Source organism: Populus nigra, chromosome 12, assembly GCF_951802175.1.
Source record: "Populus nigra chromosome 12, ddPopNigr1.1, whole genome shotgun sequence".
Taxonomy (NCBI): domain Eukaryota; kingdom Viridiplantae; phylum Streptophyta; class Magnoliopsida; order Malpighiales; family Salicaceae; genus Populus; species Populus nigra.
Window position 1 is genome coordinate 6390202 of NC_084863.1, and position 72089 is coordinate 6462290.

Sequence of the window (72089 nt, forward strand, 5' to 3'; positions counted from 1 at the left end):
CATCTGGTTAAAAGGTCTTCTTTGAGGAATCACCACCTAGTATTATGGTCACTAGGAACCCTAACTGGTCAACAAAGATTCTATGGCTCGGGATTGGTTACGTAAAAAGGAAGATATTATCACCCCTTAAACGTTCTGCCTGAGGCAGACTGCATTGCTGGTTTTGTCTTAAATTGCTAAACATTTATTCGCTTATGCTATGATGATTTGTTTATAATATTCCTGACTCTAGCGCCAATGAATATTCGAGCTCGAATAATTCCAACTCTGGCGTTGGTAAAAATTCGTAGCTACGAAAATAAAATTAGATCAATATTTTGTATTCCTTGCTCTAGCACCAGTGAATAAATAAATAAAAATAAATTTATTTTTACGCATGCACATATTTTTTATTTTTCTAGCTAAATAAAATAAAATACACCGAATAAAAATAATATAAATTTAAACCGGTATTTTTATTCCTGACTCTGGCATCAGTGAATAAACCAATAAATTTAAATTATTTTTATTCATGCATACACATTTTTTTTAATTTTTTTCTACCTTTTTTACTTTTCTGTTGTTTTATTTTTTTTTATTTATTTGGGCTGGGCCCAGCTCAGCCCACATGGGTTGGGATAGACCCAACCCAGCCGGTCACTGGCCCAAGCCGGTGACCAGGCTGGGCTGAGCAACACGCGTGCGCTAATGCACGCGTGTTGCTTCAGTGTGCAAGTGAATTAAAATTCACTTGCATAGAGTCTATGCTAATCAAATTAACAAAGAAGCAAAAGTTTGCTTACCTGGTGCTGGAGACTGAAGACGCTTACAGTGCTGATGGATCCTCGCCCGCTGCTTCCCTTTGTCTTCCTTATGCGCTCACCTGCCTACATGTTCCTTTTGTTTTCTCAGCAACTTTGAAGCTGAGAAGGTGATGAAGAGGCCGACCTGCTTTGAATTGGTTTTGATTCTGGGTCTTTCTCTATCTGCAAGGACGAAAGTAATTGCTAAGCCAATCCTCCTCTCTATGTTGCTCCTTTACTTTTCCTTCTCTTTTCTGCGTTTTTTTTATCCTCTGGTTTTTGGTTTTTTGTCTGGGTTTAGCTTTTGTTCCCCCCTTTCTCGTGGCTCTTTTTCTTTAGCCTCCTCTGTTTCTTTGAGAAGAAACAGAGGAACGAAAGTCTACTCGTGGCTCTCTTATCGTCTCAGTATCATGTCTGTTCGGAGGGGAAAGAGGGTGGCGCAACCGGTGGCACTCCTGTGTTGGCTGGCCAATGCGCCTCACTGTTTTTGTCTCTCCAGTCCTCTCTCTCTCGGTTTGTTTCTGTTTTCGTTGTTTTAAGGCCGGTATTGGTAAGGGAAGGGTTCACTTCTGGTATGGGGTTCTAAAACAACACTTAAAAATTCAGCTGGTATCTTTAGGTTTCTCTCTTTTGGTTTCGTTCGTCCCCTCTCTCTCCAACCAACCTCTGTTTTTTCGGTGCTCCTCCGTTTATATAGAGTTCGGCGGGTGGTAACGGGCGGCAGGCTGAGGGTCGACCACCATTAAGGTGCTTATTACTGAAGCCAACGGACGACGATTACTGCTGCAACGTTCGGCGCCCTCCATTACTGCAGAAACAGTCACTGGCTTAAAGGAGAAGAAGATGAACAACATCTTCAAAACGACGCCGTTTGGAGATAAACAGTGGCCATTTTCACTTTGACCCATGAAGTTTCGACAATTTTATAATTAAACCCCTGTTTTAAACAGTAATTTTCCCTGCATTTCGGCGCCTTTCACAAGTTAGTTCTTGGACTTTAATCTGCTGCAATCGTATTGATTAGTACTTAAAAGTGCAATTTTATCAAGGTTTTATATCACCATTTTGCACTTGAAGTATCAATAACTCCTTAACTAAAGCATGTTTTATAATAACATCTCTAATTATATAAGATACCTTTAATTTATGGTAAATGTTCATCTTAAATGCAGGCCTATCACATAAATGAAAGAATTGATTGATGAGTTGAAGTACTGAAATTGAAAGGACAAAAAGATGGCCAAAGAGATGCTGGTGTAGTCCAAATTGGAACACATTTCGGTAATTGGGTCATATCTGGAGCTGTAGATCTTGAATTTAGGTCCATTTTATATGGATGGAAAGATAAGACATAGGCCTACAACTTTCATGTGGAGCCCAAGATTTAATAAGGCCGTTTTCAAGTCCAAATTGTAGCAACAAAGAAGAAGTCTAAATCTGTCCTGCAACCCAGACACTATTCAGTGTTCAGCCTATATCTCGAGTTCTAGAAGTTAAAATGATCTCAAATTGTTACCCTGGAAAGATGAGATAATTTCCTAGAACTTTCATGATTCAAGTTTGTTCAAATTATGACGGCATCAATGACGTTTTTGGCAGACAAGAAGATAAGAATTGTCACCAAGTCAAGATGTGGCCACCCACTCATCAATTAGTCAACAAATCAATAGCTCTGAATTTTGGCCTATAAAAGGAGGCATTTGCCATGTATTTAGGCATCTTGGTGTTCAGATCAAGATCATGCTCTTGCTTTCTTTCTTTGTATTGCTTATGCTTTGCTTTCATTAATATCAAGTTTATGCCTTTCATTTCCTTTCCTTTACTTAGTTAACTTTTATCTTACTTATGTTCTTATCTTGTTTATTTATGTTTCTTTCTTTCATTATGTCTAGCTAAGTTAATTATGTCAAGGTGAAAAGGTTACACTAATGGTGTAAGGATAAGTATAATATAAACTCAACATGGACTTTAATGTTGGATACTAACATGCTTTATATTTGCTATCTTGTTCACTTTTAATACTTTGCTTGTTAAATGGTTAATCTAGATTTATGTTGTATAACACTTGGTACAACAAATACTTGGTACTTTCATAGCCCATACTGTATGGTATAACCGACACCTGAGCTATGAAAGGAACTTGATTTGTTGTTAACATAAGTTATAATCATGAATGCCTGACAACATTTACAAGTATTAGCATTATTCGAATAAGATAACTAATGTAATCATGTTAACAATTTATAATCTGATTGGAACCTCCTTTGTGTGTGGTTTCCAATTGAATAATAAGAGTTTATACTATACTTGTTTGAAGTACCATTAGTGGATCCTCTAACCTTGACATTTGTTGTTATCATTGTTTAATCCTTACATTAATTTTCCATCTCAAAGTTCTCATCAACTTCTTCTTCTTTAGTATTAATATTACTACTATTATTATTACTACTACTACTAGTATTACTATTATTATTATTATTATTATTACTATTATTGTTATTGTTATTATTGTTACTATTGTTGTTGTTGTATTATTGTTGTCTATAATTTATACAATTAACCTCCATGTGGTTCGACCCCGGTCTTGCCGGGTTATTTATTACTTCGACACTCCTGCACTTGGGAAAAGATATCAATCTTTTGGTCGTGTCAAGTTTTTGGCGCCGTTACCGGGGAGGTAAATTCTTGTACAAATTATAGTATTTATTTTATTTTCTCTTTTCTCTTTTCTCTTTTCTTGTATCTAACTTTGTTTCTTTTGTTTTGTTTCTCTTTCTTTTGTTTTCTTCTTCCTTTTATTCTCTTCTTACACGTGCATGAGAGTGTGGTCACGTACATTAAGTGGTAGACTTTGTAGGATATCCTCATCATTTTCAGAAAATATGGCCGAAGAAGATAACCAATCACTTCATAATGAAAATAATGAGAATATTCGGGTAAGAACACTTAGAGACCACATGAATCCCACAAGAACAAGTGCACCCTCATGCATAGTTTTTCCTCCTGATGCATCTCATTTTAATTTTAAGACAGGCATTATTCAACTTTTACCATCTTTTCACGGCTTAGATTTAGAAAATCCATACTTGCATTTAAGGGAATTTGAGGAGGTTTGCAACACGTATAATGACTCAAATTGTAGCATGAACACCATTAGATTGAAGCTTTTTCCTTTTTCATTAAAAGATAAAGCTAAAACATGGCTACAAAATTTGAGACCTGGATCCATTCGTGCTTGGGATGAAATGCAACAACAATTTTTAAAGAAGTTTTTTCCATCCCACAGAACAAACTCTTTCAAAAGACAAATCATTACTTTTTCTCAAACACCAGGAGAAACATTTTACCAATGTTGGGATAGGTATCGAGACTTACTTAATACTTGCCCCATCATGGTTTTGAAACATGGAGATTAGTTTCACATTTTTATGAAGGGTTAACTCCTAGAGATAGGCAAATGGTTGAATTGATGTGCAATGGAACTTTTGAGGATAAAGACCCTAATGAAGCAATGAAATACCTAGACTTGCTAGCTGAAAATGAGCAAAATTGGGACACTACAGGAACTTATGAGGCACCAAGTAAAACCCAACCTCATACATCTAGTGGGGGTATGTACAACCTTAGGGAAGATCATGACCTCCAAGCCAAGTTTGCATCTTTAGCTAAAAAAGTCGAAGCACTAGAATTGAAAAAGAGTGGTCAATTAAAATTTGTTCAAGACATTGCATGTCAAATCTGTGAAACCAACGAGCATTCAACCAATGACTGTCCAACCTTGCCTTGTTTTAAAGAATGTCTCCATGAACAAGCCCATGCATTAAACAGTTTTCAAAGGCCCAACCATAACCCATATTCGCAAACATATAACCCTGGTTGGAGAAATCATCCAAATTTCAGTTGGAAAAGTGAGAACAATAATGCTCAAACTTCACAGCCACCGTTTCAAGCACATCATAATTTCCAAAATTCTCATGGATATGCACCTCCTTATGCTCCACCTCCTAGAAGAAATCTTGAGGAAACATTGCATGCATTTATGGAAAAGCAAGAGGCAATTAACACTCAACTTGCTCAAAGCATGACAGATTTTAAAGATACTCTTGCAAAATTGACATTTGCTCTCAGTTTCCAAGAGAAAGGTAAGTTTCCATCTCAATCACAACAAAATCCCAAGGGGCAATACAATGCGAATGCAATTAGTTCGGGAAGCCAACACATGGATCACGTAAAATCAGTCATCACTCTTCGTAGTGGTAAGGTTATTGAAAAACCCATTCTTGAACCTTGTGAGAATGATGATGAATCAATCTCTGAGGGTAAGGAAGGGGTTGAATCTGATCATTGCAAAGAAAAGACTGATTCTCCGCCAGCACTTCCATTTCCTCATGCCATGACCAAACAAAGGAAAGTCAATCACAACTTTGAAATCTTTGAAACTTTCAAACAGGTAAGGATCAATATACCTTTGCTGGATGCTATCAAACAGGTTCCTTCTTATGCTAAATTTTTGAAAGATCTGTGCACTGTGAAGAGAAAACTGAATGTGAAAAAGAAAGCCTTTTTAGCCGAACAAGTAAGTGCCATTCTTCAAAACAATAATGCATTGAAATATAAAGACCCTGGTTGTCCTACAATTTCATGCTTTATTGGAGAACATAAAATTGAAAGAGCTTTACTTGATCTTGGAGCTAGTGTGAATTTACTTCCATATTCAGTTTTTCAAAATCTCAATCTAGGTGAGTTAAAACCAACTTCTGTGACTCTTTTACTTGCCGATAGATCTGTAAAAGTGCCTAGAGGAATAGTTGAAGATGTGTTAGTACAAGTCGATAAGTTCATTTATCCTGTGGATTTTATTGTCTTGGACACACAACCTGTTGAAGCATGCAATTCATTTCCTGTTATTTTAGGGCGTCCATTTCTTGCAACTTCTAATGCATTGATTAATTGTAGGAATGGACTGATGAAGCTATCATTTGGGAACATGACATTGGAGATGAATATTTTCAACATTTGCAAGCAACCTAGAGATGATAATGATTTACAAGAAGTAGATCTTATTGAAGAATTAGTTTGTGATCAACTTGAATCTACTTTGAGTAATACTGAGTTTGATGAATTTGAAGATTTGCAAATGACTTATTCTCAGGAAGAAATCACGGATGAAAAAGGCATTGAAAATGTTGATGCGAATCTTTTGTCAAGAGTGACAACAGATTCGATATCTGACATCACACAAACCGATAATTACTTTCCTGACAAATCCTTACTTTCTCTTAGTTCAATGCCTTGGTTTGCTAAAAATATCAATTTCCTTGCCTCAGGAGACTTGCCAACTCATTGGAGTACCGAAGACAAAGGTAAGTTTTTGAACGAAGTGAAGAAATTTTATTGGGATGACCTTAACTTATTCAAACATTGTCCTGATCAAATATTTCAAAGATGCATTGCGGACAATGAGGTAAGTAGTGTCATTAAATTTTGTCATTCGGAAGCATGTGGGAGTCATTTCTCGTCAAAAAAGACCATTGCGAAAATCTTTCAAAATGGATTTTATTGGCCCACCATGTTCAAAGACACACATGCATTCTGGAAAACTTGTGAAAATTGTCAAAAAGTTGATACTGGTCAAAAGGTTTTGCTTTATAATTCTCGACTCCATTTATTTCCTGGAAAGTTAAGATCAAGATGGAGCGGTCCATTTATTGAGAAACATGTGTATCCTTATGAGGCCTTTGATATTGAGAATCCAAAGAATGACAATGTTTCTAAGAGAAATGGACATCGTTTGAAAACTTACTTTGATAATTTTCCTAGTGAAAATGAATCCATTGGTTTGAATGATCCTGTAGATAAAGGTTGATTATTTTGTTTTTCTCACATTGTTTTTGTGTTTCCTTTTGGTGTGACTCTTGTTTTGCTAGTTCTCATCCCGGTCAAATGGCGGATAACGGTACTCCGTGACTTCAGTCGGTTCTTTCAGTTTCCCATAATAACTGATATTTGTATATATTTGTGCAATTCTTTGCTCTTCCTCTCTTCTTTGAATCTTTTCAATTCTCATTTCAAAATGGACACCATTCTTGAAAACTTGAAAAAGTACTTTCCCGCTCTGCCTTAGAATGCGATTACAAAAATTTACCGCGCTAGGTGTGCAAGATTGAAGTTGTTAATGGATCATGGAATTCCTGAAGATATTCGCTGGCTGATTGAAGCAAAGGTCCGATTATCAGGTGAGTCCTCCAATTCTTTCATTTCACACATGCCTGGAACAGGTAAAAGCACTTTTGCAAAGAAACGTCGTGCAAAATGACTGAAAGTCTGTCACCGATGTGCCAGATGGACTTGTAATGCCACATGTCATTCTTTAGGAATGGTATCTATAAACCATGAAGATAAAATACAATTCATTAAGGATGGTCTGAGTAAGGGGTCTTTAGATAATCTTTTGTTGACCCTTGAGACGCATCCTAGTGGAGATGTGCATCGTGCAATTCATGATTTATGGCCCCAATTTCATAAAGAACATGATAGACTTAGTCTTGGGAATCTGACTAAAAAAGACCCTGTTTGCCAGTTTTTAAGAAAACTGGATGGGAAGCCTATCCCCGACCCATAGAGGGCGTTTAAGCCGTTCTTGGACGTAAAACCAAGGGAAGATGTGAGCCACAATCACAACTACCTGTACATACACATGCTTTTTCAAAATAAATAAATAAATAAAGAGAGAGAGAGAGTGTGAGACTCCAGCTGGCCTACATATAGGTGGTATGATTGTATCTTCAATTTCTCATCTATAAAATCTTCTCTTCCTTCCCCTCATTTCTACTCATCCCTTACATTAGACAGATATAGAAGCGTGTAGAAATGGCAGGTTCCTCAATTTATCACATAAAAAATATTTGTGTTTTCGGTGGATCCAGTCCTGGGAAGGAAATAGTTTTTTTAGAAGCAGCAAATCATCTTGGTCAGGTACTAGCTGAGAAAAAGATTCATTTAGTGTATGGGGGAGGTAGCCTTGGGTTAATGGGGGGGTGTGGCAATAACTGCATTTTTAGGAGGTAGTCAAGTTTTGGGGGTCGTCCCCGAAGCTTTAACAAAAGGGGACATCATTGGAAGAACAATTGGAGAGGAACTACAGGTCTCTACAATGTTTGATCGAATGAATACAATGTTTAACCATGCTGATGCCTTCATTGCCTTACCAGGTGGTCTGGGCACATTGGAAGAGATCTTTCATATTTCCTCTTGGACCCAACTTCACATTCACCATAAACCTATAGGTTTGCTCAATGTTAATGGTTTTTATGATACTTTGTTGTCTTTTCTTGATCAAGCTGTGGAACAGGAATTTCTAACATCTTCGGCACGACAAATCATAATCTCTGCTGCTACTGCTGAACAATTGTCGACAAACTACAATCTTTCACCCCTGTAATTGATCCTTCCATGAGTCGCATCAATTGGTCAACTACAGAAAGCCGTAAAAAGCTAAGATTGGATTTGAGCCTTCGTTTGTGAATCCTTGTGTCTTTTGGTTTTATTTCTAACATAGTATTTTGTTCTGTTATTTCTTATATTTGTTTAAGTGTGTTTCAAGTTTGTCAGTGTTCGTTGTTTCAGGTGATGTCTTCTATACTCTATCTTTCTACCTTAGGACATTGAGGACAATGTCTCATTTTGGTTGGGGGGAGAGGGTAGTAGTAATTAAAAAAAAAAAAAACTAACCAACTAACTGTTTTTGTTTTTAAAAACCATTGGGCAAAACTGTTATTACTAGGATGGTAGAGTAAGGGGGAATGACTCTTGAGACGCATCTTAGTAAACATTTTCTAATGGTTATTTGCAATATTCATAACAAGGCCTATTACAATACTTCTTGAAATATTCAGGTTTACAAACTCTCGCATTATTATCACTTAATTCTGCTCATATACTCATTTAACAAGTATTCTTAAACCTTCATTTTCACACACACACTTTAACATATGATTGTGGGTTGCACATTGGATTATTACATTATTTATGTTCTTTTGTTAAAGGTAACAACAACTAAGGGATAGGGATAGTCTATAATTTGCAAAAAAAAAACAACAAAAAAACAAAAAAAAAGAGAAAAAGAAAAAGAAAAGAAAAGAAAAAGAAAATGATGATAATAAAAACGTAGATAAGTTTGATTTCATAGCCTCCCTAACCTAAGCAATTAAGCCCGAAGGGGTGTTTTAACACCTAATACCCTAAAGTCAACTGACTTGGGAGCTATTGGCCCAAAGCTTGTTACACGGGTTAAGGAGAAAAGCTTAAGGGAATCAAACATTGCACTATCTACGTATCAGTATCTGCAACCCGAGTTACTAAGCTCGTAGGGGTGTCTCAACACCTAATGCCCTAAGATCAACTAGTCTGGGAGTCATTAGCCGAAAGCTCGTTACATGGGTTAAAGATGCATTGTGTTTTATGTTATATGTATAGATATTAAAAAAAAAAGTAAAATAAAATAAAATAATCCCAATCCAAGAAAGTTAACCTTAAACATTAGAACAAAATATTGTTTTCTTCCAACAAAAGCCCCATCATCTATGTTTCATACATTGAGCACATAACAAGGAAGGTTTATTAATATTTTGTTTAAGAGGTATTGAGCAGATATATAAAATTTAATGAGAGTTTGTTTATCTGGATAGATTAATGGAAGTTGAATGATGAATGCCTTGCTTTGTGGAATTTGCAAATTGTTTTTCTATTTTAACGCTTTAATTAGTAGGGACTAGTAATAAGCTGGTTGGGGAGTGTGATTAGTACTTAAAAGTGCAATTTTATCAAGGTTTTATATCATCATTTTGCACTTGAAGTATCAATAACTCCTTAACTAAAGCATGTTTTATAATAACATCTCTAATTATATAAGATACCTTTAATTTATGGTAAATGTTCATCTTAAATGCAGGCCCACGTCTATATTGAACTTATATTGCCTCATGAAGGCATCAACTAAGTCCTTCCATTTTTTAACCTTGGTATTGTCCAACTGCATATACCAAGTGAGGGCAGCGTCACTCAAGCTGTCTTGGAAGAAATGAATCAGCAATTTCTCATCATCAACCACCTCAGCCATTTTGTTGCAGTATGCTTTGAGATGAGTTATAGGGCATTGAGTTCCCGTATATTTAATGAATTCTGGCACCCTAAACTTCTTAGGAATGACTATGTTAGGTACCAAACACATATTGACAGCTTTCACCAGGTCACACAAATGGTCTCCCTCAACTGCCCTTATCCTTTCTTCTTAGGCAGTCCATTTTTCCAAGTCCTCTTCTTTCACCATCTTGCCCTTTTGAGATTCTTTCTCGGTAGAATCAATGGTAAATGACATTCTCCTGGGGTATGCTGGCTGGAAATGTATAGCTTGTTGAAATTCAGATGACACCCTATTTGCCCCCAGATTCTGTGGATCGAAATGAGTTACATGCATATCTTCAAGCTGAGCTATAAGTGTTGCTTTTCCGGATTTATCTCTCAAGGCCTGCTCGAGTAGACTAGTAAGCCTTGCGACTTCTTCTGTAAGATTATCCACCTCTTTTTGATGTTGGGCTTCCAACTGGGCTCTTTCTTCGTTTTCCATTTGTCTTTTTCTCGAACGAGTGTTATAGCCGTGTTTCAATGGGGAACCTATATTTCAACTTGCTAAATGTAAATCATGCAAAAATGCAAAAATGCTGGATCAATTAATTAAAAAAAATGCGTATGAAATGCGGACTCGCCCTTCACGGGATGACAACCTAATAGGAAGATCCTAATTGTTGAGTGCATCAAAGGGTTGGTCATTATCTAGTTTCAAATGTTCTCTCGCATGCTCAGTGATCGTCCATGAAAGGTCGATATGAGGCTTACAAGTAGTGTGAAAATAGAGGCCCTAAGTAATATCAGTTTGGCATATCAACCACTTCCAAGTAAACAATCAAGCGAGAGCTGGATGGTTTCATGAGTCTTACCCAGGCTAAAGCCATTGGGGTACCGTTACTCCCCCACTTATCCTAGTTTGTAAAGTGTGTGCTCCCAAAGTAATGCATGACAACATAAACAAAAATGCATGCTAAAGCTGTAAATGCAGGAAAAATAAACAAATAAACACAAAAAAGATAGCAATAATAAGACAAAAGACAAAGCTTAATCCTAAGATCCCCAGTGGAGTCGCCATTCTGTCGCACCCGACATCGCGGCAGCCCACAAAATAAAATTCTTATATTATGGAAAAAGAACAAATTTCTGGCATCTGGTTAAAAGGTCTTCTTTGAGGAATCACCACCTAGTATTATGGTCACTAGGAACCCTAACTGGTCAACAAAGATTCTATGGCTCGGGATTGGTTACGTAAAAAGGAAGATATTATCACCCCTTAAACGTTCTGCCTGAGGCAGACTGCATTGCTGGTTTTGTCTTAAATTGCTAAACATTTATTCGCTTATGCTATGATGATTTGTTTATAATATTCCTGACTCTAGCGCCAATGAATATTCGAGCTCGAATAATTCCAACTCTGGCGTTGGTAAAAATTCGTAGCTACGAAAATAAAATTAGATCAATATTTTGTATTCCTTGCTCTAGCACCAGTGAATAAATAAATAAAAATAAATTTATTTTTACGCATGCACATATTTTTTATTTTTCTAGCTAAATAAAATAAAATACACCGAATAAAAATAATATAAATTTAAACCGGTATTTTTATTCCTGACTCTGGCATCAGTGAATAAACCAATAAATTTAAATTATTTTTATTCATGCATACACATTTTTTTTAATTTTTTTCTACCTTTTTTACTTTTCTGTTGTTTTATTTTTTTTTATTTATTTGGGCTGGGCCCAGCTCAGCCCACATGGGTTGGGATAGACCCAACCCAGCCGGTCACTGGCCCAAGCCGGTGACCAGGCTGGGCTGAGCAACACGCGTGCGCTAATGCACGCGTGTTGCTTCAGTGTGCAAGTGAATTAAAATTCACTTGCATAGAGTCTATGCTAATCAAATTAACAAAGAAGCAAAAGTTTGCTTACCTGGTGCTGGAGACTGAAGACGCTTACAGTGCTGATGGATCCTCGCCCGCTGCTTCCCTTTGTCTTCCTTATGCGCTCACCTGCCTACATGTTCCTTTTGTTTTCTCAGCAACTTTGAAGCTGAGAAGGTGATGAAGAGGCCGACCTGCTTTGAATTGGTTTTGATTCTGGGTCTTTCTCTATCTGCAAGGACGAAAGTAATTGCTAAGCCAATCCTCCTCTCTATGTTGCTCCTTTACTTTTCCTTCTCTTTTCTGCGTTTTTTTTATCCTCTGGTTTTTGGTTTTTTGTCTGGGTTTAGCTTTTGTTCCCCCCTTTCTCGTGGCTCTTTTTCTTTAGCCTCCTCTGTTTCTTTGAGAAGAAACAGAGGAACGAAAGTCTACTCGTGGCTCTCTTATCGTCTCAGTATCATGTCTGTTCGGAGGGGAAAGAGGGTGGCGCAACCGGTGGCACTCCTGTGTTGGCTGGCCAATGCGCCTCACTGTTTTTGTCTCTCCAGTCCTCTCTCTCTCGGTTTGTTTCTGTTTTCGTTGTTTTAAGGCCGGTATTGGTAAGGGAAGGGTTCACTTCTGGTATGGGGTTCTAAAACAACACTTAAAAATTCAGCTGGTATCTTTAGGTTTCTCTCTTTTGGTTTCGTTCGTCCCCTCTCTCTCCAACCAACCTCTGTTTTTTCGGTGCTCCTCCGTTTATATAGAGTTCGGCGGGTGGTAACGGGCGGCAGGCTGAGGGTCGACCACCATTAAGGTGCTTATTACTGAAGCCAACGGACGACGATTACTGCTGCAACGTTCGGCGCCCTCCATTACTGCAGAAACAGTCACTGGCTTAAAGGAGAAGAAGATGAACAACATCTTCAAAACGACGCCGTTTGGAGATAAACAGTGGCCATTTTCACTTTGACCCATGAAGTTTCGACAATTTTATAATTAAACCCCTGTTTTAAACAGTAATTTTCCCTGCATTTCGGCGCCTTTCACAAGTTAGTTCTTGGACTTTAATCTGCTGCAATCGTATTGATTAGTACTTAAAAGTGCAATTTTATCAAGGTTTTATATCACCATTTTGCACTTGAAGTATCAATAACTCCTTAACTAAAGCATGTTTTATAATAACATCTCTAATTATATAAGATACCTTTAATTTATGGTAAATGTTCATCTTAAATGCAGGCCTATCACATAAATGAAAGAATTGATTGATGAGTTGAAGTACTGAAATTGAAAGGACAAAAAGATGGCCAAAGAGATGCTGGTGTAGTCCAAATTGGAACACATTTCGGTAATTGGGTCATATCTGGAGCTGTAGATCTTGAATTTAGGTCCATTTTATATGGATGGAAAGATAAGACATAGGCCTACAACTTTCATGTGGAGCCCAAGATTTAATAAGGCCGTTTTCAAGTCCAAATTGTAGCAACAAAGAAGAAGTCTAAATCTGTCCTGCAACCCAGACACTATTCAGTGTTCAGCCTATATCTCGAGTTCTAGAAGTTAAAATGATCTCAAATTGTTACCCTGGAAAGATGAGATAATTTCCTAGAACTTTCATGATTCAAGTTTGTTCAAATTATGACGGCATCAATGACGTTTTTGGCAGACAAGAAGATAAGAATTGTCACCAAGTCAAGATGTGGCCACCCACTCATCAATTAGTCAACAAATCAATAGCTCTGAATTTTGGCCTATAAAAGGAGGCATTTGCCATGTATTTAGGCATCTTGGTGTTCAGATCAAGATCATGCTCTTGCTTTCTTTCTTTGTATTGCTTATGCTTTGCTTTCATTAATATCAAGTTTATGCCTTTCATTTCCTTTCCTTTACTTAGTTAACTTTTATCTTACTTATGTTCTTATCTTGTTTATTTATGTTTCTTTCTTTCATTATGTCTAGCTAAGTTAATTATGTCAAGGTGAAAAGGTTACACTAATGGTGTAAGGATAAGTATAATATAAACTCAACATGGACTTTAATGTTGGATACTAACATGCTTTATATTTGCTATCTTGTTCACTTTTAATACTTTGCTTGTTAAATGGTTAATCTAGATTTATGTTGTATAACACTTGGTACAACAAATACTTGGTACTTTCATAGCCCATACTGTATGGTATAACCGACACCTGAGCTATGAAAGGAACTTGATTTGTTGTTAACATAAGTTATAATCATGAATGCCTGACAACATTTACAAGTATTAGCATTATTCGAATAAGATAACTAATGTAATCATGTTAACAATTTATAATCTGATTGGAACCTCCTTTGTGTGTGGTTTCCAATTGAATAATAAGAGTTTATACTATACTTGTTTGAAGTACCATTAGTGGATCCTCTAACCTTGACATTTGTTGTTATCATTGTTTAATCCTTACATTAATTTTCCATCTCAAAGTTCTCATCAACTTCTTCTTCTTTAGTATTAATATTACTACTATTATTATTACTACTACTACTAGTATTACTATTATTATTATTATTATTATTACTATTATTGTTATTGTTATTATTGTTACTATTGTTGTTGTTGTATTATTGTTGTCTATAATTTATACAATTAACCTCCATGTGGTTCGACCCCGGTCTTGCCGGGTTATTTATTACTTCGACACACCTGCACTTGGAAAAAGATATCAATCTTTTGGTCGTGTCAAGTATCCCCAATTAACCCCAAACTTTGCTATTTCTTCAATTAAGTTCCTGATTTCATTAATTTAATTAATTCCATGATCAATGAAGTCTCAAAACTTATCAATTCTCCAATTAAACCCTTGATTGGATGAATTAAATTAATTTCAAGCTTAATTAAGTCTAAAAATTTATCAATTCTCCAATTAAACCCTTGATTGGATTAATTAAATTAATTCCAAGCTCAATTAAGTCTCAAAACTTATCAATTCTCCAATTAAACCCTTAATTGGATTAATTAAATTAATTCCAAGATTAATTAGATTAATTTCAAAGTTTAATTAAACCCCAAAACTTCTAATCATGTTGCCCTTAACCCAAATTTTAATTCATTCTTCATTTATCTCATTTTACTTGTTTTTTTATCATTATTATTTTTTTATCATCATCATCATTTTTTTATCCTTTTCAGTAAATAAAATAATAATAATAATTAAAATAAAATGGTCAAAAATTGGGTTATGATAGCAGTAGCTGTTTTGGTTGTGGTTTGAAAAAAGTTGTTTTATAAAAAATACTTTTAGTTGAGGTTAGTTTGGAAAAATATATGTTTGGTAAAAACTGTGGTTGAAAATGAGGTTGAACAAAAAGTAGTTTAATGTGTTTGGTTAAAAATGCTTTTGAAATTGAGGTTATAAAATAATTTTAAAAAATATATATTAATATTGATAGTTTTTAATTTAAATATTGTAGATTTAACTATTGCTATTACATCATGAAATAAATAATACTTTATATAAAATAATTTTTATTGTTCCATTAAACTATCTACAATTCCATCATGTATGAAATATATCCGACAAGGACTACAAATTTCACAAATTTCTTAAGAGCGCAACAACATCAGGTAAAATATAATCAGAAACAAAATTAGGATTGCGATCAAATTCTATAAATGTTACGTCATCAAATGATCTCTGTCTAATTTATATAATGTCATTGAATAATGTTTAACACTAGTTTTTCGAATAAAACACAATTAAAAATAAAAAATAATTTTTTTAATTTTGCTGGGTCGGACCCGGTTCAATGCATTTTTAGCTTTGGACCAGACCTGGTCCGGCTGGCAAGTGAACAATATAAATTTTTTTATTTTATTTTACTGGGTTAAACCCGATTCAATGCATTTTTAGCTTTGGACCGACCTGGTCCGACTGGCACGTGAACAAATCTCCGTTTAGTTTATGTAGTGTCATTGAATAATGTTTAACACTAGTTTTTCGAATAAAACACAATTAAAAATAAAAAGTAATTTTTTTATTTTACTGGGTCGGACCTAGTTCAATGCATTTTTAGCTTTGGATCGGACCCGGTCCGGCCGACACGTGAACAATATAATTTTTTTATTTTATTTTACTGAGTTGGACCCGGTTCAATGCATTTTTAGCTTTGGACCAGACTTGGTCCGGCTGGCACGTGAATAGTGGAATCATGCTGTACTTTTTAGTGGAGGTATGCTCCACTGTTCACGTGAACAATGGAGCATGGCTACACTGTTCAGTGATTTCTCCGCACAAGAAGCAACAAAATACAGTTTTTGGTAAACCTGTGGCACAACCTTAATAAATGGTGGGTCCTAAAAAAAATGTGTTTTTTGCTTAACCAAACAAGAAAATTTATGGCTGCTGGTGAACCTCACCCACAACCACAATACCAAACAGCCACAAAGTCTTATATACTTCTTGTTTGCATTTCAATTATAAGCATTAAGCGGGGGTTAGTCACTTATAGTCATGGTATCTTAGTAGATGTTATTATCGTGTCAAGTTCAATCATAAGCCTGAATTTAGTTTTATTGAGAGTTTATATCAATCTTAGAAACCTTTTAAACCATATCTTATCCTCTTTTATAAAGAACCTCTCCATTTAAAAAGAAGTTCATGGACAAACATTTGATGGTCTTCTCGTCATTCTTAGTTGCCTTTTTCATAATATTCTTGATTTTTTATATACTTCAAGATATATATATATATATATATATATATATATATATATATATATATATATATATACATATATATATAGACACACACACACCATGGTTTTCCATTAGATTCCTTTTTTATACTCAGACAATGGGCTAGAGTGTCTTATATTTCTATTTTAATTGGTTGGATCTGCATTCCTTCATCAATTTTAAACATTACTACAATTATCGATAATGCATCCACCATTTGGTTCTCACCCTGAGGCAAGTGGCTGAAATCAATAATCTTAATTTTTTTTTTATCAATCACGTTATGTATTATTGGTATGGGATAAGCTTTAAATATGGATCCACATATTCTCCTTTTATTTAATAATTACCAAAGTTTAATCTCCATATACCTCTAAATGCCTTACTTTTAATTTGTTGGCCTCTCGCATCCCAATCAACAAGCTTCATATTATATGACATTGTCAATGCAATTGAATTGCAATTTAGTAGTTGTCATAACCCAATTCTGGGTTATTTGCCAAAAATTTATTTATTTATTTTCAAAATAAAAATCAAAAAAATAAAATAAAGGCTAGCAACGTGGAGAAAGCAGGCCGGAAAATCAAGTTGCAATTTTTGAAGGAGATTCAAGGATAATTGTACCCTATTATAACTAAAAATGGAGAAAAAATACAAATTCAAGGTCAGATGAAATGATTATTGGACAAATTTGCATAAAAATTAAGTCCAAGGACGTAAGTAAATTTTTAATAGGCCAAATTAAATTTTAATTATGTTTAAGAATTAGTTTGGGTCCAATTGAAAGATTTAATTAAGTGCAAGGACTTAATTATACTTTAAATGGGTCAAATTAATTTTATTTGGGGCTTAATTGGTGAAAAATTAAGTTTAGGGGCCTAATTTGTGCTTAATTGAGAAGATTGGAATTTTAAGAGACTAAATTTAATTTTTTTCCAAGTTATTTGATTGAAATTAGGGGCCAAATTGCAAGAAAATTGAAGTTTTGGTGTCAATTAGGGGTTAAATTGAAGAAATTCATAGCCAGGGACCAATTTGCAAAAGGCGTCGGACTAAAGGAGCCTAATTGACAAAAACTAGGGACTAAATTGAAGAAATGAAAAGTTTAATGGTCAATTAGTGGTTAAATTGCAAAAATTCAAAACCAGGGACTAATGTGCAAAAGGCGCGTAAATCCAGGGTTCCAATTGAAATTCAGCAAGGGTATAATTGCATTAAATCAAAAGTTTAGGTCAATTAGGGGTACAATTGCATAAAAATGAAAGTTAGAGGACTGCTTTGAACTTCAGAGAAATCCCTATTTAAAACCTAAAACGACGCCGTTTTGAGTTAAAAAAAGAGGGACTAGACGACGCGTCGTGGTCACTATTCATTATCTTCCTTATTTTTCTGGAAAAACTGGTCCAGTCACCTCCTTTGCAGGTGCATTTAATGCACTTAACGTCCACCAAATGTACCAAACCGTGCACGAAACTGATCACCAGACATCCCTCTACGTCTGGGTATGGTCTTCACCAGTTCACTAGCACATAAACGGACGTGGCACCACTCCAAAGAGGCCACCTCAGGCAACCTACAACTGCAGATTGACAGTGCACCATGCCTACTTTGAGCCAACGGTTGGGATCCTTCCCAATCGAATCAAGGGCTGGAATTTGTTCCCCTGTGAAGACAAGATTACCCTCTTCCACTTCGATATAGGAGTAGATTTCACATTCAGGGAGGAGAAGAAAATTGAACTCATAGTTGGCTGAAAACCAGCCTTCCCTACTCATTTTTCCTGCAACCGATCCTTTCTCTGCTTTCTCTCTCCACCGTGGCCTTCAGCCACCACCACCTTCATCACCCGTCTTCTCACCATAATCCTTACCTCCAGTAGCCATCAAACCATCCCATGTGGTGGTTGCACCATTTCTCGCTCTCTCCACTGTAAAAATCTTCTTCTCTACCACTGTGACCCCGGCAGCAGCAGCAACAATGGAAGCAGCGGCCACCACCTTGCCCAGAAGCTTTTTTCCTTCCCCAAAGAAGCCAGGGTAGCAGCTCTCTCCTCAACCACTCCAACAGCTCCAACCGCAAGCTTCCTTTCTCCTTCGTAGGCCTCTGTTTCTTTTTCTTCTTCCACGGTGACTAGAGCCAGCCACTGGCCTCACCACCCCAGCCACACCGTGCGCCACCAGTCAGGCCACCAGCTCCCTCAATGCCAGGTAAGTCCCCCTCCTCTCTTCTTATTCTTCCCCCTCATTGCTACTGCCGTATGAGAACAATGCAATGTGAATTATAATTCACGCTGTACCATCTCATGCAACTTATTAGTCACAAGGCTGCCAGTGACTAAGTTGCTTTGGGCTGGACCTGTCCTAGCCCAGCCCAGTTGGCTGGCCCAGGTCCAGCCCGTCCCCAAATTAAAAAAACAATATGTTTGATTTGGGCCAATACCAACCCACCTGTTTTTGGGCCTGTGCTTGGCCCAGCCCACATGTTTAAATAATATTTAATTAATTAATATAAATAATAATAAAAAATAAAAATAAAATTCAAAAATCCTTTCAAAAAAATTATGATTTTCTCAAATATTTTTTTCTACCAATTTTGCATAATATCGAGTTGTATATTTACACTGTAAAATATAAATCCGGTATCAAAATGCCCGGTTTTCTCCGAAATATTTCAATATATATACCCGGTTTTCTCTGAAATATTTCAATATATATATTGTTGCATACGGCCAAATCCTAAAATTTTTCCAAGCATATTTTTCATAAAAAAAAGAAGCATCTTTTTCATGATTAAAAAATTAAAAATGGATATCGTAACCAGTTTATGATTATCCTTTAGGATTTGGCCAACATGTCAAAAATCTCTTTCCAACCTTTTTTTAGGAGTCTAAATGTAGACTTTAATATTTATGGGGTGTAAAATTACACGATAAAGTACACCCTCAGGTATTAAAGATACAAGGTGTAAATAAATGCAATGCTAAAATTCAGACTTTAGAACGGTTAGGATTTAACCCGATAAGGTAGAGACTCCCTCATGAAGGGAGATTTGCCTTGAACCTTAGAAAAGACCAACGAATAGAAACTCGACCTAGAAAAACAATCAAACAACAATACAGCTTACCTTAGGTAGGGTGCACTGGGGGTGATGTGTCTTCCCCTTGCACAACCAGTCCCTTACTTAGACTCTCGCAGACTATAGGTTCCTAATGACCATAATACGAGGTGGCGACTCCTGAACATTAATCATAATTTTATGATTAAATCCAAAAACCCTTCCCAACACATAACATCCCTCATCAGGAGGCACGACAAGAAGCCTTCGCCGTCGCCAGATGACGTCGCGCACCCCACGACAGGATAACGACTCCACTGGGGAAAACCTTTTCTGGTCGAACTAAGCTTTGCTTGTTTGATTGCTTGCCTTTTTGTTGGTCTTTAATTTTAGCTTGTATTTTACTATTTTAGTATGCATTTTAATTTTGCGAATAAACCTAATTCTAGGTTAGGTGGGGAGTAGCGGTCTGCTTCATGACTTTCAGTCGGGGTTCAAATTCGTGAAACATTCAACTATGAGCTAAGTGTTTACTCTGTGATGGCGGTCACACAGTGCCCCAACCATCCCTTGTGAACCCCTATACTGCCTTTACGAAAGGTAGTCACTGGGCAGTTCATAGACCTCTTGAGACTAGTTAGAAAACATATCCCTCATATAATAACCTAGAACTTCTTTAAACTCTGTAAGATTTTTGAGCTAAGACCATGACTTCCATTACCTTTTCGGAATACTGGGAAAGATATGAGATGATGCAATTAGTCGAAAGGGATTGCTCAAGAACCAAGGTTGAAGAATTACCGCACATAACCAAAGTGCACTGCTTAATAAACAACATAAAGAAGTTGGCCCCGATTTTAGGATATATAGATGAGAATCTGTTTGAGAAAAAGTATGGAAGGATCGCTCATCTAGTAAGAATTCCTGTTCAGATTTCAGCAGTCAAAGCCTTGATGCATTTCTAGGATCCGAGCTACAAGTGTTTCACCTTCAGGGATGTTGATATGACCCCTACTCTTGAAGAGTATGCCCAGATCTTGAGTTTCTCGAATGACCCTTACAAAGTGTACTTCAGGCAAAGAATTGAGAGTACAGCAGCAATAGTTGCAAAACTTCTACATTTGGACCAAGTTAATCGATACATAACATCCAATGGAGGGTTCAAATAGAAAATGATCGAGAGTAAATTGAAGATTGATAAAGAAAAAAGGAAGTTAGGTGAAGAAAGATATCAGATAATTGCTTTTGCCATCTTTGGGCTATTTATGTTTCCTTCAAAAGCCGCTGGAATTATTAGCATTGAAGCTGCAAACACTTTCCTGGAATTTGAACAGACAAAGAATAACCCTACTTCAGCCATCTTAGCTGAAACCTTCCTATCTCTAAATCATTGCAGACTGCATCGGAAAGGGGCGATGTGATGCTCTATTCCTCTCTTATTCATGTGGATGGTTAGTCATTTGGAAACTTCAAAAGAAGTCTTCAAAAATTTTTAGTGGTTTAACATGAGGCCTCTTGACTTGGTGCTGACTAAAGAATGGAGTGATTTGGATGAAAAGGCATGGGTAAAGAAATACCAAGCGCTTCCCCAAAGTAATTTTAGATGGAGAGCTCCTTGGTAAGCGGTTCATCTTACCTTATGGGTTGTGGCGACAAAGCATGGGTTCCATTGATTGGCTTAACTGGATATATCAGTTACTCACCCTCATTGGTGGCCAGACAGTTTGGAGGAGTACAATACATGCCAAGAACTCGGGAGTTAGCCAAGTACACCGGTTTGTTTAAAGAAGCTAGCTCTTTAGATATGTTAGATGCCATCAGAAATGACTGGAAGCAGTCTGTTTTGGTCTAAAAGGAAGAGCATTAAAAAGAGTTCTCAGTTAGCCCTACATATTCAATATGGAGGAGTGGCGGCTCATCTAAGATACTTCAAGAGGCAAAAGAGCAAAGAAGAGCCCAAGATAAGCCATCTGTGACATTGGAGCTCAAAAGAAAAAGGGTCGACAATGAGGAAAATCTCCAAAAAAAAGTTGGAAAAGCTTAGGATTGAGCTCAACAATAGCAAAAATCATCAAAAATTCCTGGAAAACCAACTTTTAAAAGAAGAAGAGATGAAGGCCTCTCTGGATCAGCAATTCAAGGAAAGAGATGAGCAAATTGTTAAGTTCAAGAAGAACCAGCACGAAGCAAATGAGCAACTGAATGAGGGGAAGGCCAAGTATGACGAGTTGGTAAATAAACATGTAATGGTGGAGCAGAAATTGGTGACTCTAAAAAGGGCCTCAAAAAGTAGAAAGTCTGCTGACAAAGAGACAATAGCTTCTCTAAAAAAAGAAAGGGACCAGTATAAATTAAAATGGGAAGCTGAAAAAGTGAAGAACAGATTAGCTGATCTCACCATTGAAGAAGAAAGAAGCTTAAGAACTCGATATCAGATGCAGGCTAAAGATGAGAGAGAAGCAATGAGGGTAGCTGAGTCAGACATGAAGGAATACCTGGACAAAATAAATGGTATGAGAAACCAAGTTTCTGTGATACAAGCTGAGCTTGAGTCTCGAGAGGAAGAAGCAAAGAAGATGCAAGAACAATTTGAGGAATGGCAAGACTATATCAGCAGTCTCGATGTACAACTAAACACTAAGGTAGTCGAGCTTGATATAGAGAAGGAGGAATTGCAAAGGGCCAGAAAACAGATTCAGCAATTGGAAAAGATGGTTCAAATTGTCATAACCTAATTTTTGACCCTTTTATTTTAATTATTATTATTATTTTTATTTACTGAAAAGGATATAAAAAAAATGATGATGAAAAAAAATAATAATGATGAAAAGCAAGTAAAATAAAATAAATGAAGGGCAACATGATTCGAAGTTTTGAGGTTTAATTAAACTTTGGAAATAATCTAATTAATCTAATTAAGGGTTTAATTGGTGAATTAACAAGTTTTGAGACTTAATTAAGCTTGAAATTAATTTAATTAATCCAATTAAGGGTTTAATTGGAGAATTGATAAGTTTTAGACTTAATTGGACTTTGGATTTAATTAAATTAATGAAATCAAGGACTTAATTGAAGAAATATCAAAGTTTGGGGTTAATTGGGGGCCAAAATTGCAACAGATTAAAGTCCAAGGATTAGCTTGTAAAAAGCGCCGAAATACAGTGGTCCAATTATAATTTTCAAAAGGGCTTGATTGCACGATTTCAGAACTTTAGTGACCAGATTGAAAATGGTCATTCCCATCGCACAAACGGCCCCGTTTTGAGAAGCTGTTCATCGCCTTCTTCGCCTTCTTCCTCAGGAGCCGTTTCTGGCAGTAATGGCTTTGAAACCGTTTCAAATGGTTGATATTCTCTGGCTATAAAGCCAGAGAAGATGAGAAAGCACAGGAGGGGTGAATCACGGAAAAAGAAAGGGCAAAACCAAGGGGGGAAAAATACCCAGAGGCTAAAAATCCCAGACGGAAAAAACCCAGTAGACAGGGGGGGAAGCTAAGCCTAAACGAGAAACTAGAAACCAGAGAAAAGAACAGAGGAGAAAAAAAACCGAGAACCAGCAAGAAAAAACCCGAAACAGAGGAAGAACAAGAGGACAATGCAGGAGCATACAAGGGAACCGAAGCAGAGCTTTGGCCGGTCATCCATCACGCCTCCGTCTCCCGAATCAGAGAGCAAGCCAGGCGAACAAAAAACAAAGAAGAGTCAGAGAACAAGAAAGCTTCGCCTCCAGCAGACCAGGTAAGTCCTTCCTCTTCCCCGCTTTTCATTTTAATTCACCGGCTACTGTTTACTTTGAATTTTAATTCACACTTTTCCTCTATTCTGCTCATGCACGCGTGAAATCACTTCACGCGTGCTTTCTTTGATTTTTGCCCAGCCGAGTGACACGACCAAAAGATTGATGTCTTTTCCCAAGTGCAGGAGTGTCGAAGTAATAAATAACCCGGCAAGACCGGGGTCGAACCACAGGGAGGTTAATTGTATAAATTATAGATAACAATAATACAAAAGTAACAATAACAACAACAACAATAATAATAATAACAGTGAAGAAGAAGAGGAAGAAGTCGATGAGAACTTTGAGATGGAAGATTAACGTAAGGATTAAACAATGATAACAACAAATGTCAAGGTTAGAGGATCCACTAATGGTACATCAAACAAGTATAGTATAAACTCTTATTATTCAACTGGAAACCACACACAAAGGAGGTTCCAATCGGATTATAAATTGTTAACATGATTACATTAGTTATCTTATTCGAATAATGCTAATACTTGTAAATGTTTTCAGGCATTCATGATTATAACTTATGTTAACAACAAATCAAGTTCCTTTCATAGCTCAGGTGTCGGTTATACCATACAGTATAGGCTATGAAAGTGCCAAGTATTTGTTGTACCAAGTGTTATACAACATAAATCTAGATTAATCATTTAACAAGCAAAGTATTAAAAGTGAACAAGATAACAAATATAAAGCATGTTAGTATCCAACATTAAGGTCCATGTTAAGTTTATATTATACTTATTCTTACACCATTAGTGTACCCTTTTCACCTTGACATAATTAATTTAGCTAGACATAATGAAAGAAAGAAACATAAATAAACAAGGAAAGGAAATGAAAAGCATAAGCAAGAGATTAATATAAGCAAAACTTAAGCATTACAAAATATAAAGAGAGAGCAAGAGCATGATCTTGATCTGAACACCAAGATGCCTAAATACATGGCAAATGCCTCCTTTTATAGGCCAAAATTCGGAACTATTGATTTGTTGACTAATTGATGAGTGGGTGGCCACATCTTGACTTGGTGACAATTCTTATCTTCTTGTCTGCCAAAAACGTCATTGATGACGTCATAATTTGAACAAACTTGAATCATGAAAGTTCTAGGAAATTGTCTCATCTTTCCAGGGTAAACATTTGAGATCATTTGGACTTCTAGAACTCGAGATATGGGCTGAACACTGAACAGTGTCTGGGCTGCAGGACAGATTCGGACTTCTTTGTTGTTGCTACAATTTGGACTTGAAAACGGCCTTTTTAAATTTTGGGCTCCACATGAAAGTTGTAGGCCTATGTCTTATCTTTCCATCCATATAAAATGGACCTAAATCCAAGATCTACAGCTCCAGATATGACCCAATTACCGAACAGTGTTCCGGTTTGGACTGCACCAGCATCTCTTTTCTAAGTTTGGCCATCTCTTTGTCCTTTCAATTTCAGTACTTCAACTCATCAATCAATTCTTTCATTTATGTGATAGGCCTGCATTTAAGATGAACATTTACCATAAATTAAAGGTATCTTATATAATTAGATATGTTATTATAAAACATGCTTTAGTTAAGGAGTTATTGATACTTTAAGTGCAAAATGATGATATAAAACCTTGATAAAAATGCACTTTTAAGTACTAATCACACCCCCCAACCAGCTTATTACTAGTCCCTAGTGATTAAGGCGTTAAAATAGAAAAACAATTTGCAAATTCCACAAAGCAAGGCATTCATCATTCAACTTCCATTAATCTATTCAGATAAACAAACTCTCATTAAATTTTATATATCTGCTCAATACCTCTTAAACAAAATATTAATAAACCTTCCTTGTTATGTGCTCAATGTATGAAACATAGATTATGGGGCTTTTGTTGGAAGAAAACAATATTTTGTTCTAATGTTTAAGGTTAACTTCCTTAGGTTGGGATTATTTTATTTTATTTTACTTTTTTTTTTTTTAATATCTATACATAAAACACAATGCATCTTTAACCCATGTAACGAGCTTTCGGCTAATGACTCCCAGACCAGTTGATCTTAGGGCATTAGGTGTTGAGACACCCCTACGAGCTTAGTAACTCGGGTTGCAGATACTGATACGTAGATAGTGCAATGTTTGATTCCCTTAAGCTTTTCTCCTTAACCCATGTAACAAGCTTTGGGCCAATAGCTCCCAAGTCAGTTGACTTTAGGGTATTAGGTGTTAAAACACCCCTTCGGACTTAATTGCTTAGGTTAGGGAGGCTACGAAACCAAACTTATCTACGTTTTTATTATCATCATTTTTTTTCTTTTTTTTTTCTTTTTTTTCTTTTTTTTTTTTTTTTTTTTTTTTGCAAATTATAGACTATCCCTATCCCTTAGTTGTTACCTTTAACAAAAGAACATAAATAATGTAATAATCCAATGTGCAACCCACAATCATATGTTAAAGTGTGTGTGTGAAAATGAAGGTTTAAGAATATTTGTTAAATGAGTATAGGAGCAGAACCAAGTGATAACAATGCGAGAGTTTGTAAACCTGAATATTTCAAGAAGTATTCTAATAGGCCTTGTTATGAATATTGCAAATAACCATTAGAAAATGTTTACTAAGATGCGTCTCAAGAGTCATTCCCCCTTACTCTGCCATCCTAGTAATAACAGTTTTGCCAAATGGTTACACTAACAAAAACAGTTAGTTGGTTTTTTTTTTTTTTTTTTTGAAATACTACTACCCTCTCCCCCCAACCAAAACGAGACATTGTCCTCAATGTCCTAAGGTAGAAAGATAGAGTATAGAAGACATCACCTGAAACAACGAACACTGACAAACCTGAAACACACTTAAACAAATATAACAAATAACAGAACAAAATACTATGTGAGAAATAAAACCAAAAGACACAAGGATTCACAAACGAAGGCTCAAATCCAATCTAAGCTTTTTACGGCTTTCTGTAGTTGACCAATTGATGCGACTCATGGAAGGATCAATTACAGGGGTGAAAGATTGTAGTTTGTCGATCAATTGTTCAGCAGTAGCAGCAGAGATTATGATTTGTCGTGCCGAAGATGTTAGAAATTCCTGTTCCACAGCTTGATCAAGAAAAGACAACAAAGTATCATAAAAACCATTAACATTGAGCAAACCTATAGGTTTATGGTGAATGTGAAGTTGGGCCCAAGAGGAAATATGAAAGATCTCTTCCAATGTGCCCAGACCACCTGGTAAGGCAATGAAGGCATCAGCATGGTTAAACATTGTATTCATTCGATCAAACATTGTGGAGACCTGTTGTTCCTCTCCAATTGTTCTTCCAATGATGTCCCCTTTTGTTAAAGCTTCAGGGACGACCCCCAAAACTTGACTACCTCCTAAAAATGCAGCTATCGCCACACCCCCCATTAACCCAAGGCTGCCTCCCCCATACACTAAATGAATCTTTCTCTCAGCTAGGACCTGACCAAGATGATTTGCTGTTTCTAAAAATGTTATTTCCTTCCCAGGACTGGATCCACCGAAAACACAAATATTTTTTATGTGATAACTTGAGGAACCTGCCATTTCTACACGCTTCTATATCTGTCTAATGTAAAGGATGAGTAGAAATGAGGGGAAGGAAGAGAAGGTTTTATAGATGAGAAATTGAAGATGCAATCATACCACCTATATGTAGGCCAGCTGGAGTCTCACAGTCTCTCTCTCTTTTTATTTATTTATTTTGAAAAAGCATGTGTATGTACAAGTAGTTGTGATTGTGGCTCACATCTTCCCTTGGTTTTACGTCCAAGAACGGCTTAAACGCCCTCTATGGGTCGGGGATAGGCTTCCCATCCAGTTTTCTTAAAAACTGGCAAACAGGGTCTTTTTTAGTCAGATTCCCAAGACTAAGTCTATCATGTTCTTTATGAAAATGGGGCCATAAATCATGAATTGCACGATGCACATCTCCACTAGGATGCGTCTGAAGGGTCAACAAAAGATTATCTAAAGACCCCTTACTCAGGCCATCCTTAATGAATTGTATTTTATCTTCACGGTTTATAGATATCATTCCTAAAGAACGACATGTTGCATTACAAGTCCATCTGGCACATTTGTGACAGACTTTCAGTCGTTTTGCACGACGTTTCTTTGCAAAAGTGCTTTTACCTGTTCCAGGCATGTGTTAAATGAAAGAATTGGAGGACTCACCTGATAATCGGACCTTTGCTTCAATCAGCCAACGAATATCTTCAGGAATTCCATGATCCATTAACAACTTCAATCTTGCACACCTAGCACGGTAAATTTTTGCAATCGCATTCTGAGGCAGAGCGGGAAAGTACTTTTTCAATTTTTCAAGAATGGTGTCCATTTTGAAATGAGAATTGGAGAAGAGATTCAAAGAAGAGAGAAAGAGTAAAGAATTGCACAAATATAGATAGATATCAGTTATTATGGGAAACTGAAAGAACCGACTTAAGTCACGGAGTACCGTTATCCGCCTTTTGACCGGGGTGAGAGAAACTAGCAAAATGAAACACAAAACAATGTGAGAAAACTAATCAATCTTTATATACAGGATCACTCAATTCAATCGAGTCATTTTCAACTGAAAAATTATCAAAGTAAACTTTCAAACGATGTCCATTTACCTTGAAAACATTGCCATTCTTTGGATTCTCGATATCACAGGCCCCATATGGATACACATGTTTCACAATGAAAGGACCACTCCATCTTGATCTTAGTTTTCCAGGAAATAAATGGAGTCGAGATTATAAAGCAAGACTTTTTGACCAACATTGAATGTTTTTCTCAATATTTTCTTGTCATGAAACTCTTTGATTCTTGCTTTATGAATTCTTGAATTTTCATATGCATCATTTCTTATTTCCTCAAGCTCATTTATTTGTAATTTTCGCAGTTGACCAGCATCATCAAGGTTTGAATTAAAAGCTTTAATAGCCCAATAAGCTTTATGTTCAAGTTCCACAGGCAAGTGACAAGGTTTTCCATAGACTAGTCTATAAGGTGACATACCTAATGATGTTTTATAAGCAGTTCGATAAGCCCAAAGTGCATCATTAAGTCTTAAAGACCAGTCTTTCCTATTAGGGTTCACTGTTTTCTCCAAGATTTGTTTGATCTCCCTATTAGCAAGCTCTACATGCCCACTAGTCTGAGGGTGATAAGGGGTGGCAACTTTGTGAGTGATTCCATATTTCTTCATTAAAGACTCAAATGGCTTGTTGCAGAAATGTGTTCCACCATCACTTATCATGGCTCGAGGGATTCCAAATCGACTCAAAATATTTTCTTTCAAGAATTTTATCACTGTTTTGTGATCATTGTTTCGACTTGGAATTGCCTCTATCCATTTTGAAACATAATCTACTGCGACTAATATGTACACGAAACCAAATGATGAAGGAAATGGACCCATGAAATCTATACCCCAACAGTCAAAGATCTCAATGACAAGAATAGGATTTAAAGGCATCATGTGACGTTTTGAAATAGATCCCAACTTTTGACAATTTTCACAAATCTTACAGAATGCATGTGAGTCCTTGAACATGGTGGGCCAGTAAAATCCGTATTGTAAGATTTTTGCAGTTGTCTTTCTTGATGAGAAATGGCCCCCACATGCCTCAGAATGACAAAATTTAATGACACTACTTACCTCATTGTCAGGAATGCATCTTCGAAATATTTGATCAGGACAATATTTGAATAAATAAGGGTCATCCCAATAAAAGTTCTTTACTTCGTTCAAGAACTTTCTTTTGTCTTGGGTACTCCAATGAGCTGGCAATTGTCCTGAAACAAGAAAATTAACAATATTAGCAAACCAAGGCATCGTAGAGACAGAAAATAAAGATTCATCAGGAAAATAGTCATCGATTGGTGTGATGTCAGATTTTGAATCTGTTGTCAATCATGACAAATGATCGGCGACAACATTTTCGGTGCCTTTCTTGTCTTTGATTGTGATATCAAATTCTTGAAGTAACAAAATCCACCGAACCAATCTAGCTTTAGAATCTTTCTTAGAAAGAAGATATTTCAATGCTGCATGATCACTGTAAACAACAACAAGTGAGCCAACAAGATAAGACCTGAATTTTTCACATGCAAATACTACTGCAAGTAATTCTTTTTCAGTAGTGGTGTAATTCATTTGAGCACTATTTAAAGTTTTACTTGCATAGTAAATCACATAAGGTTTCTTATCTTTTCTTTGTCCCAAGACAGCACCCACGGCATAATCACTAGCGTCACACATTATTTCAAAAGGTAAAGACCAATCAGGAGGTTGAATGATATGAGCAGAAGTAAGCAAGTTTTTAAGTTTAACAAAGGCTTCTTCACAATGTTCAGTCCATTCAAAAATATTATCCTTTGTTAGAAGGTTGCTCAAGGGCTTAGATATTACACTAAAATCTTTGATGAACCTTCTATAAAAACCAGCATGTCCTAAGAATGATCTAACATCTTTAATGGATTTTGGTGTTGGCAAGTTAGCAATTAACTCGATTTTAGATTTGTCAACCTCAATTCCTTTTGATGAAACAATGTGACCAAGTACAATGCCGTTTGTTACCATAAAGTGACATTTTTCCCAATTCAGTACAAGATTCTTCTCTTCACACCTGCTCAAAACCTTTTCTAAGTTAGTCAAACAATCATCAAATGAATCACCAAAAACAGAAAAATCATCCATAAAAATCTCAAGAAAACGTTCAACCATATCACTAAATATACTAAGCATGCATCTTTGAAACGTGGCTGGTGCATTACATAATCCAAAAGGCATCCTTCGATATGCAAAAGTGCCAAATGGACATGTGAAAGTAGTTTTCTCTTGATCTTCCAATGCAATTTCAATTTGGTTATAACCTGAATAGCCATCTAAAAAACAATAAAATTCATGACCTGCAACTCTTTCTAGGATTTGATCCATGAAAGGTAAGGGAAAATGATCTTTTCTAGTCATTGAATTAAGTTTCCTATAATCAATGCACATGCGCCAACCAGTAATAGTCCTAGTTGGAATTAACTCATTTTTTTCATTTGTTATCACAGTGACTCCAGACTTCTTAGGTACCACTTGAGTAGGACTTACCCATTTGCTGTCAGAAATAGGATAAATGATTCCATTATCTAGAAGCTTAATGACTTCATTTTTCACTACTTCTTTCATATTAGGATTAAGCCTTCGTTGCATTTCTCTAGAGGGTTTAGCATTTTCCTCCAAATAAATCCTGTGAGTGCAAATCAAAGGACTAATTCCTTTTATGTCAGCTATGGTCCATCCTAATGCATTTTTATGCATTTTCAGAGTTTGTAATAACTTACCTTCTTGCTGTGCATTAAGTTTGGAAGAGATTATTACCGGAAAAGTTTCATTTTCTCCCAAAAATGAGTATTTGAGATTGAGGGGTAACGGCTTCAAATCAGGTTTTGGTGGTTGAACACTTGAAGGTATTGGCTCAATTGATCGTGGCGGCAATTCCTCAATTTGTGGTCTCCAATTACTTGCCTTTGATTCTTCCTGAAAATAGACCATTTGCAAATCATCAGATTCATCAATCTCAATTTCATTGGAAGTGGTTTGAAATTGATCATGAACTAATTTTTCAGTAAAGTCCACTTCCTGTAAATCATTATCATCTCCAGGTTGCTTGCAAATGTTGAAAATATTCATCTCCAATGTCATGTTTCCAAAAGATAGCTTCATCAGTCCATTCCTACAATTAATCAATGCATTAGAAGTTGCAAGAAATGGACGTCCTAAAATAACAGGAAATGAATTACATGCTTCAACAGGCTGTGTATCCAAGACAATAAAATCCACAGGATAAATGAATTTATCGACTTGTACTAACACATCTTCAACTATTCCTCTAGGCACTTTTACAGATCTATCGGCAAGTAAAAGAGTCACAGAAGTTGGTTTTAACTCACCTAGATTGAGACTTTGAAAAACTGAATATGGAAGTAAATTCACACTAGCTCCAAGATCAAGTAAAGCTCTTTCAATTTTATGTTCTCCAATAAAGCATGAAATTGTAGGACAACCAGGGTCTTTATATTTCAATGCATTATTGTTCTGAAGAATGGCACTTACTTGTTCGGCTAAGAAGGCTTTCTTTTTCACATTCAGTTTTCTCTTCACAGTGCACAGATCTTTCAAAAATTTAGCATAAGAAGGAACCTGTTTAATAGCATCCAACAAAGGTATATTGATCCTTACCTATTTGAAAGTTTCAAAGATTTCAGAGTTGTGATTGACTTTCCTTTGTTTGGTCATGGCATGAGGAAATGGAAGTGCTGGCGGAGAATCAGTCTTTTCTTTGCAATGATCAGATTCAACCCCTTCCTTACCCTCAGAGATTGATTCATCATCATTCTCACAAGGTTCAAGAATGGGTTTTTCAATAACCTTACCACTGCGAAGAGTGATGACTGATTTTACATGATCCATGTGTTGGCTTCCTGAACTACTTGCATTCACATTGTATTGTCCCTTGGGATTTTGTTGTGGTTGAGATGGAAACTTACCTTTCTCTTGGAAACTGAGAGCAGATGTCAATTTTGCAAGAGTATCTTTAAAATCTGTCATGCTTTGAGCAAGTTGAGTGTTAATTGCCTCTTGCTTTTCCATAAATACATGCAATGTTTCCTCAAGATTTTTTCTAGGAGGTGGAGCATAAGGAGGTGCATATCCATGAGAATTTTGGAAATTATGCTGTGCTTGAAATGGTGGCTGTGAAGTTTGAGCATTATTGTTCTCACTCTTCCAACTGAAATTTGGATGATTTCTCCAACCAGGGTTGTATGTTTGTGAATATGGGTTATGATTGGGCCTTTGAAAACTGTTTAATGCATGGGCTTGTTCATGGAGACATTCTTTAAAAGAAGGCAAGGTTGGACAGTCATTGGTTGAATGTTCGTTGGTTTCACAGATTTGACATGCAATGTCTTGAACAGATTTTAGTTGACCACTCTTTTTTAATTCTAGTGCCTCAACCTTTCTAGCTAAAGATGCAAACTTGGCTTGGAGGTCATGATCTTCCCTAAGGTTGTACATACCTCCACTAGATGTATGAGGTTGGGTTTTACTTGGTGCCTCATAAGTACCTGTGGTGTCCCAATTTTGCGCATTTTCAGCTAGCAAGTCTAGGTATTCCATTGCTTCATTAGGGTCTTTATCCTCAAAAGTTCCATTGCACATCAATTCAACCATTTGCCTATCTCTAGGAGTTAACCCTTCATAAAAATGTGAAACTAATCTCCATGTTTCAAAACCATGATGGGGGCAAGTATTAAGTAAGTCTCGATACCTATCCCAACATTGATAAAATGTTTCTCCTGGTTTTTGAGAGAAAGTAATGATTTGTCTTTTGAAAGAGTTTGTTCTGTGGGATGGAAAAAACTTCTTTAAAAATTGTTGTTGCATTTCATCCCAAGCACGAATGGATCCAGGTCTCAAATTTTGTAGCCATGTTTTAGCTTTATCTTTTAATGAAAAAGGAAAAAGCTTCAATCTAATGGTGTTCATGCTACAATTTGAGTCATTATACGTGTTGCAAACCTCCTCAAATTCCCTTAAATGCAAGTATGGATTTTCTAAATCTAAGCCATGAAAAGACGGTAAAAGTTGAATAATGCCTGTCTTAAAATTAAAATGAGATGCATCAGGAGGAAAAACTATGCATGAGGGTGCACTTGTTCTTGTGGGATTCATGTGGTCTCTAAGTGTTCTAACCCGAATATTCTCATTATTTTCATTATGAAGTGATTGGTTATCTTCTTCGGCCATATTTTCTGAAAATGATGAGGATACCCTACAAAGTCTACCACTTAATGTACGTGACCACACTCTCATGCACGTGTAAGAAGAGAATAAAAGGGAGGAGAAAACAAAAGAAAGAGAAACAAAACAAAAGAAACAAAGTTAGATACAAGAAAAGAGAAAAGAGAAAAGAGAAAATAAAATAAATACTATAATTTGTACAAGAATTTACCTCCCCGGCAACGTCGCCAAAAACTTGACACGACCAAAAGATTGATGTCTTTTCCCAAGTGCAGGAGTGTCGAAGTAATAAATAACCCGGCAAGACCGGGGTCGAACCACAGGGAGGTTAATTGTATAAATTATAGATAACAATAATACAAAAGTAACAATAACAACAACAACAATAATAATAATAACAGTGAAGAAGAAGAGGAAGAAGTCGATGAGAACTTTGAGATGGAAGATTAACGTAAGGATTAAACAATGATAACAACAAATGTCAAGGTTAGAGGATCCACTAATGGTACATCAAACAGGTATAGTATAAACTCTTATTATTCAACTGGAAACCACACACAAAGGAGGTTCCAATCGGATTATAAATTGTTAACATGATTACATTAGTTATCTTATTCGAATAATGCTAATACTTGTAAATGTTTTCAGGCATTCATGATTATAACTTATGTTAACAACAAATCAAGTTCCTTTCATAGCTCAGGTGTCGGTTATACCATACAGTATGGGCTATGAAAGTGCCAAGTATTTGTTGTACCAAGTGTTATACAACATAAATCTAGATTAATCATTTAACAAGCAAAGTATTAAAAGTGAACAAGATAACAAATATAAAGCATGTTAGTATCCAACATTAAGGTCCATGTTAAGTTTATATTATACTTATTCTTACACCATTAGTGTACCCTTTTCACCTTGACATAATTAATTTAGCTAGACATAATGAAAGAAAGAAACATAAATAAACAAGGAAAGGAAATGAAAAGCATAAGCAAAAGATTAATATAAGCAAAACTTAAGCATTACAAAATATAAAGAGAGAGCAAGAGCATGATCTTGATCTGAACACCAAGATGCCTAAATACATGGCAAATGCCTCCTTTTATAGGCCAAAATTCAGAACTATTGATTTGTTGACTAATTGATGAGTGGGTGGCCACATCTTGACTTGGTGACAATTCTTATCTTCTTGTCTGCCAAAAACTTCATTGATGACGTCATAATTTGAACAAACTTGAATCATGAAAGTTCTAGGCAATTGTCTCATCTTTCCAGGGTAAAAATTTGAGATCATTTGGATATCTAGAACTCGAGATATGGGCTGAACACTGAACAGTGTCTGGGCTGCAGGACAGATTCGGACTTCTTTGTTGTTGCTACAATTTGGACTTGAAAACGGCCTTTTTAAATTTTGGGCTCCACATGAAAGTTGTAGGCCTATGTCTTATCTTTCCATCCATATAAAATGGACCTAAATCCAAGATCTACAGCTCCAGATATGACTCAATTACCGAACAGTGTTCTGGTTTGGACTGCACCAGCATCTCTTTTCTAAGTTTGGCCATCTCTTTGTCCTTTCAATTTCAGTACTTCAACTCATCAATCAATTCTTTCATTTATGTGATAGGCCTGCATTTAAGATGAACATTTACCATAAATTAAAGGTATCTTATATAATTAGATATGTTATTATAAAACATGCTTTAGTTAAGGAGTTATTGATACTTTAAGTGCAAAATGATGATATAAAACCTTGATAAAAATGCACTTTTAAGTACTAATCACCGAGTCACTGGCTTGGACCAGTGACCGGGCTGGGCTGGCTGGGTCTAGCCCAGCCCATGTGGGCTGAGCTGGGCCCAGCCCAAAAAAATAAAAAAAATAAAAAAATAGAAAAATAATAAAAATAAAAAATGTGTATGCATGAATAAAAATAATGTAGATTTATTAGTTTATTCACTGACGCTAGAGTCAGGAACAAAAATACCGGTTTAAATTTATATTATTTTTATTCGTTGTATTTTATTTTATTTAGCTAGAAAAATAAAAAATATGTGTATGTGTAAAAATAAATTTATTTTTATTTATTTATTCACTGGCGCTAGAGTATGGAATAAAAAATATTGATCTAAGTTTTTTCGTAGTTACGAATTTTTACCAACGCCAGAGTTGGATTATTCGAGCTCGAATATTCACTAGCGTCAGAGTTAGGAATATTATAAGCAAATTATCAAAGCATAAACTAATAAAAATTTAGCAATTTAAGATAAAACAGCAATGCAATTTGCCTTAGGCAGAACGTTTAAGGGGTGCTAATATCTTCCCTTTTACGTAACCAGTCCCAAACCATAGAATCTCTGTTGACCAGTTAGGGTTCCTAGTGACAATAATACTAGATGGCGACTCCTCAAACAAGATATTTTTCCTAAAAGAACAAGATGCTAGAAAATCTGTTCTCTTTCCATATGCGAGATTTATTTTTAGGGCCGCCGCGATGTCGGGTGCGACAGAATGGCGACTCCGCTGGGGATTTAGGATTAAGCTTTGTCTTTTGTCTTATTATTGCTATTTTTTTGTTGTTGTGTTTATTTGTTTATTTTTCCTGCATTTATTGCTTTAGCATGCATCCTTATTTATGTTGTCATGTATCACTTTGGAAGCACACACTTTACATCCTAGGATAAATGGGGGAGTAACGGTACCCCAATGGCTTTAGCTTGGGTAAGACTCGTGAAACCATCCAACTCTCGCTTGATTGTTTACTTGGAAATGGTTGATATGCCAAACTGATATTACTCAGGGCCTCTATTTTCACACTACTTGTAAGCCTCATATCGACCTTTCATGGACGATCATTGAGCATGCAAGAGACCCTTTGAAACTAGATAATGACTAACCCCTTAATGCACTCAACAATTAGGATCTTCCCACTAGGTTGTCACCCTGTGAAGGGCAAGTTTGCATTTCATACACATTTTTTTATTATTATTTATCAATATTTTTGCATAAATTGCATGATTTACATATTAGCAGGTTGAAATATAGGTTCCCCATTGAAACCCGCCTATAACACTCGTTCGAGAAAAAGAAAAATAGAAAACGAAGAAAGAGCCTAGTTGGAAGCCCAACATCAAAAAAAGATGGATAATCTTAAAGAAGAAGTCACAAGGCTTACTAGTCTACTCGAGCAAGCCTTGAGAAATAAATCCGGAAAAGCAACACTTATAACTCAGCCTGAAGATATGCATGTAACTCATTTCGATCCACAAAATCTAGGGGCAAACAAGGTGTCATCTGAATTTCAACAAGCTATGCATTTCCAGCCGGCATACCCCATGAGAATGTCGTTTACCATTGATTCTACCGAGAAAGAATCTCAAAAGGGCAGGATGGTGAAAGAAGAGGGTTTGGAAAAATGGACTGCCTTAGAAGAGAGGATAAGAGCAGTTGAGGGAAACCATTTGTGTGACTTGGTGAAAGCTGTCAATATGTTTTTGGTACCTAACGTAGTCATTCCTAAGAAGTTTAGGGTGCCAGAATTCATTAAATATATAGGAACCCAGTGCCCTGTAACTCATCTGAAGGCATACTGCAACAAAATGGATGAGGTGGTTGACGATGATAAATTGTTGATTCATTTCTTTCAAGACAGCTTAAGTGGCGCTCCCCTTACTTGGTATATGCGATTGGATAATACCAAGGTTAAAAAATGGAAGGATTTAGTTGATGCCTTCATGAGGCAGTATAAGTTCAATATAGATGTGGGCCTTGATCGGTTAAGCTTGCAAGCTATGGAGAAGAATAACAAGGAGTCTATAAGAGAATACGCCCGAAGATGGAGTGTGGTAGCTGCACAAGTTAACCCTTCCATGTTGGAAAAGGAGATGATCGGTTTATTTTTCAACACCTTTAAAGCTCCGTACTTTGAATACTTGGTTAGAAGCTTTGCACAACATTTTACTGACCTGATTGTTATAGCTGAGAGGATTGAACAAGCCATTGGGTTAGGTAAAATTGCTGATCCGACTAAAAAGAATGATTTCACCGAAAAAGGAAAGGACAAGAAGGGGGCAGCCAAGGCTCTTACCGTTCCTATAGTTAATTTCTTCACGCCGACTCCCAAAAATCAACTATCTTGAAGAGAAAGTTATGGTGATATTAGGTCGAGAATGATCTATATGTGACCGCAACTAAGTGTTGAAAAGATGCCTTTGTCGAGGAGAATGAATGATTGAAAGATTTCAAAAATTCCAATGAATGATCACTAAATTTTCAGCCCCTTTTGTGTTATCATTCATGTTGGCATAAGATCTTTGTTGTTGAACTTCTTTTCTTAAGTTTCAATGAAATAATGAGTTTCTCATTCAATCGTGTTTACGCCCAAGCATTATTCATCTTCTTAAGAGAGTTTTCTTATAAGAACTCACGAGTACACCTTTGAAGCCTCGCGTGATCTCATTTCATCTCTTGTACCAAAATCCATTTCCCTATTGGAGTTTTGAAAAATTGATCTAGTATTTTGATTTCAAAAAAATTTGATGTTATTTCAAAAATGATATTTTTAACATTCTACTTGTAGAATGACAATTGAATCAAGCAACTCAATCATTGAGGTGACTATTATAAACCAAAAAGAAAAAAGAAAAAAAGAAAAAAGGAATGAATAAACACCCTTACCCCATGACTTTTAAATCATGTGTTTTTAAATGTATGAATAATGGTATGTAGTGAACTCGTTACTCATGACTCATGAAATGCATCTTTGCAAAGACCAAACCATCATATTGGACGAGGTCAAAGTTTATTGATCTTAACTCATGTATATGGAATTCAATCAATCAAAGGACTTGGGTAAAACCTCATTGAGTATATCAGACTTTAGATTCTACTTGTATTTGACAAAGGAAGTCATGGATTAGCTCTTTAATCCATATACATGCATCTTTTTCATTTTGCATTCATATTCATACATTCATTCATTATAACACACATGCATACGCCAAGTCAAAATATAGGTCTTCAAAGAGTCTACAATAACCAACTTCGAGCAAGGAACATGGAAGACGAAGAGCGTGCTTACCGTGAAGCTCATTTCTAAGAAGAGTTTGATTCTTTGAAGGTTAACGTGGCTCGCCTCACCAGCTTACTCGAGCAAGCACTAAGGAATACCTCTGGTGAAGGCCCTTCCACTAGACCTGCCATTTTCCCAGTAAATCAACCTGAAGAAATAATAGGAGAACAAGCACAGGAGCCCCGACATAATCCAGCATGTGTGCAGTCAACAACACCAGTACCAACACCTGCAGTCGCAGATGCATTTGCTAATGAGTCTCACAAAACCAAGCCATTTGATGACATTGATTAAGAAAAGATGGCAATATTAGAGGCCAAGATTAGGGCTATTGAAGGAGTAGACTTATATGACCCAGTACGAGCTGCAAAAATGTGTCTAGTCCCTAATGTGGTGGTACCAAAGAAATTTCAAGTTCCTGAATTTATCAAATATACCGAAACTCAATGCCATGTTACCCATCTCAAATCTTATTGTAATAAAATGGCAGAAGTAGTGCACGATGAGAAGCTACTGATGCACTTCTTCCAAGACAGCTTGAGTGGAGCAGCGTTGAGTTGGTATATGAGGTTAGATAATACCAAGATTCATATATGGAAGGATCTTGTAGATGCTTTCATCAAGCATTACAAATACAACATGGATATTGCTCCGGATAGAACCAGTTTATCTAATCTAGAGAAAGGAGACAAAGAGAGTATAAGGGAGTATGCCCAAAAATGGAGAGATTTGGCAGCATAGATACATCCCCCTCTCCTAGAAAAGGAAATGGTTGCTCTGTTTGCTAACACGCTAAAAGCGCCATACTACGAACACGTGATGGGTAGTTCGGCTTAACAATTCACTGATGCAAGGGGTAAAGAGCGGGAGAATCTCTACACCCATGGAAAAAAAGGTTTTAGAGTAAAAAAAGGGAGATTGATCACGTCGAAAGTAGCTATAAAAGCAAGAAAGGCCAATTCCAAAGATATAACACTCCATCCCTTTCATCCCAAATTGCCAACACCAATTTCAACTTCCTGATCCCAGTCAGAAAACCTAAACCCCAAAACCACCAAGTAAAAAACCAAGATGAAAGTTTCCCCAAAAAGAACTACCAAAGAACCCAAGAACAATTGCCTCTATTGCCGTTACCCCTGAATGAAATGTACCAAAAGCTACTAAGTATCGGACAAGTAGCCCCCATACCTTTGGCACCCCTACAACCGCCTTACCCTAGTTGGTATAAGCCAGATCTTACCTGTGAATACCATGCTGGTGTAGCTGGGCATAACATCTATACTTGCAACGCTTTTAAGAGAAAGCTTCTACAATTGATCAAAGCAAGATGTATAACATTTAAAGATGTCCCTAATGTGAATACAAACCCTCTACCCAATCATACTTCAGGTAGTAGGTTTGTAAACATGTTAGAAATAGAACACTCAAAAAGCTTGAAGGCATCAATGGATAGGATCTACCAAATGATGGTAGATGCAAGGTACAAAGAGGGTAACGAGATGTGTTGTGAACATCATAATATAGAAGGCCATGTAATTAGCCAGTGTGAGGGTTTTCATAAAAAAGTTATACAAATGATGAGTCGTGGATTGCTACGGATTGAGAAAGCAATAGGTGAGGAGGTGTCAATGATGGAAGCACCAAATAAAGAGGTATGTCGAGTACAATTCATTACAGGGAAGCCACCCAAACTGGTCTTATCCAAACCAGTAGTGGCGCATCAAGGGAATTTCAATGCCTTACCTCATGACTATGGGTGTTCCTTTAAAAGCACTTTACAGCCGCCTGTTTTTCAAGTAGAAATTGAAGGATTAACCCGTAGCGGCAGATGTTTCACTCCAGAAGAACTGGAAAAACAAAGAAAAGCTAAGGGTAAAGAGGGGGTTGACGTGACTGAGGAAATAAACATACCTGTCATTGAAGAGGAAACCAATGAATTCTTGAAGCTAATGAAACAAAGTAAATATAGTGTTGTTGAACAGCTCAAGAAAACTCCAGCAAGAATATCATTGTTGTCTTTGATTCTAAGCTCTAAGCCATATAGGAAGGCTCTACAGAAGGTATTGAACGGGGCATATGTTCCTCAGGACATCAATCAAGAACCACGGAACATTTGGTGGGAAGAATCCAAGCCTCGAATTATATATACTTTACTGAAGATGAATTGGGTCCCGATAGTACCAGGCATAACAAGCCACTATACATTACAATGCGGTGTAAGGATATTCTAATCGGAAAAGTACTCGTCGATAATGGTTCTGCACTGAATGTTCTACCAAGGCATATGTTGAAAGAAATGTCTATCGATGAGTCACATATGAAACCTAGCACATTGATGGCGAGAGCATATGATGGTTCGCCAAGACAGATAATTAGGACCTTAGAAGTGGAGCTATATGTAGGGTCGCAGATGTTCCTGATAACATTACAAGTAATGGACATTCACCCATCTTACAGCATATTATTAGGGAGGCCATGGATTCATGCAGCTGGAGCAGTGGCTTCTTCACTACATCAGTGTTTAAAATATATTATGAATGGAATGTTGATAACTGTAAAAGCTGAAGAGACAGTTTCCATGATAAAAAAATATAGCCATACCCTTCATTGAAGCAGAAGATTGTAGGGATGAAGATATTCATGCATTTGAAATTGTGAATACGGAATGGGTTCCTGAAGGTGCAGTCCTAAGAAAGCCCAGAATCCCTGAAGCGGCAAAAATGGCTGCCAGATGCTTTTTGAAGAATGAGGCTCCTTTCCAATATGTCCTAAGATTGGACCGATCAAGCTAAAAAGTGTGGATCAAAGATTTGGGCTTGGATATAAGCCCAAGAAAGATGACTATAAATGGGTTGCCCAGATTAGAAAGGAAGCAAGAATGGCAAGAATTGAAGGAAGAGAGCCAGAAGAAGAAGAATTTGTCATCCCATCGCTCTAAGTATCTTTCCCAAGGGCTACAGAAGTGATTAGATCTGGTATAGTAGATCTCCACATCAGTACCCTGGAGAGCCAAAAAGGAAAGCAGATAGAGGAAACGGATTTGGAAGTGAAGCATGAAGTTCTACCATAGCTTTCCATTCACACCATTGATGAACCCCCTGCAAGATTTTTTGTGCGAAGATTGGCTGAAGGAGAGGTGTACCAGAATTGGAAGATGGAGATTGCTCATATTGTGTTTAAAAATTAATTGCTCTTGTTTGATCATGTTTGGATTTGTTTTGCTTTGTTTTGACTTGTGCTGATCTTGTTTAGCTCATGATACCGCAAGATTTTCTATGTTAACTGAGCACTTTTTTTTTAATGAGATCATGCATTTTCTTGTGTCCAATGTGTCTTCATCCTTTTATCCTTTCATGAATCACACTTACATGAGCACACCTTGCACTTTCAAGAATCCTGAAAGTTCTATCGGTTCACAAAACCACTGCACCAAGAATAATTGGCCAAATTTTGATAATATGGTTGTAATGGGCGATTAAGAATGGGAGGAAGAAGATATAAAAGAATTTACTAGGTTGGTAGAAAACTTCGAAAAGTCCTAGGAACCTGCTAATGAGAAACTAGAAGTCATCAACTTGGGAAATAAGCAAGAAAAGTGTCGCACGTGTGCAGCGTCGCGGCGATCGCCCACCCACACTCAATTGTGTGGTGTATCTGGTAAATATGGGGAGACAAGGAATTCTTATCTCTTATCAGTGGAAAAAATAGAATGGAGTCGCCACCTAGTATTCTGGTCACTAGGAACCCTAACTGGTCTCATAGATCGGGTACAAAGACTGGTTGCGTAAAAGGAAGGTATTAGCACCCCAAATACGCCCTACCTAAAGTAAGCTGCATTATTTTATTGTCTGATAAAAATCTAAGGTCTTGTCATGTTTTTTAATTGTTGGTTCGTCTATGATTCAAGAAAAGCCCTCCTCAGTAAGGAGATTCTTATCTTATAAGGTAAAGCCTAACTGTTCTAATGTCTATAAAAGAAAACTACCTTTTTAATATCGGGAGTACATTTTACGTATAAATTCATAATCCCTGATATTAAGAAAACAAAATATTTTTTTTGGAATTTTTGAAATATTGGCCAAGTTCTCGTGACTTTAATAAACTGGTTATTAAAGCCAAAATGCATGCTAAAACACATTTTTTTTTAAGTTTTCTTTGTTGTATGAAAATATGATGTAATTTTTTTCTTTGAGCGACTTGGCCGTATGCATAAAAATATTTTTTTTTCTTTTTTTTGTATTTTGGAAGTTTTGACGAAAATCGGCTATTTTAATATCGGATTTTTTATTTTTACAGTATAAAAATACAAATCAATATTAAGCAAAATTTAGTAAAAAATACACGGGAAAATCACAATTTTCAAAATATATATATATATATATATTTTAATGGAACTGGGCCGGACCCGGGCCGATTATGTGAGCTGGGCCTGTATCAGCCCAGCTACACGGCTGGACTCAGCCCAGCCGCGTGGGCATGGGCTGATGTTCCAGCCCCAAAACAAACAAAAGGGTGGATTGCTGGTTACGTAACCAGTGAATTATAATTAGGTGGTTACTGTGCTCTACACAGTAACCACCTAATTATATTTCAATCTGCATGCAAACAAAAATGAACCAGCAGAGGGGAAGGAAGGTTACCTGGAATGGCGAGGCAGTGCTGTTGGTGGTGGTGGCGGAGGCTAATGAAGGCGGTCAGGCGGTATGCTCGTAGTGGATGGCGATGTCAGACGGCGGTTCTGCCCTTTCTTTCTTATGTGTTTCTTCTTCTTCCCGTGTCTGTCTCCAGCTTCTCTGTTTCTTCTTCCTTTTTCGTTGATGATGGCTCAATGTGGGGCGAAGAAAGGGACCGGTGGTGGTTCGCGGAGAGCGCTGCGGGTTTTAGGCTGCTTAGGTGGTTCTTCTTCTGCCTCCCCTGCTACTCCTCCCCTGGTTTTCTTTCCCTCCGTTCTGTTCTGTTTCTCTTCTCCTTCTCTGGTTCTACTGGCGTTGGGCAGTGCTGATGGTGGCGAAATGGCGGTGCTGCTATGGTGGTGGCCGAAGGCTATGGTGGAGAGAGAGGAGCAGCTGCTGGGAACCCGAAAACCCCCCCTGTTCCTGCTTCGTTCCCTCTCTTTTTTTTTGTTTTTCTTCTCTTCTATCTAGCCTCTGTTTTCTATTCTTTTCTCCCTTCTCTCGTCTTGCTTCCCTCTCTGTCACTGCCCTTCTCTCCTTCTCCAAAATTTTACAGCCTCTGGTTTCCCTTTTTTTCGTTTCTGCAGCTTGCCCGTCTTCCCCTGATCTTTCCTTTTTTTTCTGTTTTGCCCGAGCTCCTCTCCTCTCAAACAAACTCTCCCCTCTGTTTTCTGTTCTGCTTTCTGCCCAAAAATCATCCCCCCATTGTCCTGTAATCTTCCCTTATATTTATAGAATGTCGAGGGAGAGGGTCACCATACCTGTTCAAGTGCAGGGCATGGTGGCGTGGGATGGGTCCTGTGCAGCCGCTGCAGGGCATGGCCTTCTTTTCGTCATGGTGGGGGGCATGGGTCTCCTGTTTCTTCATTAATTAGGGTATGGGTTGTGTAAGTAGTGAGGCAAGTGGGGAGGTAGATAAGGAAAGGGTGAGCGGGGAAAATGATTTAAAATCTTCTTCTTCCCTGCCTCTACATGTGCAGCGAAGAAGAAGCTGCACCGTGCCATTCAAAACGGCACCGTGCAGGTTTTTTTTTTGAAGAAAAGGAAAAAAATTGGGAGTGACCCAAAAAAGGGTTATGACAAAAAGAAGGAACTAAAGATTGGCACCCTTGTTACAACTGAAGAAAGAAATAAACTAGTCTCTCTTTTACATGAATATGCAGATGTTTTTGCTTGGACTTATGCAGATATGCCTGGTCTAGATACTGACATAGTAGTACATAAAATTCCCTTAATAGAAGGAAGCAAACCAGTTAAGCAGAAAACCAGGCGAATGCGCTCGAACATGTTGCTCAAGGTAAAGGATGAGATTCAAAAACAGTGGGATGTAAGATTTCTAGATGTGGTCCAATATCCTCAATGGGTAGTTAATGTGGTTGTAGTCCTAAAAAAGGATGGCAAGATCTGGGTGTGTGTGGACTATAGAGATTTGAATAAGGCGAGCCCAAAAGATGATTTTCCTTTACCTCACATAGACATTCTAGTTGATAATGCTGCAAGAAATGCTATGTATTCTTTAATTGATGGATTCTCTGGCTATAACCAGATAAGAATGGCGAAAGAAGACAAAGAGAAGACCACCTTTGTCACACCGTGGGGGACATTCTACTATAAAGTAATGCCATTCGGATTGAAGAATACCGGAGCCACATATCAAAGGGCAATGGTTACCCTATTCCATGATATGATGCACCGAGAAGTAGAGGTTTATGTGGATGACATACTTGCAAAATCAAAGAAGGAAGAAGATCATGTGCAAGTATTAAGGAGACTATTTGAAAGGTTGCAAAAATTCCAATTAAAGTTGAACCTTGCAAAATGCTCATTCAGGGTAAAAACAGGAAAATTGTTAGGCTTCATAGTAAGTGATCGACGAATAGAAGTTGATCCTGATAAAGCCAAAGCAATTCAGGAGATGCCTGCACCTAAGATAGAAAAGGAAGTAATAAGTTTCCTTAGACGCCTAAATTACATAGCTCAGTTTATATCTCAGCTAACAGTGACCTGTGATCCAATTTTTCATTTGCTTAGGAAGAAAAATCCTGGAGTATGGGACAATGACTGTCAGGAAGCCTTTGATAAAATAAAAAGGTATTTGCAAAATCCACCGCTGCTAGTACCTCCAACACCAGGGAGGCCTTTGATCTTGTATCTGACAGTAACAAAAACATCTATGGGCTGTGTACTGGGACAACATGATGAGTTAGGAAGGAAAAAGCAAGTTATTTACTACTTGAGTAAAAAATTCAATGACTGTGAGTCAAGATACACAACAATTGAAAGGTTGTGTTGTGCCTTGGTTTGGAGTGCGAAAAGACTCAGGTAGTATATGTTGTACTACACAATCTGGTTGATTTTAAAATTAGATCTGCTTAAGTATATCTGTTAAAGATCTTACCTGTCAAGTAGAATAGCAAGGTGGCGAGTGTTGTTGGTAGAATATGACATTGTTTTTATGACAAGAAAAGCTGTAAAAGGAAGCGTAATTGTCGATCATCTTGTAGATCATGTCATGGAAAACTATAAGCCTCTAAATTTTGACCTCCTAGATGAAGATGTGATAGTAATCGAGAATAGAGGCGGGGAAAGTGATACATGGACCCTTTACTTTGATGGTGCAGTAAATGTATCAGGAAATAGGGTAAGAGCGGTAATAATTTCCCCAGAAAATAAACAGTATCCTGTTTCAGCATGGTTACTATTTGAATGTACCAATAACACGACCGAGTATAAAGCTTGCATTATTGGCCTGGAAGCTGCTTTAGAACTTAAAGCCAAAAACGTTGAGGTCTTTGGAGATTCCTTACTAATCATCTGCCAAGTCAAAGGTGAGTGGCAAACCAAGGATGAGAAATTGAAGCTGTATCAAAATTATCTCTTAAGGTTAACCAATATATTTGAGGAGATCAAATTCACCCACATAACTAGAGATAAGAATCAGTTTGTTGATGGCCTTGCAACCTTAGCTTCAATGACACAAGTCGATATCAGAAGCAAGATCCAGCCAATAGATATTAAAGTCAGAAGCTTCCAAGCCCATTGTTGCTTAATTGAAGAATCTTCATATGGAAAACCATGGTTTAATGACATGAAGAAGTTTCTCCAACATCAAGAATACCCTCAAGGGATTTCCAAGACAGATGAAAGACTTTGAGGAGAATGACCATGAATTTTTACTTAGATGGAGAAATTTTATTTAAAAGGTCATTTAATGGGACCCTACTCAGGTGTCTGAATGAAAATGAGATTGAACAAACATTAAAAGAAGTCCATGAGGGGATTTGTGCTACACATGCTAATAGGCATATAATGGCAAAGCAAATACAAAGGTTAGGATATTTCTGGTTGACCATGGAGAGAGATTGTATAGACTATGTGAGAAAATGCCATAAGTGTCAGATATATAGTGATAGAATAAATGCGCCTCCAACACCTCTATTCAATATGATCTCACCTTGGCCTTTTGATATGTAGGGTTTGGATGTTATAGGGCCTATCAACCCTAAAGCGAGCAATGGACATAGATTTATTCTGGTGTTCATCGACTATTTCACCAAATGGGTAGAAGCCAATTCTTACACCCATGTAACACAAAAAGTAGTCAAGAGATTCATTGAAAAGGATTTGGTCTGTTGTTATGGTTTGCCAGCAAGATTGGTAACTGATAACGCTCAGAATTTCAATGGGAAGCTGATTGACAAACTATGCACCAAGTGGAAGATTAAACACCTCAATTCTTCCCCTTATAGACCAAAGATGAATGGGGCAGTGGAAGCAGCCAATAAGAATCTCAAGAAGATCATCCAAAAAATAGTGGTCACCTACAAGGATTGGCATGAGATGCTCCCCATACGCACTTCATGCGTACCGCACCACAGTTAGAACTTCTACAAATGTAACCCCATATTCTTTAGTATATGGAATGGAGGCGGTTATGCCCTTAGAAGTAGAAATCCCATCACTACAGATTTTGAAGGATGTAGAACTGAACAAATCAGAATGGGCGAGGTTAAGATTTGAGCAGCTAAACTTGATTGATGAAAGAAGACTAGCAACTGTTTGTCATCACCAGTTATACCAAAGCAGGATAGTAAAGGCTTACAACAAGAAGGTCAAACCAAGGGTGTTTAAGGAGGGGGATTTGGTGTTAAAGAAGATCTCACTAGCATCAGGAAAAGATCAAAGTAAGTGGGCACTAAACTACGAAGGGCTATATATGGTGAAAAAGGGTTTTTCTAGAGGGGCCTTAATTCTGATTAATATGGATGGAAAGGATCTACCTAGACCTGTAAACTCAGATGTTGTAAAGAAGTATTATGCCTGATGTATTTTCCTTTATCATTCAATAAAATTGAAGGTTGACCAAGATTTCTTTAGTGTGCTTCCCCTAAAAAAAAACTATGCATGATCTCATGTTTACACAAGGATTTTTGGGAAATCAAAATTTTAATAAAAAAAATCAAATTGGTGTTTTTTCGAACAAACAAGTTCTGAAAATTCAAGTGATATCTTAACACCTATCAAAACCTGAAAAACAACCCAAATGCCATGAAATGACTTCAAAGCCGAGTTTTGGCTGCGTGAATAATGAGAAACCATTTCGCATATTTGCATTAGAGAAAGCAAGGCTTGTCGATTCTGAATGCATGCATTTGAAATGAAGAAAGGCCATCTTTGATCATCCTTTCACAAATTCTAAAAATCCCTTGCAGTCCCTTTTTGAGCCTAATGCATTTTTCTTAAAAAATAACCTTGGCTAGGATCACACCCTACACTGGGGGGCAAGTGAAAAAAAATCCTTAATAACTAAAAGTGCCCAAACAATCCTGGGGGCATAAAAAATCCTCAATGATAAAAGTGCCCAAACAACACATGGGGGGGCATGAAGGAAAATCCTCAATTATCAAAAGTGCCTAAACAAAGATGGGGGGCATGAAAGAGTTCCAAAAGATTTAAGCGTGCCATAAAAATCACTAATATAGTGATATTCAAAACCAAAAAAAGAAAAAGCCTAACATTGGAGGGCACCGTGGACCATTTTGCAAATCAATTCCAAGGTCTAGAAATACATGGACAAAAAAAAAAGAGTTTGGGATATAAGCATTAGTGATCCTTAGTCTTAAAGTCCATTAAACACCTTTTGAGCCAATAGATATCCTTTTTCTTCATAGCCAAGAGCCAAAGCCTACATTACATGCTTAATCAAACCCTTTCTGATCAAAGGCAAGCAATCTGGATCGGTAGACAATGCTTTCCTGTGCAAAACAAGTCATTATTCATGCAATCAAAATGAATGCTTTGAAAACTGGTTCTTTGAAACCTTCAGATTGGATATTAAATCCTTTTTAACCAACAAAACATCACTTCACATTTTCACCAAAAACAACATTTATGCAAACCTATCCATGAGAATTGCTTGAATTTTTCAGAACAAGTTTGTTTTAAACAAACATCAATTTTTTTTTTAGAATAACTTTGAAATTCCAAAAGTTCATTGTAAAAACAACTCCTTGTAAATAACCAAATCTCCTTTCACATAACCTTGTCCCTAAAGAAAACCCCAAACAAACACTTGCGGGCATGATCAAATGAGGGGCAATCCAGCAAAACACATAGGGTTGGCTCCATGATTCTGTTTCTAAGAAAATAAGAGATATGGTGCAGAGATGACAATTCTTTAGATAAAGATTTATGGGCAAAGAAGTATGCTCATGCCATACCCTTTCCAGAGGTTAAGATCACAAGATATGACTCGAGTAAGCAAGAGCGGAAGAGCCATCAAAGCTTACTATCAGAGACTCAAACTTTTGAGAAAAGGAAAACTCCATGAAAAAAAGGGGACCTATATTTCTCAGGTAAGTATACATGCATATTAATCATGATGCATTACTTTCATCCTTGACAGATCAGTGTCTCACAATCACCTCTTTTTGAGCGGGCTATTGAGTCCTCATCATTTAGATAGTGTGCTTTCTAGCCTATCTTCCTTCTCTTTGAGTGCGCCCTCGAGCCATCAAACATCCCAGCTGGTGCACCTTACAACCCTACCTCTTTTTGAGTGCGCCTTCGAGCTCTCACCTCTTGAGTAGTGTGTTTTCTAACCCTACCTCTTTTCGAGCGCGCCTTTAGGCCATCACCTCATGAGTAGTGCGTTTTCTAATCCTGCTTCATTTTGAGTGTGCCTTTGAGCCCCCATCCCTTGGGTAGTGTGTTTTCTAACTTTACCTCATTCTGAATGCACTTTTCAGCCCTCGCTCCCCTTCAAGTCCTATCTCTTTTCAAACGCTCATATGAGCTCCCGTCTCTTGAATAATGTGCCTTTGAATCCTATCATGTCGTTCCTTCAAGACATTTCTTTTCATATGGGTAGGTCACCCATCACAATCAGACCTCTTTGAAAACTCTTTTCATCTTCTATTTGGGCCGGTTGCCCATTACAATGAAACCATTTTGAGAAATCTTCACATTTCTCATCACTTTGAAAAATCTTCGTACTTTTCACCTCTTTGAAAAATCTTTATGTTTTTCACTTGGGCAGGTCGCCCTTTATAACAAGACCACTTTGAAAAATCTTTGTATTTTTCATCACTTTGAAAAACCCGGGTAGGTCGCCCATTACAATAAGACCATCTCAAAAAACATTTTTAATTTTCTCTAGGTAGGTCACCCATGGCATTTCGACCACTTCAAAATCTCTGAATTTGTAAAAGAGAAATCTTCTAGTTTTACTCTGAGTGCGCTTTCTAGCCCTCAAAAGGATTCATCATTTCTTAATATGATGAGTCCATCATCTTTCATTCTTCTTTTTCTTTACAACGCTTACTACCTAAAGTCTCTTACGAGACTTTATATCGTAAGCATTGTAAAGAGGGAGGCAACTGTCATAACCCGATTCTGGGTTATTCCCCAAAAAATCATTTATTTATTTATTTTCAAAATAAAAAAATAAATAAAAGGCTGGCAACGTGGAGAAAGCAGGTCGGGAAATCAAGCTGCAATTTTTGGAGGAGATTCAAGGATAATTGTACCCCATTATGCCCAAAAATGGAGAAAAAAATACAAATTCAAGGTCAAATTAAATGATTATTGGACGAATTTGAATAAAAATTAAGTCTAAGGACATAATTAAATTTTTAATAGGCCAATTTGATTTAATCACAGGCCAAATTAAATTTTAATTATGTTTAAGAATTAGTTTGGGTCTAATTGAAAGATTTAATTAAGTGCAAGGACTTAATTATACTTTAAATGGGTCAAATTAATTTTATTTGGGGCTTAATTGGTGAAAAAATAAGTTTGGGGCCTAATTTGGGCTTAATTGAGAAGATTGGAATTTTAAGAGACCAAATTTAATTTTTACCAAATTATTTGATTGAAATTAGGGGCCAAATTGGGGTTAATTAGAGGTTAAATTGAAGAAATTCGCAGCTAGGGACCAATTTGCAAAAGGCGCTGGATTATAGGGGCCTAATTGACAAAAACCGGGGACTAAATTGAAGAAATTAAAAGTTTAATGGTCAATTAGGGGTTAAATTGCAAAAATCCGAGACTAGGGACTAATGTGCAAAAGGCGCGTAAATCCAGGGTTCCAATTGAAATTCGACAAGGGTGTAATTGCATTAAATCAAAAGTTTAGGTCAATTAGGGGTACAATTGCATAAAAGTGAAAGTTGGAGGATTGCTTTGAACTTTGGAGAAATCCCTATTTCAAATCTAAAACGGCACCGTTTTGAGTTAAGAAAAAAAAAGAGGGACCAGACGACGCGTCGTCTAGTCACTATTCGTTATCTTCCTTATTTTTCCGGAAAAACTGGTCCAGTCACCTCCTTTGCAGGTGCATTTAATGCACTTAACGTCCATCAAATTTTCCAAACCGTGCACGAAACTGATCACCAGACATCCCTCTACGTCTGGGTATGGTCTTCACCGGCTCACTGGCACATAAACAGACGTGGCACCACTCCAAAGAGGCCACCTCAGGCAGCCTGCAGCTGTAGATTGACAGTGCACCATGCCTACTTTGAGCCAACGATTGGGATCCTTCCCAATCAAATCAAGGGCTGGAATTTGTTCCCTTGTGAAGACAAGATTACCCTCTTCCACCCTTATAAATAGGAGCAGATTTCATGTTCAGAGAGGAGAAGAAAATTGAACTCAAAGTTGGCCGAAAACCAGCCTTTCCTGCTCATTTTTCCTACAACCGATCCTTTCTCTACTTTCTCTCTCCACCGTGGCCTTCACCCACCACCACCTTCATCACCCGTCTTCTCACCATCATCCCGACCTCCAGTAGCCATGAAACCATCTCACGTGGTGGATGCACCATTTCTCGCTCTCTCCACTGTAAAAATCTTCTTCTCTGCCACTGTGACCCTAGCAGCAGTAGCATCAACAGCGGAAGCAGCGGCCACCACCTTGTGTAGAAGCTCTTTTCCTTCCCTAAGGAAGGTAGGGTAGCATCTCTCTCCTCAACCACTCCAACAGCTCCAACCACGAGCTTCCCTTCTCCTTCGTAGGCCTCTGTTTCTTCTTCTTCTTCCAGAGGTGACCAAAGCCACCCATCGGCCTCACCACCCCAGCCACACCGTGCACCACCAGTCAGGCCACCAGCTCCCTCAATGCCAAGTAAGTCTCCCTCCTCTCTTTTTATTCTTCTCCCTCTCTACTACTGTCGCATGAGAACAGTGCAACGTGAATTATAATTCACGGTGCACTATCTCATGCAACTTAGTCACTAGGCTGCCAGTGACTAAGTTGCTTTGGGCTGGACCTGTCCTAGCCCAGCCCAGGTGGCTGGGCTGGGTCCAGCCTATCCTCAAATTAAAAAACAATATGTTGGGCCAAGTTCGGCCCAACCTTTTCGGGCCAATGCCAGCCCACCAGTTTTTGAGCCTGTGCTTAGCCCAGCCCACATGTTTAAATAATATTTAATTAATTAATATATATAATAATAAAAAAAATTCAAAAATCCTTTCAAAAAAATATTTTCTCAAATATTTTTTTCTACCAATTTTGCATAATATCGGGTTGTATATTTACACTGTAAAATACAAATCCGGTATCAAAATACCCGGTTTTCTCCGAAATATTTCAAATATATATATATTTTGTTGCATACGATCAAATCCTAAAATTTTTCCAAGCATATTTTTCATTAAAAAAAAAAAGGAAGCATCTTTTTCATGTTTAAAAAATTAAAAATGGATATCGTAACCAGTTTATGATTGTTCTTTAGGATTTGGCCAACATGTGAAAAATCTCTTTCCAACCTTTTTTTAGGAGTCTAAATGTAGACTTTAATATTTATGGGGTGTAAAATTACACGATAAAGTACACCCTCAAGTATTAAAGATACAAGGTGTAAATAAATACAATGCTAAAATTCAGACTTTCAAACGATTAGGATTTAACCCGATAAGGTAGAGACTCCCTCATGAAGGGAGATTTTCCTTGAATATTAGAAAAGACCAACGAATAGAAACCCGACCTAGAAAAACAATCAAACAACAATGTCGCTTACCTTAGGTAGGGTGCACTAGGGGTGATGCATCTTCCCCTTGCACAACCAGTCTCTTACTTAGACTCTCGCAGACCATAGGTTCCTAGTGACTATAATACTAGGTGGCGACTCCTGAACATTAATCATAATTTTATGATTAAATCCAAAAACCCTTCCCAACACATAACACGCCTCGTCAGGAGGCATGACAAGAAGCCTCCGCCGTCGCCAGACGACGTTGCGCACCCCGTGACAGTAGTAATGGGAAGTGTTTACCTGTTAGTGATATCAATACAACTCCAATACCATACTCAAGAGCTTTTGAGGCTCCATAGAAAAAAATAACACATTTTCTTATTTTTTTTGTTAAGTCTTTTCCCCTTTCTTTTTCAATAAATATTATGTCTTCACCAAGAAAATCAAATTTTATAGGCTTAATAATTAGTACTTAAAGGTGCAGTTTTATCAAGGTTTTATATCATTATTTTGTACTTGAAGTATCAATAACTCCTTAACTACAACATGTTTTATAATAACATCTCTACTAATATAAAATACCTTTAATTTATGGTAAATATTCATCTTAAATGCAGGCCTATCACATAAATCAAAGAATTGATTGATGAGTTTAACTACTGAAATTGAGAAGACAAAGAAAAGGCTAAACTTAGAAAAGAGATGTTGGTTCAGTCCAAATTGGAACACCATTCGGTTATTGGATCATAACTGAAGCTGTAGAACTTGGATTTAGGTCTGGTATGTATGGAAAGCTAAGATATAGGCCTAAAACTTTCATGAAAAGTCGTTGGGAGTTTATATCAATCTTACAAACCTCTTAAACCATATCTATGGGGTTCACATCAATCTTACAGACCTCTTAAACCATATCTTATCCTCTTTTATAAGAACCTCTCCATTTAAAAAGAAGTTCATGTACAAACATTTGATGGTCTTCTTGTCATTCTTAGTTGCCTTTTTCATAATATTCTTGATTTTTTATATACTTCAAGATACACACACACACACACCATGGATTTCCATTATATTCCTTTTTTATGCTCAGACAATGGGCTAGAGTGTCTTATATTTCTATTTTAATTGGTTGGATCTCCATTCCTTCATAAAATTTAAACATTACTACAATTATCGATAATACATCCACCATTTGGTTCTCACCTTGAGGCAAGTGCCTAAAATCAACAATCTTAATTTTTTTTTATCAATCACGTTATGTATTATTGATATGGGATAAGCTTTAAATATGGAGCCATCTATTCTCCTTTTATTTAAAAATTACCAACGTTTAATCTCCATGCACCTCTACATGCCTTACTTTTAATTTGATAGCCTCTAGCATCCCAATTGTTGCGATGTAGCGGTCACATAAATTAATTACCCTAACTTCAAACACAACACACAAGATAGTATAGAGCAAGTAAGCGATCGATCCCACGAGGAACGTTCAAGTCAGATTTTTATGCTAGATGATATGCAATTTGGGGGGGGGGGGGTTTGGACTTTATCTAAGCTAAAGAAAAAGAAAACAGAAAACTATCAAACAAAATTTAATAAAATCAAAAAATTATCAAGAGAACAAACCTTGGTTGCAAGCACACATCCACTTACAGAAATCAGAACTGATCATGGAAACAAAACATCAATTTATATTCTGAATATTTATCTCTTCTTAACATTAGTTAGTTAACGGATCCACCGTATAACTAACCCTAACAATCAAAGAACCACAGTGTCCGTATTAGTAATTTAATTCAATGGCAGCCTTAAAAACTAAATAAGTTGATTAATCAAGAAAATATAATTGTCCGCTGTCTATGTTTGATTTGACTGAATGTTCTCCCTAAGATTAATAACATAGATCCGCCACAATTATTAAACTCAGTTGCTTCACAAGTTCATATACCACAACTCCAGTTTTGATATCAAACTTAGCAATAGATTGTCTACAATAATAACTTATAGTCCGCTCTAGCAATTAAAATAAACAATCATAGGAAAAATAAGCATAGGAGAACAAACAAAAGAAAAGGAAAGGTAAAATAAATCTCACAGTTCTTGAAATCCGAAGGTTTTCGTGTCCTTGCAACCAAGAAAAAGAGTTTAGCCTTGTATGTTTGTTGAACAACTAATCAAAAAGAAGGAGGAATGCATGATTTCAGGTTTCTTAGAGGAGGGGGGCATTTTTCTCCTCTTAGCTATCTGCCCCCCTTCTCTTCTCTCATTCTTTTTATATCCTAAGAAACCCTAGTCTCTATTTTACAAAATAGTCCTCCTTTAAGTAGATAGTTACATTTAAGTACTTCAATAACTATTTTTCTAAAAAAAGAAAAATAGCCTTGCATGAAATCTTCAAGCTTTGGCTTAGAGGAGCTAAATTGCTGAAATAAAAACTTGGATATCAGTTTAGATGCTTGGGAACGTAATTTGGACTCATTTCTTCACGAAACTTGTTTGCTAGCATAATTCAGTTGTCATATTTGAAAATTCAAATCTCCCTCATATAACATCCTTTTGGGCTGAAATTTGGAGCGTTGATAGGCATTGGAGTCAGGAATCCAAAACAATTGAGTTTGCTTCCATTGGACTTCTGTAGCTCCAGATATTTAAGTCGGAATGGACGAAGTTCAACAATGGTAGATTGCAAGATTTGACTTTGAAGGTTGCGATTTCCATGCTCTTTATTATTTTATTTTATTGCCTTAGATGTCCAGAAAGGTATAGATGTTAGCTTTTTAATGCCACTAAAATCACTTCTTTTTGACCTCTAGAGCTCACGTTGAAGATCTAATCTACCAATTACCTTCAATTTACTCCTTTTTTGCATCTTTCATCCAAAAGTGCTTTCAAAACATAAAACAAAGAATATCAAGGCATTTTATATATAAAACATGGGCAAAACACTAGTTAAATGTGGGTGAAACTATCGAATAATATGGTTGCATGACCTATCATCAAGCTTCATATTATATGACATTGTTGGTGCAGTTGAATTGCAATTTAGTAGTAATGGGAAATGTTTACTTGTTAGTGATATCAATACAACTCCAATACCATACTCAAGAGCATTTGAGACCCTATAAAAAAACCCATTTTCTTCTTTTTTGTTAAGTCTTTTCCCTTATCTTTCTCAATAAATATTATGTCTTCACCAAGAAAATCAAATTTTATAGGCTCATTGATTAGCACTGAAAAGTGCATTTTTATCATCATTTTGCACTTGAAGTATCAATAACTCCTTAACTAGAACATGTTTTATAATAACATGTCTACTAATATAAGATACCTTTAATTTATGGTAAATATTCATCTTAAATACAGGCCTATTGCATAAATCAAAGAATTGATTGATGAGTTTAACTACTGATATTGAGAAGACAAAGAAAGGGCTAAGCTTAGAAAAAAGATGCTGGTTCAGTCCAAACTAGAACACCATTTGGTTATTGGATCATAACTGGAGCTGTATAACTTGGATTTAGGTCTGGTTTATATGTATGGAAAGCTAAGACATAGGCCTAAAATTTTCATGAGGAGTCCAAGATTTAAAAGTGCCATTTTCGAGTTCAAATGGTAGCCACAACGAAGAAGTCGGAATCTGTCCTGCAACCCAGACATTGTTTAGTGTTCAGTCCATATCTCAAGTTCTAGAAGTCCAAATGCACTGATTTGTGTTTTGTTGGAAAGTTGAGACAATGTCCCTGAACTTTCATGAAGACTATCTATTCAAATTTTGATGTTAGCAATGATGTTTTCTGTAGACAAGAAGACAATGATTGTTACCAAGTCAAGAGGTGATCACCCACTCAACAATTAGTCATTTAATCAATACTTCCAAATTTTGGCCTATAAGAGGAGGTATTTGTCATGCATTTCGGTATCTTAGTTTTCATATCAAGATCATATTCTTGCTTTCTTTCTTTGTATTTTGTAATGTTCAAGTTTTATTTTATATTTATGCTTTTAATTTTCTTTCTTTTACTTAGTTAACTTATATCTTATTTATGTTCTTATCTTGTTTATTTATGTTTCTCTCTTTCATTATGTTTAGTTAAGTTTATTATGTCAAGGTGAAAAGGTTACACTAATGGTGTAAGAATAAGTATAGTGTAAACTCAACATGGACTTTCATGATTGATACTAACATGTTTTGTATTTGTTATCTTGTTCACTCTTAATACTTTGCTTGTTAAATAGGTAATCTAGATTTGTTGTTAACCCTTGGTACAATAAATACTTGTGTTGTTACTCATTTTTAGACCCCACGTGCTAAAGACGGTGTATACCTCTTTTGAACCGAGTGTAGGAGTTTAACTCATGTTTTCTGGAAGATTGACAAAAGCAGAGAGAAATATTTTTTTTCGAAACCCTGTTTGAGTTGTTTTCTACTTTCTTTATCCTTCCCCTTTGCTGCCAAAATCATCAGTTTTTCTTAGATTGATCAGAAGTCTTCATAATGCTAAATTCATTCCTTCTTTATCTGGTCTTTAAGGTTAGATAAAGCCCTCAGAATTTGCACTAAAAAAAACTGGTTCTGCTGTTGTCGTAATTTTTTGTTCCAACTTAGGCTCTGATTCTGACTTGGTTTCGTATGATATCTGACCATTCTAGCTATATTCTGTCACTCATGACATTTTGAAAAATTGACCTACACCTTTATTGGGTCCTAGGGATCACTATTTTTATGGTAGATTCTCAGTTAGATTTGGATGCTCGGCATTGTCAGATCAAGAACCCTTTTTACTACCTAGATTACTGCCAGATTCTGTTTTTTAAAATGATTTTATCTCAATTTCGACTCCTTCATCAAAGTTGTAGTCCTAAACGCGTAGAAGAGGTAGAATGGGCAAAGGTTAGATATGAACAGCTGAATCTGATCAGTGAAAAGAGGATAGCCATAATCTGTCATCATCAACTCTATCAAAGAAGGATGGCCAAATTGTATGACAAGAAGGTTCGACCTCGAGGATTCCACGCAAGAGATCTTGTACTGAAGAAAATATTACCTTTTACCAGGAGAAGATCAGAGTAAATGGGCGTCAAACAATGAGGGCCCTTTGGTGGTAAAGAAAGCATTCTCGAGAGGAGCTTTATTGTTATTTAGTATGGATGGAGAAGATCTAGTTAAACCTATGGATGCTAACTCTATAAAGAAGTACTATGCTTCCCAGTCAATAAAATAAAGTTTGGCCATGAATTCTATTTGTAAAGAACCTTTTTTTTCATAAAACATATGATCTCATAGCATTTGAAATCTTTTACTTAAAAGAACTGTTTTTTTTTACGCATGACTAAAGAGATGACTCCCTTAATTGGAGAGAACCAAATCAAATCTAAACTTGACATATTTTTGCACACTACACTAGGGGCAAGAAGTGCACATAGGGGTCCATAATCAACCAAAGCCCAAAAGGGTATCATCATAAAAACTTCTGAAAAAAGCATCTTTTATGAGAATTGCTAATTGTTTTGAGAGTTTCAGTTTTCATGAATAAAACCAAATCTTTTGAGTTTTCCTTTTAAAATAATTATAAAAGACAAATACTCAATGGAGCAAGAAAGGGCCCCGTAAGGAATTGGAGATCTCTTCATCAAGCATGAAAAGGATAGAAAATGCAGCATATGGAGCAAATATTGATTAAAGAGGGCAGGTCGGCCCAAACAAATGAAAACAAGAGCTCGAAGAAGGCAATAACAAAAAGGGGGACCTATGTTTCCAAAATAGGTAACAAAAAAACATGCATGCTATATTTACATAACACTAACCTAGCAGGAAAAGGCATGACGAAAGACAAAATAAGTTTCCAAGTTTTTTAGGAACTGTTGAGGTACAAAATCTCAGGTCAACGAAACTATGGAAAATGATAGGAATTGTGAACCAGCACTGCTTCATTCCTTGAGGTAAGATGATTTCTTTTGAAGTTCAAAACGGGCAGGTCACTCGATATTGAGATCATTTTTTGAAAAAAGGATGGAGTATTTCTAAAAATCTTAAAATGGGCAGGTTACTCGATATTAAGGCCATTGTTTACAAAAAGCGTTGAATTTTTCTAAAATTTTTAAGATGGACAGGTCACTCGATATTGAGACCATTTCTTAGAAAAGTGTGGAGTTTTCTAAGAATTTTAAGAGGGGCCAGTTACCTAATATTGAAACCGTTTCTTATAAAAGCGTGGAGTTTTCTAAGAATTTTTAAGATGGGTCGGTCACCCGATATTGAGACCGTTTCTTAGAAAAGCATGGAGTTTTCTAAGAATTTTAAGATGGGCAGGTCACCCGATATTGAGACCGGTATTGAGACCGTTTCTTAGAAAAGTATGGAGTTTTCAAAGAATTTTTGGAGGGGCCTGTCACCCGATATTGAAACCATTTCTTAGAAAACCATGGAGTTTTCTAAGAATTTTAATAGGGGCGGGTCACCTGATACTGAAACCGTTTCTTAGAAAAGCATGGAGTTTTTAAAAATATTTAAGAGGAGCCGGTCACCTAATTTTAACACCATTTTTTAAAAAAGCGTGGAGTTTTCTAAAAAAAGGTTTAAGGTCGGCAGGTCACCCAATATTGAGACCATTCCTTAGAAAAGCGTGGAGTTTTCTAAGAATTTTAGGAGGGGCCTGTCACCCGATGTTGAGACCATTTTTTAGGAAAGCGTGGAGTTTTCTAAGAATTTTAAGAGGGGCCAGTAACCTGATATTGAAATCGTTTCTTAGAAAAGCATGGAGTTTTCTAAGAATTTTAAGAGGGGCTGGTCAACCGATATTGAGATCATTTTTTAGAAAAGCGTGGAGTTTTTTTTTAAAAAATTGAGGTGGGCAGGTCACCGGATATTGAAACCATCCCTTAGAAAAGTGTGGAGTTTTCTAAGAATTTTTGGAAGGGCCTGTCACCTGATATTGAGACCATTTCTTAGGAAAGCGTGGAGTTTTCTAAGAATTTTAAGAGCGGTCGATCCCCTGATATTGAAACTGTTTCTTAGAAAAGCATGGTGTTTTCTAAGAATTTTAAGATGGGCCAGTCACCTGATATTCAGAGCGTTTCTTAAAAAAGCGTGGAGTTTTCTAAAAATTTTAAGAGGGGCCGGTCACCTGATATTGAAACCGTTTCTTAGAAAAACATGGAGTTTTCTAAGAATTTTAAGAGGGGTCGGTCACCCAATTTGAGACAATTTCTTAGTAAAGCGTAGAGTTTTCTAAGAATTTTAGGATGAGCAGGTCACCCAATAATTGGACCATATTTTTATAAAAAAAAATGTGGAGTTTTTCTAGAAATCTTAAGATAGGCAGGTCACCTGATAGGGAGACCATTGTTTAGGAAAAGCACTTAGTTTTAGCATGATCAAATAATTTATCTTTACAAAACTTACGACACGAAGCACTTGACAAGTTTTGCTTCGTAAACATTGTAAAGAGGGGGCAGCTATTGTTACTCATTTTTGGATCCCACATGCTGGAGGCAGTGTATACCTCTTTTGGACTGAGTCTAGGAGTTTAACTCATGTTTGCTGGAAGATTGACAAAAGCAGAGAGAAATATTTTTTTTTTAAACCCTGTTTGAGCTGTTTTCTACTCTCTTTATCCTTCCTCTTTGTTGCCAAAATCATCATTTTTTCTTAGATTGATCAGAAGTCTTCATAATGCTAAATTCATTCCTTCTTTATATGGTCTTTAAGGTTAGATAAATCCCTCAGAATTTTTTGTTCCAACCTAGGCTCTGATTCTAACTTGGTTTCGTACAATATCTGACCATCCTAGCTATATTCTGTCACTCATGACATTTTGAAAAATTGACATACACCTTTATTGGGTCCTAGGGATCACTGTTCTTATGGCAGATTCTCAGTTAGATTTGGATGCTCGGCATTGTCAGATCAAGAACCTTTTTGACCAACTAGATTACTGCCAGATTTTGTTCTTTAAATGATTTTATCTCAATTCGACTCCTTCATCAAAGTTGTAGTCCTGAACGTATAGATAAACTTGAGCTTTTGAATCGCTTGATTTGGATATAAGAAACTCAAGATATTCTCGTTTGAATATCTAGTGTGAAAGCAGGGATTCCTGCCGCGAGAAGGATCCTGACTCGAGTTATGCACTAAAACCTCTATTTCTGTCACAAATTTTGATGATTTGTTCTTAGGTCATACTCTCAATCATATTAGGATTCTCGGCATTGTTAGTTTCTGAATTAGATCAGGAGACCCTTTTTGATCAACCAGATTACTGCCAGATTCTGTTCTTTAAAACGATCTTATCTCAATTCGACTCCTTCATCAAAGTTGTACTCCTGGACACGTAGATAAATTTGAGCTTTTGAATCGCTTGATTTCGATATCAGAAGCTCAAGATATTCCTGCCGCAAGAAAGATTTTTTTTGCCCGAGTTTGCAGGGACACAATTGCAAGATGCTTAAAGTTTGAAGACCAATTGCAGGCCAATTTGAAACCCTTTTTGGACCAAGGACCAAATGGAAAAGGTGCTAAAACAAGGAAGATGATTTAAGATAAAAATAGAAAGGAATTCTGTTTAAGGAAGACAATGAAGAAAACACGTTTACCTGCACAGCTAGCCGCCGTTTTCTTTCTTTCCTTTTTATCTGAAATTTCTTGTTTGGTTTCCATATTTCTCTCGCTTGAATGGAGAGCTGCAGACCACGTTTTTATTGACTCATTTCAAAGGGAGTAGCTTGCCCTATGGAAGGAAAGAAAAGAGCCACACCATCCTCCAAAACTAGAAAGAAATCAGATGTGAGCACAGAATCAAAATTAGAATATTGCAGTTTCCTTTTTGTGTTTTTTCAGTAGGGATTTACATCCTAGAATTAATGCATTAAATCTTTCCTAAATAGAGATATGTTAGACTATATATAAGCCCTTCTAATGACCTAGATGAGGGGGGAGAATAAAAGGAAAAAGAGAACGGAGGGACAGCAAAAGAAAGATAAGAAAAATGCAAGAGAGGCAGAAAAGAGGGAGTTTTCTTTCCTTCATCCTTGCGTTGTTGTGAGTTCAGGAAGGCAAGCAGTAGAAGAGGAGGAGAAGAAAGAGCAGGTGAAACAAGAAAAGAAAGAGAAACCATAAACAAGCAAGGATTGGCCTTTCGGTCTTTGCTTTCATTTTTCTGCATATAACATCTGCAGAACAGGGAAGAAGAAAGTGCAGGAAAGGGAGAGAGCAGAAAGAAGAAAAAAGGAGAGAAAGAGGAAGAGAGGAGGAGAAGAAACGTTTGGTCTGCAGCACAAGCTCTGTTGCTAATATTGACAGAAACTTTCGTCTGTCAAAACCAGTGAGACCTGCAGAAACGGGGGAGATCTGCAGCATATAGAGAGGAAGTTTGGCTGCTAAACATTGAGAGAAACGTTCATTTAAGGTTTTGTATTTCATCTTCTGCAGCCAAAACTAGTGAGACCTGCAGGTATAAGTCTCCACTTTCTCCTCCCTTTCCGCATATAAATCTCTGATTGTTTTGATGTTTTAAAAAATACTCGTTTTGTCTTCTGGCTTTGCAATTTCGCTTTCTATTTTATTTTTGCCATACAATGAATGCTTGTCTTCTGTTTCTTTCCGTGGCTTTGAGTTTAGACGATTATTTGTGTTAGAGTTGCGAGTTCCTTGTTTTGTTTTTTTCTTTCTCTGGAGCATGAGGAACCATGGGGGCTGTCATCAGCCCACTCTCTAGTTCAGATGTTTTTTTTCTCTGCTTTATAATCTGGGATGGGGTACCTTTGCTCCTAAATAAAGTTTTGACCCGGAGAAGAAATTGAAATACAGGGAAACCCTCAGCGTTTGCAAATCTTTCGGGCAGGTTCAGGGAGGCGTTATCCTTTTGGCTGTTGAATGACAGCATTTGTGTTACTGTTCAAGTGAATTATAATTCACTTGAACTGTGACTGAGCTTGATTTTTGGGGTTCAAGAATGAACCGAATTTTATTTGAGAAAAGTTAGTTTTGAGGGGGCATCTTTGTTTTATTATATTTTATTTATTTTTGTAAAATTTTGAGAATATATGTATATGTGTAATTGTGATTAACTGTGATGCTTATGTTTTGATAAAAAAAAATTTGTTTTCTTGTGTGTTGCATACGACCAATACCCTAACATGTTTTGAATGTTCTTTTTTATAAAAAATATTGAAAGTTTTGAAAATATGTTTTCGCATGGATTTTTTAAACACAACAAAAATTATTTTCTTGCATTTCTGGATTTTACAACATGTTTGTAAAACTCCAAAGGGTATTGACCAATATTCCAAAAAATACAAAAATCTTATTTTTTAGGGGGAAGTCATCTATTATTCACCGTTAATGTTTGGATAAAGAAATCCCAAAGGGATGAATATCCAAACTATTATTGGAAATAACTTGTTATTATTCATCGTTAATGTTTGGATAAAAAAATCCCAAAGGGATGAATATCTAAAATATTATTGAGAATAACTTGATATTATTTGTTGTTAATGTTTGGATAAAGAAACCCCAAGTGGTTAATATTCAAAATATTTTTCTAGGGGTGCTAATACCTTCCCTTTACGCAACCAGTCCCTTGTCTTAGAATCTCTGAAAGATCAGTTAGGTTTCCTAGTGACCATAATACTAGATAGCGACTCCTTTACATAAAACAAATAACCTGAAATCAATCGAGGGTCACAGCAACACCGCGCCCCGCCGCGAGGGTGCGACAACTTGATCCTTTCATAACCAACTATATGGTATAACTGACACCTGTGTTATGAAATGAACTTGATTTGTTGTTAACATAAATTAACATCATGAATACCTGACAACATTTATAAGTATTAGCATTATTTGAATAAGATAACTAATGTTATCATGTTAACAATTTATAATCCGATTGGAACCTCCTTTGTGTGTGGTTTTCAATTGAGTAATAAAAAGAGTTTCTACTATACTTATTTGAAATACCATTAGTGGATCATCTAACCTTGACAATTATTTTATCCTTATTTAATCCTTACATCAATATCCCATAAAATTGTCATAAATTATTTGTTTTATTAAATATATATATTATTTGTAATTTATATAGCTCTCCTCCATGTGGTTCGACCTCGATCTTGCCGGGTTATTTATTATTTCAACACTCCTACACTTGGAAGAAGACATCAACTCTTTGATCGTGTCACTCATAGTTTGGGATTGCTCGATCCATGAGGTAGTTTGTGATTGTGCTACCTTTGATTTATTTTCAAGACAAGTAGATGAAGTCATGTTCAATTAGAAACATTTTCCATCTAGCAATCCTCTCAGAAATTAGGGCTTTTTTGAATATATACTTTATAAGGTCCACATTAGATATAAAACATGTTGTGGAGCACAACATGTATTCCCTTAACCAACGAGAAATCCACGCTAAAGCATAACAAGTTCTCTCTGGGGCTAAATATTTAATTCTTTTGATGAGGTAGTATACAACCCACTCTTTCCTATCAAATTCACCTTGTTTCTGCAGCACGATCCTCATTGACATCTCCAATACCATAAGATAAAAGATTAGTGATCTCTCAACAACCAAAAACATCAAGACTAATGGATTTTAGAGATAATAGTTGATCTTCTCAAAAGATTATTGGAAATCTTCATTCCACTTCTCAGTCTGATTCTTCTATAAAAGTTTGAATATTGGCTCACATGTCGGCGTGAGTCTACAAATGAAACTGGCTTTACAATTCAACCTTTCTAGGAAACTCCTCGCCTCCGTTTGGATTTGTGAATGTAGCGTTTGTAAAATTGCCTTTAATTTATTTCGATCTACTTTAATTCCCTCCTTTCTCACTATAAATCCCAAAGGCTTATTCGATGTCACCCTAAAGGTGCATTTTACCAGGTTTAACTCGAGTTGAAATTTTCTTAAACTTTCAAAAAGTTTATTTTTTCCTTTGTCACACGTGTGCAATGTCGCAGCGTAAACATCCACTCTTATGTGTGTTATCTTCTATCTATTTGGCAAATATAAAGAGACAAAGAATTCTTGTCTTTTATTAGTGGAAATATGGAATGGGAGTCACCACCAAATATTTTAATCACTAGGAACCCTAACTGGTCTTAGAGATCGGGTACAGCGACTGGTTGCGTAAATGGAAGGTATTAACACCCCAAATACGCTCTACCAAAGGTAAGCTTCATTGTTTAATTATCTCATAAAATGTAAGGTCTTGTCGTGTTTTTTAGTGGTTGGTCCGTTTATGATTTAAGAAAAGTCATTCTTGATAAAGAGGTCTTTATCTTATTAGGTAAAAGCCTATCCATTTTAAAATTAAAAAAGAAACTATCTTTTTAATATCAAGACTACGCCTTATGTATAAGCGCGTAATCCTTAATATTAAAAGAAAAAAAATGATTTTTTTTGGAATTTTTAAAATATTGACCTAGTTCTCATGACTTTAATAAACTGGTTATTAAAGTCCAAATGCATGCTAATACCTATTTTTTTTGAATTTTTGTTATTTGAAAATATGATTTTTTTTTGAGATACTTGGTCGTATGCTTGAAAACAAAAATATATATTTTTAATTTTTTTAATGTTTTGACGAAAATTGAGTACTTTAATACTAGATTTGTATCTTTACGGTATAAAAATACAAACCAATACTAAGCAAAATTCAATTAAAAAATTTGCCAAAAATCATAGATTTTTTGAAATAATTTTTTGAAGAATTTATTTTTTTCGGGCTGGGCCCAGCCCGACCCATGTGGCTAGGCTGGACCCAGCAGGCCTAACCGAGTCACTAGCCCAAGCTAGTGACCTGACTGGACAAATAAGAGGCATGCATGAGTTTCCTCACGCGTGCATGCTCAACTACAATTCAAGTGAATTATAATTTACTTGAACAAGAAAGAGCAACAATTACTGTCTTCTTTGATTTATTTTTTTTTCAGCCACAAACAATAGCAAAACTCACAAAATAATATTTCAACAACAACCACCCCGTTAAACAACTTCAAGTTTGATGAGAGAATTATAAAGGTTTTTATGTTACAACTCACAAAAGCTTATTTTTTTCTTTATTGCATGTGTGTAGTGTCACAGCGTAAACTTCCACTCTCATATGTTTTATTTTTTATCTATCTAGCAAATATAAGGAGACAAACCAAAAAACACTGATTGTCTTGAGATTTTTATTTAAAAAAACAAACCAGTAAACACTATTATAATTTTTCAAAACCACTTTGTTTAGTTTTAAAAATAATTGATAACAGATCGTTGGTTTGTTAATTTTTGTAGATAAAAAATAAAACCAGAATTTTTTTTTGTGTTTTTAAATTTAATATAAAAATCAGCAAATAGAAAACGATATCCAACCATCTTTTAGATCACAGAAAATAGGAGTAAACAATTTAACTTATAAAGAAGATACGATTAACTTCGAATTTGCTCCACCACTAACTAGCTCTCCCTTTAGCATGCCTTCAAGCTCCTTGTAAAATCTTTCCACAGCAGGAGATGGCAAGCAAAATAGTACTACGATCCCATCTTCTCCTTTCTTATTTGTAAACGGAATATAAAAGCTTCCAAGTTCATCGATGGTTGTTGCAGTCCCAGCATATATAGCATTTCCCCATCCGAAATCTACCTTTTCAAGTCCCGCACGTCTCAAGTCCGAAACTATGTAGGTCCCTGGCACAGTAAAAAGAGGCCTTCCCTTGCTCACCAGCAAAGATGCTGTAGATCGCATGTATTCCTCAGTCATGTCCGCCTTAGCCTTCCTTACCAACTCCAAAGCATATCCAATTGGCTTTTGCGAAAGTTCCCCTGCAGTTGCTACTGCTGCTAGAAGAAAAAAACCATTACCATAGTAACCTCTTGGTAATAATGGAGGATTAAATTTTTCACGTGCATTGACGAGGCAAATTACGCGCATTTCTTCATTAGGATCTGGTTGGAGGGAAATGGTCCGACATATCCAAAGACATGCCGTTAATATTTCGAAAGTAGAACAATGGCTGAGGTGAGGTGGGACCAATCTTCGAAGAGCAGTTATATCTGAAGGGCTAAAGAAAAATGAACAATGAACCAGATGATCATGTGTAAGAATTGAGCTCTTGGAGCCAGCTACCTCCTCGTACGCTCGGTGTCTGCATGTAACTCGAGGTGGGTCAGTTGCATTAAGGACATGTCTTTCCCACACTGGAGGAACAGAGGGGGCATTGGCTCCGCGGGCCATCTCACCCACCGCTGCCATGAATTGCTCTATTCCTGGGCCATCACTCATGGTATGGTTGAGGCGGAGGGCAAAGAGAAAACCACCACACTTGAGCCGTGACACCTGCCAATTTGCATAATAAATTACACAGCATATACCTAGATGATTGTTAGATGATTTGATGAGTGGATGTATAAGCGAATTATGCCTATTTGACTAGTGGATTGGAATTTTTAGATCATCAACACAAAGCAGGAGCATAATCTTAAACCTAATAAATATAAAATATATGATGTGACTTTTTCCTCCTCAAATTCCACTAACAAGAAAGATTACGATTTGAAATTAAAATTTTGAGATCATTTTTTTAATAAAATTTTGAAAGTAATTTTATAGTAACTATAACAACTACGAGAAAAAAAATATCGGAACATACAATTAATCATGGTAGGTTTCTCCAATATAATAGCTTATAATTTTGCTATCCATCTACTCTTATGATGGCTTGATAGACTTCGTACGTAGTGTTTGATACGCAGAGGGATTTCTAGCTCCCTTAATAATTTTTGCTGCCTAATAGGTGACACAGAAAAAGTCTTGGACCGGCGTAGTGGACAAAAATACAGAAACTTTACCTGAATAAGTAACAGAGGGCAGTTTAGCACCCCGCTAGAGCCAGGAACATCAAAGAGGAGCTCCTCCAAGCAAGGAAATGGAGGTTGAAGTGGATCACCAAACTGCTCAAGTGTAACATCAGCGTCAGCCTCTATAAACAAGATACCCTCGCCAGTGCATTCCACCATGAGCTTGCGGTTATGCCCTTCCCTCAGCCTACCGGCAAATGGATAGTAAAACACTAATGTTTTAGCAATTGCCTCTCTGATGACCTTGACGGGGTCTTTCCCGTGCACTGAGGGATTGTGGCGATAAAATTGTATGACTGGAATGTGGACTCGAAGCCCTTCTTGGTCATCAATGTCAGATAACAGTTTGAACTCAAGTGGGGTGGGCTTCGCTGGTTTGATCAGCTCGGGTTCACGTCTGTGAACTTTGAAAAGTAGAGAAGAGGGTGATGAAGCCATTGTGGTATAGAATGATTTTTGTGAAAAATGATGCCAACTAGCAAGTTATATATAGAAAAGGCTAAGAGTATATTGGACAAATAAAGATAAAAGGTTGACCTATCGTGCAGTGATGCTTAATAAGCACAATTTAAGATTGTTAGATTTTGTGGTTTAAATTGAAATGACGTGGCATGTTTTGACGAGCCATGTTACATTGATAAATATATTATTTGGTTGTCAAGTTAGCTCTTCAAGGATTAATGTCCTCAATTAATCTATTTTGATGTATTGTTTTCTATAGATTCGTTGGTCTATTTATTATCTTTTATTTATGGTGAAAAATTCTTCATACAAAAAAAGAGGAATAGTTGAGATTTTTCCATGAATCTAACTCTAATTCTTTAAAAAAGATAATCAATCCTTAGTTTATAAGAAGAGGGGGATTTTTTTTGGGTGTCACTACCAGAAATTCGCTAAATAGCAACAGATTTACCGACGGAATATTTATGTCGGTAATTTGAGGTCGAAATTACCAACGGAAACATTTTTGTCCGTAATTCAGTCGGTAACTACCGATGAAATAATTTCCATCCGTATTTCAGTCGGTAACTACCGACAAAAATGTTTTGTCGGTAGTTACCGACTGAATTACAGACAGAAAAGTTTCTGAATTAAAAAAAAGACGGGTCGTTGACGTGGAGGTTTTGGGGGGTTATTTTTTCCGACGGAATCACTGACGGATTCAAAAAGACACCCCGTACAGTGACGTGACTGGTTCACCATTTAAATTGCCGTCGGAATCACCGAGGGATTTGAAATGGCAGATCCATACGGTGACGTGTCGATTTTTCCGTCAAAATCACCGACGTACTCACCGATGAAGTTTCCGTCGGTGAAACCATTGGAAAAAGTTAATATATGTCAACTCTACCGACCCTCTCCTCCCCTATTTCTCCTTCTTCTTCCTAATCCTAACTCTCCCCATCTGCAAACAACCAGCCCCCTCTCCCCCCAAAACAAAAATCTCCCTCATATAAGCACAACAAGTTATATTTCTTGAAGTTTTGTGGTCACAACATCCGTGTTCTGATTTACCGACGGATTTTATCAATTTTTATAAGTAATTCTATCTTTTTAAATTTTAACATTTAATTAAATGTCAATTTTATTATTTTTTTAGTATATGTATTTTGTTAGTAGATGTACATGTTTTATTGTTATTTCTCAAACAAACTTGTAGTATATGAATGTATAATTCTATACCTGTTATGGTTTGTTTTAGATGTTGTAAGATTGTATTTGTTTGTAAATTGTTAAAACTTTATGGAACTACCGAAGTACATGTGCTATTTTGAAATAATTAATAGCTTGCTTAATGGCTCCGTTTAAAGTTTTATCAATGGTATTGCGGAGTAGTAATTTCCATAAATTTATATATTTTAATTTGTATGGACGTTGATAAATGATAATGAATATTTAATATTTATGAGAAGTTGTGATTGGTTTGTTGGATAATCTCGAGGTAAAGTAATATTTTTGCAAGTTTATTTACCTAACTTAGTTAATTAATACATGATGTCATCATAATTTTACAGAGGTTCGATATAAGTCATGGTTCATGGATGTATCGCAATTCACCCCAAGGATTGTGGAGGATGGATTATTGTAACGGGGTTCAGGGTTTTATTAATTTCTCAAGATCTATTCCCAGAAATTTTACTGGAGGCGGTATTAGGTGTCCATGCAGGAAGTGTCAAAATAAGAAGTATTTGCATCCAGATGTTGTAATGATGCATCTTCTACACAAAGGGTTTATGAAGAATTACCAGTGTTGGTATGCACATGGAAAAGTATTTGTTAGTAAGAGGAGAATGGAAAAAACGGTGGTTGGGTCTACTTCTAGTGCTAGCAACATGCATGAAGCAGCAAATAACAACACTAATCCTTACAGAAATATGGTTATGGATGCAATGAGAATGAATCAAGGTAATGTCAGTCAATGTTCAATCGTAGAAGAAGAACCTAATGCAGATGCAGTTAGGTTTTTTGATTTTTTGAAAGATTTTGAGAACCATTATGGGATGACTACAAGTGAGACCATCAAGTCAGATCACGGGTTGAGTGAGGCCGGGTATGACAAGATTATTGAATGGGCAAAAAGCATTTACCTAAAGGGAACAGGCTGAAAGAGAACTTCTATGCTGCGAAGTCCATAATGAAACCCCTCGGTTTAGGATACCAGAAAATTGACATGTGCCCTAACTTCTGCATGTTATACTACCTTGAAAATGCTGAGATGACCGAGTGCATGACATGCGGGCATTCTCGTTACAAACCTAGAACTAGCAGGGGAAAGACTCTAGTGGCATATAAAAAACTTAGATACTTCCTGATCACACCTAGACTGCAGAGGTTATTCATGTCACCAAGGGCTGCTGAGCACATGACATGGCACCAAGCACATGATGCGGTTGATGGAGTGATTGTAATGGTCCGAACTGTACGACTTGATCAATGTTAAAAGATTCCAACATATCCCCTTTATTTGAGGGTAATTTTATTTTTTTTTATTTCCAAAAATTGGCAGTGTTTCGTTTGCATTTAGGACATCTTAAGTTCTCGACTATTATCAGTTTACTCAATCAACCCATCATCACAAGGTCCCTTAATTCCGGACCTTATATCAAACCTCATAATTTTATACCTCATACAATCCACACTATATATATATCCTACAAGTAAGTTCAATATGAACATAGTCCAACACATCATATCATAAAATTTAAAGGAAAAGGAATACTAACATGCAAAGAAAGTATTTACAATATAAAAAGTGTTCTTAAATATTTCAAAATGGTTAATTACAAGATAACTAAAAATATGACATGTTAAGCTGAATCTTAAATATTTCAAAATGGTTAATTAAAGACTTTTTCAACTGTTACTGTGTGACTTTTCCAACCATTACTGTCTGACTTTTCCAACCGTTACTGTCTGACTTTTCCAACCGTTACTGTCTGACTTTTTCAACCGTTATTGTCTGACTTTGAACTGTTACTGTTTGACTTTGAACTGTTACTGTCCAATTTTCAACTGTTACTGTTTGAACAATCATCAAATTTTTAACTATATCTAAAGTTCTAAAACTCCATTTTAACTGAGATTGATCTCGTTGGAAAGTTAAGACACGAGGCTACTAGTTCTATGAGGGAGAAGAACCCAGTTTTGCCTCCAAGATAGTCAAAATTATTCATTTACTAATTAGTCCTACTGCCCTACATAATCATTCACGACTCAGTCTCAGTTGGTAACCCATAACTGGAGTTCTACATTTCCAAATTGAGCAAGACTAGTTTTCTTGGTTAGCTAACATTCAAATCTACAATTTTTATGAGGAACCCGATCCTAATCCCCTCATCCTCCTACCTGAAATGTCATCGAAAGTTAGGAGACAAGTTTGTCCAAATTCGTCTCCCCCTCCCCTTCACACAATACTTTCATAAACTACATACCACACACATGATTTAACTTAATCTCAACAATAAGTGCTTTTTCCCCAATTTATGTCTAAGAACCCTAACCTATGATTCAATATCAAGGCATCAATTCTTTATCGAATTTAAAAAATGATTTTTTTTTAAGATCATGTTTAGAATACCTTACCTGGTACAAATTAAGATTTTAATCTTCAACCAGTTGAAGATTTTCAACTCCCTCCTTTCTTTTTTTCTTGTTCAATTCCCCTCCTTTCTTTTTATTTTGTTCAATTTCTTGGTAATCCTTTGCTCTCAAGTGTTTATCCCATCTTTAAGCTCTTAATCTAGGATGGGTTCTTGAAATTTTAGTGTTTCTCTTTTGATTTCTCAAGAATGGTTATAAAACTCCATATTTTCTCTCCTTATAGAGTATTTATACTCTATGTTTTCACTTATTTGCATTTAGACCCCCTTTTTCAATTAAATCCACCCCTTAACAGTACCGGGTTTATTATAATGTCTCGAATTATTTCGCCCGGAAATTTATATTCAAAAATTTCTGAATTTCTGTTTTTATTTAACCATATGCATGAATTTCTTCACTTTTATTTATTTATTATTTTTCCTGGGGTTTACATGAAGTCTTCAAGTTAGTGAGTTGGTTGAACCATATCGAGTTGCTCCTTCGTTGAATTGGAAGAAAATTCAAATTTTTGTTTTTTCGATGATAGTCTTGTTGATGTTGACGCAAAGGAGTTGAATGTTGTTTTGAGCTCTAGCAGACAAGCAAATGTCGATGAAGAAGATGATATCCATATTGAAGATTACGATGAAGGTGATGACAATTTAATTGATGACGAAGAAAAAATAAATCTGACTAACAATCAAAATGAAGCCTTGTGTAAAACCCTTTCTTTCATGTAATTTAGATTATGGATGATATATTTTGTAACACGAAATATTTATTACTTGAAATAATTACTTGAAATGCCACAATCATGAAATAATTACTTGAAATAATTATAG

The 72089-nt window shown here is 36.4% G+C and overlaps 2 protein-coding genes across 2 annotated transcripts; one reads left to right on the forward strand and one right to left on the reverse strand.

Annotated features, from left to right (window-relative positions):
* Positions 1-21541: 21541 nt before the first annotated feature.
* Positions 21542-22270, forward strand: LOC133669915 (uncharacterized). The gene has a single exon (XM_062090246.1). The coding sequence runs from the start codon at positions 21542-21544 to the stop codon at positions 22268-22270; it is 729 nt and encodes a 242-aa protein (XP_061946230.1).
* Positions 22271-65674: 43404 nt separating this feature from the next.
* LOC133669637 (benzyl alcohol O-benzoyltransferase-like) lies at positions 65675-67636 on the reverse strand. Its single transcript, XM_062089852.1, has 2 exons — positions 67159-67636; positions 65675-66646 (listed from the first exon to the last, which is right to left on the reverse strand). The coding sequence occupies exons 1-2, from the start codon at positions 67603-67605 to the stop codon at positions 65723-65725; spliced, it is 1371 nt and encodes a 456-aa protein (XP_061945836.1). The 5' UTR covers positions 67606-67636; the 3' UTR covers positions 65675-65722.
* Between the last annotated feature and the right edge of the window lie 4453 nt (positions 67637-72089).

What these genes read in the sequence shown, in the direction of transcription:
- LOC133669915 (XM_062090246.1), top strand. Translation starts at nt 21,542, where the DNA reads ATGAGGAAAATCTCCAAAAAAAAGTTGGAAAAGCTTAGGATTGAGCTC.
- LOC133669637 (XM_062089852.1), bottom strand. Translation starts at nt 67,605, where the DNA reads ATGGCTTCATCACCCTCTTCTCTACTTTTCAAAGTTCACAGACGTGAA. An exon ending in GCCCTCTGTTACTTATTCAG is followed by an intron (nt 66,647 to 67,158) that starts GTAAAGTTTCTG and finishes GCAAATTGGCAG; the next exon opens with GTGTCACGGCTCAAGTGTGG.